A 65,443-nucleotide genomic window follows, 5' to 3' on the forward strand; every position below is an offset into this window, starting at 1 on the left:
AAATACTAAAAAAACATAAACTAAATAACAAAGATACAAAAACAATATTGATGAACCCTACATTCCTAAATACTAGATGTTGCATATGTCTATCATTTTCTTTGCATTTTACTTTGTAATTTATTATGTTTATAAATTTATTTTGTGGGGTTAATTTTTATATATCCAATGTAATTTAATGACTTTGATCAATATTATTACCAAATTAGAATTATATAAAGTAATTTTTTGATAAATTAATTTAATTACATATAAAATATTAAAATACAATAAAGTTTGGAGTCGTTTTGCAGTTAGTTAAACTATTTTAATATTATTAAAATCTCACTCCAATATGGAGTGAAATGAATAGTAGAAATTTATATTTGAAGTTTAAATATTTACGCACTCCATAATGGAGTGAGAAATAGAGTTGGATTGAAGCAAATCCAACTCTATTTTCTCTAACGATGTAATCAGATTGGGTTAGTCGGTTTTTTCATGTGCTATCAACCCGAACCGCTACAACTATTTTTTTTATTTTAAAACTCAAACCAACCCGATTGAGAAGTAAAACCAAACCAAACCAACCCAAAAATAATCAGGTTGGTTTGGGTTGGTTTTTTCGGATTATAATTCTCGACAAATGACTTTATAACTTGAATGGAAATCATGTATTTATATTATATACAATGCATCATGTCAAATAAAATCAAAATTTTACTTATCTTTAGAAAGTTTACATATTAAAATAAAAATTACGCCATATTTCTAATTACTAAATCTTCATGTATTCGCAAATAATAAATGTATAATACTGAATATTTTTTATTTAATTATAATATTCTTAAAAATTGATATTTTTTTAACAATAGTACATATAAAATACTTGCAATCTTAAAACAATTAAATGATTAATACCATCGGGTTGGTTTGGTTCAACCCAATCTCACAACTATTATAAGCCAAACCAAACCGAAACAACTGCGGTTTGGGTTGGTTACAACCCAAACTTCATCAGGTTTTAATGGGACGGTTTATAAAAGAGTGTGGTTTGGTTTGGACAATCGGGTTGTTCGGTTTGGCGGTTTTCATGAACACCCTTAATTTTCTCACTTCCTACTCCATTATGGAGTGAGTTGGAGATGGTCTTAGAGCATCTCCTACCTAAAATTCATAAATGCAGTTTCTTTCCCTCTAAAATGAAATTTTTAACACTGAAAAATCATATTCCATTTTTTCTCTAATATTTTAATAAAAACATCCTAGTTATTACATTATAGTCCATATATATTTAACTTGTATCTTTTATATCTAATCATGCTATATAATTTTCTACATAGTATATAAATTTTAAATGATTATGTGGCCCTCAAATAAAAACAAAGTAATATTTTTTTAATGAAATAAATACACATTATATATGACATTTAAATACTTGGAAACCATTATAAATTGAACTGCATCATACTAAAATACTAACTGAAAGAGTTATATAAAATTTTTGTTACTTCAAACAGTAATTCATTTTCAACCCAATACTCCATTTTTAGCACCGAAAAATCATATTCCATTTTTCTCTAATATTTTAATAAAAACTTCCTAGTTATTACATTATAGTCCATATATATACTTAACTCCTATCTTTTATATTCAATCATGCTATATAATTTTATACATATTATATAAATTTTAAATGATTATGTGGCCCTCAAATAAAAACAAAATAATATTTTTTTTATACAATAAATACATATTATATATAACATTTAAATACTTGGAAACCATTATAAATTGAAATGAATCATACTAAAATACTAAATGAAAGAGTTATATAAAATAGAGCAAACTGAAATATTATAAAAAAAAAGACCGAACAACATCCTATACAACGACAACAGCAACAAGAGACTTATTCTATGCCAAATTAATATATCAATATTTTCAATGATGTTGATGAACCCTACATTCCTAAATACTAGATGTTGCTTATGTCTATCATATTGTTTGCACCAAGGATCGACTTCCCGGAGGTTCCGGTCGGGTTCCCTTGAACCGGAGGGGACCGGGACGGGACATGCAGAAACCGTTCCCGTGAACTGAACCCGGTCGAATTCCGGTCGAATCGGACCGGATCCCGTTTTATCTTTAAATGTTTTGGTCCTCATTTCGCGAAACCATACTCTCCCGAGGAAGAAGTGAGCCCATCCCGTCCCAGCCGGATCCCGTTTCTCTTCTCTTCGTCGTTTGCTCAATTCCCGGCCAGATCCTGCGAATTCCTTCGTCTCTGGTCTGCGTCCTGCCGGATCCCGCCCAGCCGAAGCCAATTTTATCAAGATCCCGAGGAACCCAAGAGGTATCACCCTAGTTTTTCATTTTTTAGGATTTTTTTTCAATTTTTTTCTTATGTATTGATGATTATTGTGATGATATTGTTGAATTTTAATTAATTTCGAGATTAGTTGATTATTGTCATGATGAAGTTGAATTAAAATGTTGATTACAATTAATTTGATGATTATTGTGATGGTTATGTTGATATGAATTAATGATTATTGTCGAATTTTAATTAATTCCGAGATTATTTGATTATTGTCATGATGATGGTCTTGAATGTTGAATTAGACTGATGAAAGTTGAATTGAAATGTTGAATTGAAATGATTATTATTATAAGGTATGGCGTCCGACCCGACATACAAGCATTTTGACCTTGTCGAAGGACGTGCATACAAATGCAAGTTTTGCGGGCACATCATTGGAGGTGGTGGAATCACACGTGTGAAGAACCACTTGGCAAAGGAACCGTTTGGCACACTCAACGCTCGACAAGCTTGTCTTTGCAAGCTACAACATGAAGTTGAGCTTGAGAGACAAAAGAGCGAGGTATGCGGACGAAATAGAACCTCTCGATCATCTTGATATCATTGAAAGGGCTTTCGATAGGTCTGGCGCGGATAATGATGGCGACGATGAGTTTTACCGTTGGATCGATCCGGTCCACATGGATGGTGTTGACAACTTGCCCGATCCTTTGGCGCAATCTCATGCTCGGACAGAAGGAATAAACGTCGAACAAGTTTTGAGTGAAGAGGTCGGAGTTGATACTCGTGGTCATGATTCAAGTGGCGGCTCGTCACACGGGGGTAGCGGGTCACCATCACACGGGGGCGGCGAGTTTCAATACGCGGGCGGGGAGCAATCCAGGGCCGGAAGATCTCAATACCAGGGCGGCAAGTCTAAATACCACGGCGGTGGGTCCCAACACGGGGATAAGCCATTCAATCCGTTCTTTTTTGCTCCGGAAAGTGGCGAAAATCAAGGTGGGAACCAAAGAGGTATGAACGATGCCATCTCAATGTCGGGTAGTAATGAAATAGATATATTAACTTCAGAATTTAGAGGGTTCTCTATTACACCCGATGGCTCCGAGATTGGTTATCCACTGTTAACGGCGTCATACGACCTTTACGAGAATCACGCTTACTCATCCTACACTTACGTCCCCGTCCATGTCCCTGTCCCCGTAATACCCGTAATCGCAGTGGAAGACACACAGAAGTCGTACAATGGGTACGGTCAAACCCCTTTCACACGTTGGGAGGACGGTTATCATCCGTACTCGCGTCCTATTAGTCTTAGTCAGGAGTCCTACGATTATCACTTCCGTACGTGGATCAACACATATTCTAGTTCCATGACGTGCTACCAGTATAATATGATAGTGGATGATCAACCACGCCGCAGATCTAGGCGGCGCAGATATCAACCCCCGAGACACTCCACTTATAATTAGTGTATTTTATCGTACGTGTTGTAATAAATTTATACTCTACTTATGGTATTTTTTGTTTAAGAACTCAATTTATGTTTGGTATGAACCTTTGTTTGAAATTTGAACTATGAAAATTATTTTTATTATTGCAAAATATTTGTCTGAATACCCCTCGGGTTCCTACATTTTTTGTCGGTTTTCTCTACGATACACGGTTTCCTACCGGTACCGGTATCCTTTTTGTTGTCTGAATCCCCCTCGGTTTCCTCTCCGGTACACGGTATCCCCCCAAAATTGGGGTCCCGGTACGGTAACGGTACGACGATCCTTGGTTTGCACTTGACTTTGTAATGTATTGTGTTTATCAATTTTTTTATGGGTTTTAATTTATATATATGCCATGTAATTTAATGATATTATATCAATGTTTATACCAAATTAGAATAATATAAATTATTTTGTGATAAATTAATATAATTACGTATAAAATATTAAAATGTAATAGGCTATGGAGTCATTTTGAAATTAGTTAAACTAATTAATATTATTAAATCACACTTCAAAATGGAGTTGAATGAATAATAAAACTCCATATTTAGAGTTTAATTATTCCCCCACTTGAAAATGGAGTTTGATTGGAGCAAACCCAACTCCATTTTGTCACTTCTAACTTTATTATGGAGTGAGTTAGAGATGGCCTTAATGGTGCAATGATTTTTTCCAAAATCTCACGTACATATAAAATTAAGGTGGGAGCTCTCATTCGAACATACCAAAAATCAACAAATTTTAAAGGTTTCCCTCCTCTGAAATTATTTTCTCTTGTAGTTATGTGGTAGTTTCTGCCCATAGTTCTTGGAGTTAGACAGTGTAGTGCATGGTTCATCTCAATCATCGTTGTATTTTAGGAGGCTATCGATTATCAAATCTAGCACTTGTGGGAGAGGATATAAATCTTCAATAAAATTATCAAACGAATCTCGACGATTTTTTTTTCTTTCCTTGTTTAGTTCACACATGTAAACATTTAGTCCAATTTTTAATTTTTTTGTCACTTTGTATTTTTTAATTATTATTTGTCTAATTCTAAATTATTAGTCTTCTGAAAATTTTATTTAATCAATTCTACAAATTATCTATATTCCTGCAAATATCATCATTACTAATTTTAACAAATATTGCTTTGTAATTTCAAGTATTAGGTCGGGTCTTCTACGAATTCGGCCATTTCAAATGACATCGAACTTAATATAAATTACGAACGTCATGGTTCGTTATATCAACCCATAGGGTCGCCAATAATGAGTGATTTATTTTTATATGCTTTACAAACCACTCGATTGACACTTGTTAAGCCGTTTTTTGGTTCAACACTTATTGACACGTGACGTGAGCGGACTTGGCCACGTGTCTTCGAATCTGTGAGATTAATAAAGGGATATTCCTCTTATCGAATGAAGAACGAGAGAATTGATTTCTCAAGTTCTTGGACACGATCGTAGAGGGAATATAATTTGGCTCGGGAGCTTCGGGTTTTGAGAGAGAGTGAACTTATCTCTCCCACTCTAGAGAGAATGGAAGGAGATCGTTCCTCGTTTTTGTGTGAAAATGTATGAGTGGAGTGACTTTGATTCTCTTTGTTCTTGATTTCGGTCTCAAAGGTGTTTCTAGTGAGAGAAATAGCTGAATAGGGGTTTTGATAGAGTCTAGTTAGAGAGAGAGAAAGCCAACCATTGACTAGTGTTTGTCTCAAGTATTTATAGTAGAGCTGTTAGGCTCGGGGTAGTATCGTCATTTGACAGTTATTGGAGGGACAGTCCTGTTTGGAGGGGAGCGGAGCGGACGAGACCTATTGAAGGGTCAGGAGGCGTCACACGTCCTGCCAGGGGGTCTGGAAGCTCGTCTCGTCCTGCCAAGGGGTAACGAGACGTGACGTGTCCTGCTAGGCGGTAGAGAGGCTTGACTTGTCCTGCTAGGGGGTCAGGAGGCTTGTCCCGTCCCGCCAGGAGAGCTTGTCTCGTCCTGCCAGGGGGGTGACGAGACATGACACGTCCTGCTTGGCGGTCGGGAGGCTTGACTCGTCCTACCAAGGGGTCAGACGGCTCGTCCCGTCCCGCCAGGGGGGTAACGAGACGTGACGCGTTCTGCTTGGTCAGGTGGCTTGACTCATCCTGCGAGGGTGTCAGGAGGCTCGTCCCGTCCCGCCAGAGGGTGACGAGACGTGACGCGTCTTACTTGGTCGGGTGGCTTGACTCATCCTGCCAGGGGGTCAGGAGGCTCGTCCCGTCCCGCCAGGGGGGTAACGAGACGTGACGCGTCCTGCTTGGTCGGGTGGCTTGACTCATCCTGCCAGGGGGTCAGGAGGCTCGTCCCGTCCCGCCAAGGGGTAACGAGACGTGACGCGTCATGCTTGGTCGAGTGGCTTGACTCATCATGCGAGGGTGTCAGGAGGCTCGTCCCGTCCCGCCAGGGGGTGACGAGACCTGACGCGTCCTGCTTGGTCGGGTGGCTTGACTCGTCCTACCAGGGGGTCAGGAGGCTCGTCCCGTCCCGCCAGGGGGGTAACGAGACGTGACGCATCCTGCTTGGTTGAGTGGCTTGACTCATCCTGTCAGGAGGTTCGTCTCGTCCCGCTAGGGGGGTAACGTGACGTACCCATGAGTTATGAGACCTGCCAGGGGGTCATGAGATTCGCCAGGGGGGGAGGGGGGTCATGAGACATACCCATGAGTCATAAGACCTATTAGGAGGTCATGAGAATCGCCAGGGGGGTCATGAGACGTACCCATGAGTCATGAGACTCGCCAGGGGGGTCATGAGATGTACCCAGGAGGTCATGAGACTCGCCAATGAGACGTGCCCATGAGTCATGAGACCTGCCAGGGGGTCATGAGACTCGCCAAGGGGGTCATGAGACGTACCCATGAGTCATGAGACCTGCCAGGAGGTCATGAGACTTGCCAGGGGGGTCATGAGACGTGCCCATGAGTCATGTGACCTGCCAGGGGGTCATGAGACTCGCCAGAGGGTCATGAGACGTACCCATGAGTCATCAGACCTGCCAGGGGGTTATGAGACTCGCCAAGGGGGTCACGAGACGTACCCATGAGTCATGAGACCTGTCAGGGGGTCATGAGACTCGCCAAGGGGGTCACGAGACGTACCCATAAGTCATGTGACCTGCTAGGGGGGTCATGAAACTTACGCATGGGTCAGGAGACGTACCCATGAGTCATGAGACTCGCCAGGGGGTCGTGAGACTTACCCCGGGTCACGAGACGTACCCACGAGTCATAAGACTTGTCAGGGGGTCATGAGACCTGAGGGGTGGTCTTGGGACCTAATGACGTGACATTTTGTCTTGATGGTTTGTCATGGGACCTGATGACGTGGCATTTTATCTTGATGGTTTGTCATGGGACCTGATGGGTGGTCATGGGACCTGATGACATGGCATTTTGTCTTGATGGTTTGTCATGAGACCTGAGGGGTGGTCATGGGACCTGATGACGTGGCCACCTGACTTTTCCTTATTTTCTTTGGGCCGGCTTCGTGTACATCTCTTTTTTGGGTTGGGCCGTAGCTTTTCTCGTGAAGGAAAATGACCCATAACAACACTACTACAAACCTTGAAAATATTATTTTGATTACAAAAGGCTAGGCAGATATCAAATATATTTATTAAATATTTAAATTGGTTCTCATTATATACAGAATATTATTTTTAAACTTTGCAATTTATTTACACGACCTCATTTTATAACAGAAAAATAAAAACTCGTAATTGAGTCTTGTAGCCATACATGAACTTAGTGTTACATTTCTTCTAGTAGAATGCAGTTTGACCAATGATACCTTACCTGACGAAATTAGAACAAGGAAAAATGACACATATATATCTTGTATTTTAGTAAAATATCAAGTTTAACTTTTGGTTTTCAAGAATGTCGAGTTCATACCATCTGTTTAACTAAAATGACCAAATTAGACTCTGAAATAGACAACAATGCCACGAATCTTCTTTTCATTGAATTTTTTTATTGATTTTTCATTGACATCGACTATAATATTTAAAGAGATTTGTAACTAACTATGTCATTTTAAACATGTGATTTTGGATCTAGCCTACGTTTGATAATTTTTAGGGATATAGTCAAATGGCTTATGTGGCAATAATTAAAGTCTGATTACTCTTTTTTATTAACAAATCGTCACTTTCTCTCTCCTATTTTTTTTCAAATAATTTTTTTTGCATCAAAACTTCAAAAATTCGTATCTTACTCATACGGACTCGAAATTGAGTCCTACAAATTCGTGGCGTCGAGATCTTCAAAAATAGATCCATTGTGTTTGATGAAAAATTATGTTTAATGCATCATATTTACGTTTCCATTTTTTTTTTTATAATTTCAAAAAATTTCAGTTATTTTCATATTTAATATAGTAACGTGATTTTTCTACATATATGGTATTAAACATGATTTTTCATCAAACACAATGGATCTATTTTTGAAGATCTCAGTGTCACGAATCCGTAGGATTTGGAATCACTCAATTTCGAGTTCATATGAGATATATATGGTTTTTTGAAGTTTTTATGTAAAAAAAAAAGTGTATGAAAAAAGTAGAAGAGGGAAAATGACGAATTTGTTAATAAATAAGGGTAAATCAGACCTTAATTATTGACACATAAACATGTTGGCTATTTCCCTAAAAGTTGTGAAACATAGGCTAAAAACAAATTTCATAGTTTCATTTTGGTTATTTTGCTACACTGTAAACACCACTGTAAACACCAATTATCTTTATGCATTCTCGCCATATATGTAATTTATTTAAAAATTAAAAGATAAATAACAGTCTCTTAATCGTGAAGAACACATAAAGATTCAAAGAGGTAAAAACTGACAGTTGATAATCATCAAAATCACATATTCGAACAGAGAATTCAGGATTTATAGTTGCAATTCGAACACGGAATGAAGTCATCTCTTGGGAGATATAAATTTTATTATTTAATTTTAATTTAAGACTATTTTTATTTCAATATTGAGAATTTGGAAGTTAGGGTACTGGTTTGAATTTTATTTGATTTTCTTATATAAGAGTTAATATCAATGAAAACGAGATTTGTGACACTGTTATCCATTTTATGGTATAATTTCGTCATTTTAGTTAAACAGAGAATATGAACTCGACATTTTAAAAAATCAAAGATTAAACTCGACATTTCACTAAAACACACAGTATATACGTGTTATTTTCCCTTGAAACAATTTATGTGATTAATTATACATTTACTACATTGAGTTCTCATTTTCGAACGAAAGTAAATTAATTGCTATATAGGTGGTTTTAAAATAGTTTTGAAAAAATAAATGGTTTTGTTGTTACATGTGAATTGGGTTATTTTAAGGTTTGACAACACAGTAGAAGATGTCATGGAACTTCTTGGAATATTTTGGCTCGCTTGAATAGATATCATTTGTGCTGGTTTTTATTTTTTTTCTTTGAATATTATTATTTTTCTGGCTTGATCTGCATAGAACTTTTGCTACCGAAATCTTTTATAAAACCTTACCTTGCCATCCATCTCATTGGCCCTAATAAATCACGTGCTTTTGCTCTTGGAGGTTTTTTTTTAACCCGTCCAGCATTTTTAAATCTTTGATGTCCAGTGAGAATCGAGAAAATGGTTGCTTTGTTTGTTTGTTTGTGAATTTAGGTCTTGTACGTCTCACTTATTGATGTGTGATCGTGATTTTTCAAATACAAGGGAGAATGATTGAGTAGAAGTGAAGAAATCTAAAATTCATGGAGAGCTTGGGTTTAATCATGAGTACTAGTAGGAAATGACATTAATTGCGAGTCATTCAGTTAAGACTGTTGTAATCCTTGGTGAAATTAATATTCGTTGGGCAAACGATTATCAAGATGTAGGTGTAGATTACATCGAATTAAATTACCTATTTTGTGTGTTATTTTACTTTACGCTTGTTTATTATTATAGTATTACTTTCTGCGGCACTTTGTCACGAAACTTTCATCAACAATTCTATGACATCCTTAGGAAATGATACACTTTCTAATTTTTGAAATGAGAGTTTGCATATGTAAATCGTATGGTTGATCAAGAACGTATATACTACAAACGAAATAAAACTTCCCAATTTTAGGTTTTTTTTTTCTTCTTCTAGTTGACGAAAACCATAGAAATGAATATATTATTTAGTGTCTTTGATTAACTTAAAGCTAACATAGACTACCTCATTAGGTTTTGGTTCCCAATTGTAAATGGAACCACTTTTTATATTATTTTAATTGTTTTCCTTTGATGCTTCGAATTGAGCCTTTTGAACAAGAAAACTTAACATACCTAGAAGGATAGTCAACATTAATGATCCCCTAATCCTAATATTGAGGCACCATCACAAATATCCATTACTGAGAGATTTGCAAATCTCTCAAATGTGAAGAACAAAGTAGGCTTTTGAGAGTCCCTTTACATTCATTAAGCAAAGAAAGAGAGAGGAAATAGGGAATAAGTGTTAAGTGGTCCCAATAAAACCCCCATTTGGGTTGCTAATTAATAATGGATAGAAGCAAGTGGTAAAGACTATATAGGCATAACCAAAAAAGCCCACGCTTTTCTTTCCTTCCCATCTCTCTTTGCTTGCTCTAACTCATAGGATACGTGCACATTTTTTTCCCCTCAACCATACCCTTATATTTTCAAATTTCCTCTTATAAAATATTAGAAAGGACCTATGGTTTCTATAAATAATCATTCCTCCAAATCACTTTCATATACATCGAGAGGCTTGAGACAACCCAGTTGTATCCATCTAAGGCCATTAAGAAGAAAATGAAACATTCTTCCATGAAGACCATTTTTTGGGCAATTCTCATCATCATGATGGGGATGAAAGCGATGTAAATCCAGCCATCCATTGCATTTACTTTGACCCGAGTACATGGTCCCAATTTAATTTCCGAAGGTAAAACTAAAATCTGAAATCAATACGCTCGAAATAATTTAAATTTAGTTATAAATTTAAGGGGAAGGAATTATCCGACATGCAAATGTAGTTTTGGAGTAAACAGTATTTACAATTTGTGGGTTGTAGAGGTTTGGGTCTTCCTTTGATCGGGATCAAAGCATCGCGTGAGGTTAGACTCGATACTGATGTGATTTCATGCAGTCGATTAGAGGGGAGATCAAGAGAGACGAGACATTTGGTTTCGTTGCTCTTCAACATTTTGTGAGGTCTTTTGTTTAATATAGTTTACTATGTACTATGAATGATACACAACCAAATACATGAAATGCTCTGAAAAAATTAACAAATATAATAATGAAAGTTGACAACGTGGAAATATTTTACACTTAATCAGATTTGAACTCACTCTCTCACGAGATAAAAACACTAAGCGGCAATCGTTTTTATTTATTTATTATTATCTTGTAATTGTATAGCCGGTTTGAATTTTCAATTGATCTTGAATTTCTTTCTAATTGCTTTGAGCCCTTATTAAACCTAAGGTTGAAATGGAACAAACCGAAAATTTTATTCGTTCTGGCACAGTTACTATTTCGGTACTGTTCATAAATTTTTTTTATTTTATTTTTTAGTTTTTAATAATATGATTTATTTTATATTTAAATTTTTTTATTTTGTGAATAGTGTCGAAACAAACCAAAATTTCGGGTTGGTCATGAGTTGAATGGTATTGGACGTGGAACATTCTGTTTCGATCACTTCGGAATTTCGAATTAGTCGGAATGGAATTTCCATTCCATCCGATAGGCGATAGCCTGCTCTTAACTTTTTATTATCTAGTGTTTTAATCACAATTGTTGTGGTAGCTCACATTTTCTTTTAGTGAAATTATCCATATTTATATATTTGTCTCTTTTGATTTTCCTCGTCAATTCACTTCTCTCTAGTCACCTCAATCATTTAACGCCGTAGTGATGACACTAATTAAGTTGAATTATTATTTTTTTTCAAAAACATAACTGAAAGTTTGAATATTCATTAGTTTTTGGATCTTGTAAAATATTTTTACCATTTATTACCAAGCAAATTCTCAACCACTTGCCGGATTCTCAATCCACAGTTACCATAATAAATAATGCTCTGAATTTCAATAAGGATTCTTTGTTTGGCAAATGTGGGAAGTTAGATTAAAAATATGAGATTCGGTCACCAACGTCACGTTTCCTAAAAGAGCTTATCACAGCTGTCATTTTATTATTATTATTTTTAATACTATTTATGCTCTATATAAATTTAGCAAATTATTTGGATTGATCATACGCTTAAATTAACAATTTTTACGTATTATTTTAAAATGAAAAGATCAAACATAATTTGTAATAGCGACAGACTTGCTGCCACAAACTCACAGCTGTTGTGATAAGTCTCATGTTGACCTCAAACATAATCAGAAGAGCTATTTGAAAATGCTAAAAGAATAATAATAATAACAAATAACATTCGCCGTTAACGACCTTATAATTATAATAGTTATAATATAATAATAATAATAATAGTTATAATATTTCGGCTGGTTGACAATATATTCAGTAAAAGCATTTGGCACAAATAAAATAAATAAGATAGAAAAAACACCATGACACAACAAATTAATTTATGTAAAAAAAATTATTCCATAAATTCATTTAAATTAAAAGTCAAAATACACGTTGTTAAACAACCCTTTGGTTTATAGTAGCTACTTAAACTTAATTGGCGTTTATTGTTATTAATATTATTATTATTATTGGCATTTAGCTTGATATTGATTTCGGGACTCACAACATCCAAATTCATGGAAAAAAAATTACTCAAATGGATTCATTAACAATAACAAATTGGAAGATGAATAAGGGATCATAAAATAAATCAAAGATAATTATTTTAAGTTTGGTAAATATTTAAGTAAAGTAAGTTAAGGGGGCGCGCAAATCAATGTCTTTAAAAATGTGTATTGCTTCCAAGTCTTCGCTTTCCAATGAAAATCTTAAAAGAAAGACCAACATACTCTTAAGATGTCCCATTCTCCAAAAACTCACGAGCACCCAACTTTATACCTAAATTGAAATTAAATTAAATGAAATTCGTTACATAACCCAATATAAATTAGATTTCCTGGTCCCCCACCCCACAACAATAAGAAAATGCACACATAATTATAGGACTATTTATTAGATTAATATGTTAAAAGAAGAAATATACTCGAGCAATTTAAATTTGTGTCACCAATATAATAGATTAATGTGTAAAAAAAACTAGTTAATCATTGAGAACCCATTTAGTGGACAGGAACAATATAAATAAAAATAAAAAAGCTCATCATTCCCACTAAGATATAAGTTTCTCCGCCGTTTGATGGGTCCTGAGGAGAGCCAAAGGGACGGCTTAGATTAAACAGAAGCATTTGTGGCGCAATTCAACGCGGAAGAGATGAAAATATCCATTTTGTCCTAAAAAGAAAAAAGAAAAAAGAAAATGCATAATTAAAGGGAATAATATTGTAAGGTGTCCTAAAAAGACTGATTATGCATGGAAGAAGGTTTCAAAGACAACATATACAAGGAACCTCATCATTCCTGCTCTTCTTCTTCTTTTTTTTTTAGCATTTGAAAAAGTGAAAAATAACACAAGAAACAATAAAAATATCTAGGAAGAATAACAAGCAAACAAAACCCACCAAATTTCAATGGAATAGAGGGGAATTAAAGGAGCAAAGTTCAGTAGCTCGAGGAAGAAAAAAAGGAAAGAAGATGCCAAATTTAGCACTAAAATCAATATATATGTATGTACTCTCTCATGAAACTCTTGAATCGTAAGAATTTATTTTGGTATTTGTCAACTTGTTAGAGTGAAGTAAAACTGTAGCAAGCGAGTAGAAATAGAATCAGAAAATCCCAGTCAGTGAGTCAATCATCTCAGCCGGTCAAACACTTTGCAAAACCAATGATCCCAATTCTCAACAACAAATCAACCTCAAAATTAATTATATAATTAATTACCATTTCCCTTTATTCTTTTTTCCATTTCTCTCTCTAACCCCACACCCCTTAATAAAACTATTCATAATGGGGCGTTATTCCACTTTTAAGGACCTTTATTTTTCTTGTTATTTAAAAAATAAATAAAAACGCATGAAATAGGAACGGAGGTAGCTCATGAGAATTTCATGGACTCTAAAGCTCTAAAACCCAAAACCGCTTCCCAAATCTCTCTCTCTCTCTCTCCATACATATACATATACATATACATACATACACATAGATGTATAGATTCATGTTTTTATGGCCATATATATACACATACATGAAAATGGGAAATTAGAAATATGATGAATCATCTTTTCCCCTGAGTAGGAAACACCCATCATTGCCTCCAACAATCCTTTTTTCCCTTTCAATTCTTCTTCTTCTTCTTCCAATAAACAAACAGAACAGAACAGAGCACATTCTCATTTCTCTGCTTCTTTCTTTCTTTCTTTCTTTCTTCTGAGAGATTGTATAACAATGGAGGCTTCGTCGGCGAACTCGGTGAACGGGTTCTACGCCTTCCTGACCCGAGGAATAGAGGATCTCGAGAGAGTCTACGTGGCGACCAGCTTCATGTCCGTACAGTTCCTCCAGAGGACTCTCTCGCTCCTCCGATCCTCTCACTCGCGCCTCACCGTGCTCGTCCACACTCTCCACCTACCGCTGGGCGACAAGTGGCTCGACGAGTACATGGACGAGAGCGCCAAGCTCTGGGACGCCTGCCACGTCATCAAGTCCGCCATCTCCCCCATGGACTCCCTCTGCTCCTCCGCGCTCTCCGCCGCCGCGGCCTCCTCTCTCATCCGCGATCGCCGCCGCCAGGTAAATCCACCGATCGAGCGATTTCCTCGATTCCTAAACCTAATTGATTTCGACTGTTTCTTTTAGGTTCTGAGGGCGATATCGGGGAGCCGGAGAGAGGCGACGGCGATGGAGGAGGAGAACAGAGCGGCGGCGGAGACCAGAGTCCAGCCGCTGAGCCTGAGATTCGACGAGAAGATGGGCGTGGAATCGAAGCTGAACGGATTCAGCGGATTCAGAGGAGTTCTGTACGCCATGAGGAACGTGAGCTCTCTGCTGATCACGATCCTCCTCCACGGCGTGGTGTGTTCGTGGTGGCCGGAGGCAGCGGGGATCCGATCGCCGTCGGCGATGACGGACGGGAGGTCGGGCTTCATGGCGGCGACGGCGAGGCTTCAGCAGAGAGTTGCGGCGGAGATCGGAGGAGGCGTCGGAGGAGGGAGGCCGGGGATGGTGATGTACGAGTTCCGGCGAGCGAAGGCGGCGATGGAGGAGTTGGAGAGGGTTTGCTCCGCGGCGGCGGAGGAAGAGGAGGTTAGGGTTGCGGCGGAGAGTGTTAGGGTTTGGTTCGTCGCGCTCAGGTCCGGCGCGGAGGGAATCGTTGGGCAGCTCGATGACTTTTTCGATGAGATTGTCGAGGGAAGGAAAAGGCTCTTGGATTTTTGCAGCCATAGATAGGGAAAGAGCCATTGAAGGAGACACACAGGTTCAGAGAATGATCATCACAGAAACAGAGAGATTCAGAAAAGAAAACAGAGATTGTTTGTTTAGTTTTTTTTTATTATTATTATTATTCTTATTATTAAGACAGTAGTAACTAAGCAGCAGTAGTATAAATTAAAAAAAAAAAAAAAAAAAAAAAAAAAAAAAAAAAAAGGTAAAGTAAAGAAAGGAAGGTAGCAGAGAGATGGGTTTGGTTGGTTGGTAGAAATTGTGTCCGATTTTTTTAACCCTTTTTTCTTTTTTACGATTCTCTTTCAGTCGATTTCTTCTTCTTCTTCATTTCGTTTACTATTTTTTTTTCTTTTTTTCTTTTAACAGATATGATAGTTGTATTGTAAGCGGTAACTTTGTAGAGGTTGGTGTGGACTTGTTAAGGAATGGAAGGGGAAAAACAAAAAGGGAAAGTTCTATGAGTAAAAAGAACAAAAGTAGAGTAAAAGAGCAGTTACAAGTTTCTGTAAATGTTCTTTTTTTTTTTCTTTTCTTTCTTTGGCCTGTGTAACTGAGAAGAGCTGCTTTGGACTCTACTATATGTCTATTATCTACATATATGTTTAAATAAATACGGGGATTTTAGTCAGCCTTAAAAAAATATTAGATCAAAGATTGAAAAAGCGATTGACGGTTTTGTAAATCAATGTTATAAGGAAAAGGGCGAGACTTTAAAAAAGAAAAAGAAAATCGAAGCTTCGCGTTTAAATTAATTACATGATGTTTACACTTACAGACATGCAAATCCTGATTAGGATTCGTGTCAAACTTGTAATAAGTTGAATAGATTTCCCTCCTAATTATTCCTTTGTTTTTTGTTTTGTGTCTCTCTTAGTGTTATTGCTTCACGTAAAGGTCAAAAATAAAAGAAGAAAAATGAGATTTTGGGTTGTTGATTTAGTAATATACTAATGATTCGAGTTGGGAAATAATGATGAAAAGTGAAGGGAATGGAAGAGCACTGTGAGATTCCTGGGCATAGCTTTAATTTTAAAAGCAACTTCTTTTGCTCCTCTTAGGAAGCTTTTGTCTGATTCGATTCACTTTGAAAGCAATGGATTTGATGATGAAAGCTTCTAAAACCACAACCTATCTTCCTGACATGTCTCTCTCTCTACCCAAATGAAATGTGATATATGTTTCCTCTCTCTCTCTCTCTCTCTGCTAATATTTTTGTCCATGCCAAATTTCCTTCGATCCTCTTTTTGGGGCGTTGGAGGAATTAAAATATGCATAAGAATACAAAGCAGGAAATTTTGGGGTCACTTTCTCACACTATGCTAACCGTATCTCATGCTTTTTTGTCCTTTGCCGGAAATTCATGCTTTGCCTCCCTTGGAGGTGTCCATTTACAGGCTCAACTTAATCTAAATTATTAAAGTATTCGGTAAAAAAAAAAATTAAAAACTAGGATACAAAATAGAATAGAATATTAATAATAACAATTAGGTCATTGTTTTTTCTTTTGTATCATCAGTGCTCCTCTGACCCCAACTAAGAATAAGAAATATTGCCCTCAACCCGGCAAACCGTGGGCTAGTGATAATCATAACCAGACAAAATGCCCTTTGACCCTTTTAAAAAAAAACAAGATAAGAAAATAAGGAGGAATATTATAATGTCTACGTGTGATGTTCAATGATTTTTGTTATTTTCCCTTGTGTGAGGCCGTGAGGGTAACTTGAATACAGTAGTAAGATGGAAATTTTGATATTGACAGCTTTGACATACAAACCAGAGCGTTTGGTAGTTATAGTTCAAGTAAGCGCGGCTCAAAAATAAAATAAGAAACAAAAACAAAACAGTGAATAAACAGAAATTCAATACACATAGTTGTACGTATTTATTTTTAACATGATACAAGTAAAACAAACTACAAAGTACAAACAAAACTGGACAAATTTCTTTGTATACATATTGACCAAATATGTCAAAGAGTTCTCTCCAAACAGTACCCTTCTTGAAGTGCCAAAGTCTAACAAATCATAGGCGTATCCAGATTAATATATATATATATATATATATATATATATATATAATATATAATATACATCATAGACCATTAAAAACTACAACAAATTTGGCTGCATCTTCTTCACAAGGAAGTGCATACATGAATCCATGTTTCTTTACAAAATGGCAAGCATATAATAAGGAAGATTGCTGAGTATCTGATTTTTATATATTCTTCTAGCATGATGGCTCACTCTGTTATTTACAAAGCTAATGATGGGAAAATACTCTCAAGAAGATTTTTTTTTTTTTTTCTGTGAAATATTGTGGTCAAGATAAAGACATCGAATATACTCGCAAAACGACTTGTTTCACTTCTGTTCAACTATCATATCCTGGCATTGCGAATTGTGTAGCGAATGCCTCGACTCGATTTCCGAGCTCAACAATGTCCTTGTTATTATGAAGACCTTTGAGGAAATCCTTGGCCATAATCCCATGTTCTTTTTGCACGACGCACGTAATCTGAGCTGCTCTTAGAAGAAAGTCGGCCATTGTCTCAAAGTCGGCCTCAACACAACCTCGTGATGTCATAGCCGGAGTACCTTCATAAGAACAAGTAGAAACATATTCAACTATAGAACACCACATGGACAGTAAAAACAATAGATGATTAGCTTCTAGACAAAGAATATATCAGGATCAATTGGTACGAGTGTGACAAACCATGGGGGATAATTGATGTTCTAAATAAAAATAAAGATCAGTATCAACAAACACTCGGTATCATGATCTTCCATATAAGGTTTTTAGGAGACAAGATAGCCACTTACCGATTCTCACACCTCCTGGAGAAATCACGCCAGTGTCACCAAATATAGCGCATTTATTCAGAGTTATGTGACACATCTCACAGACCTTTTCATAATTTTTGCCTGAAACAAATGATGATTACGATCAGATTATGCAAGACTTATTTTTGCATTATTTATGCCCAGCCAAAAACGAGAATGTAAAAAAGTGTTTGAAACACAATATTAGCAGCAGTTTACTCCATGAAAAAAACAGTCGCCAAGAGATTTACACAAGCATTAGCTCCTTGTGAATTTGTAAAGGCTGCTTGGTACTTCGTACTAATTACTATTTGCTATCAAGCTGAAAATAAAAATGCTATATATTCCAACTGGTTGATGTTAAAGCATCAGGTGCATATGTGATGTTGACTGGGTCCATAAGAATACTATTTATTGTTTACGATAATATGGGTCCACATCAATGCACATATAGAATTTCTCATGTTAAAAGCGTTTAGTTACTACTTTCAACATTTTAATTTTCAGATAAGGTGAATAAAAGTAAAATAGTGTATTCTCAAACAATATTTTCAAGAAGCCAACAATAACCATGGAAGTCTACGGCCCTGTGCATGCTACTCTCCAATCTGTACTAATTGAGTTCATATTCTATTTCTGAGTTCAACCTACAAATAGCATCAAACCTTCCTATTTCTATATCCAAGATGGTTTTAAAAGCAAGAAATTCAACACGGTCTAAGAAAGTATACCTATTAATCCAAGAGCAGTCAAATCCCAGAGCAACAAGTGATTGTCTGTACCCCGAGTTACCAATCTGCATTTTCTTCTTAACAAAGCGGATGCTAAGGCGTTGGCGTTCTTCCGCACCTGTCGCATGTATGCTTTGTACTCCGGACTTGCGACCTGTTTTAAAGCTATAGCAAGAGCAGCGATGTGATTGTTGTGGGGACCGCCTTGCAACGCCGGGAAAACGGCAAAGTTTATCTTCTCCTCGTCATAGTGGCTACTTCCCTCTCCGTTGTGCGAGCCTTGCTTTCTTGTTCTCATACCTTTCTTGTAGAAGATTATACCTCCCCTAGGGCCTCGGAGACTTTTGTGCGTTGTTGACGTGACAATATCACAATAATCAAACGGGCTTAGGCATTCCTGCAACGAAAAAGAAAAAGAAAAAAGTTAACTCTATGCCAAAACTAAATCATGTAGAAAAAGAGTTATTGTATCTATCAAATCATTTCATTTTGATTGAAGACTTGTCTTAAACTAAGTTAACCTACAAATTATGGATGAAATAAGACCATATTTAAACAGGAAATGGAAACTGCACACTTCAGAAACTAAGAAAATTTCTTACCTTTGCAGCGATTAGACCACTGATTTGAGCCATGTCACACATCAACAAGGCACCACATTTATCTGCAATGTGTCGAAACCTAGCGTAGTCCCATTCCCTGGGGTACGAACTACCACCACAGATAAGTATCTTTGGGCGAAAATCGAGTGCTTTTTCCTCGAGCTTCTCATAGTCCACATAACCCGATTGCGGATTTACCTTGTACGGAAGACTCTCAAAGAAAATAGACGCGCCAGAGACTTTCTTCCCACTCGGAGTATAGTACCCGTGACTCAAGTGCCCTCCGCACGGAGAGTCCAACCCCATGATCCGATCTCCGGGGGACAAAAGTCCCGTGTATACAGCGAAATTCGCTGATGTACAAGAATAAGGCTGAACGTTCACACCCCACTTCTCAGGGTCGAGTTCAAACGCAGCTAACGCTCGCTCGCAGCAGAGCAATTCGAGCTGATCGATGTTCTGATTACCAGAATAGAGCCTCGCACCAGGCATTCCTTCAGAGTACTTGTTGGTCAAATGACTGCCAAGGGCTTCCATAACCGCCTTGCAGACGAAATTCTCCGAAGCAATCAATTCAATCCCTCTGAACTGTCTCTGCTTCTCCTTCTCCATAATCGCGTGAATCTCGGGATCCGCGACCTTCAGCGGCTCGTTCCCCCAAGACCTCACAGCTCTCCGTCTAGCTTCGAGGTCCGATTCCGCCGCAGCGCACTTTGGTGGCGGAGCCGCGTGGAACAACGGCGAGTCATCTCTCCGCCTCTTCAGACACATAGGCTGTCCCATGAGACTGAATTTCTTGTCTTCCAAGTCACCTTGATCCTCGCCATTATCAACACCAAAGTTCTCGTCCTTTTTCTCCAACAATTGAAATGAAAATTTCGAGGCAGACATAGAAGCCGGAGATAAGTGCGAGTCTAGACCAAGTGACAGACGAGGTTGAACCTCCGAGAAATCCATAATCGATCAAGTTCAACAACGACTCCAGAAAGGTACAGAAATCAAACCTCGAATTGTAACACAAAATCCCTTCGATTCGCGGCTACGGATAAGCGTAAAAACAACAGAAACAGCGACAGCAACGCCTGATACAGCTGCAGTGAAAGAATCGCGGCGATGAGCTTCGATGTGTGGCCGAAGTAGAAGCAATTTCCATGAAACCGTATCGACTCGGAAAAAAGAACTTTAAAACCCTAATCGCGAAATTCTTCAGAGTTTTTTTTTTCTTTCTTTTTGTCTCTGTTTTCCTTTCTGAGGATAAATGTGTAATTAAAATCAGGAGGAAATGGGAAGCAAATATATTTTATTTGCAGTGACTTGAGACCGTTAATTGGGGGGATGAACCTGGCTTCGATTTCGATAAGTCGTGGGTGGATCGTAAATATCACGTGGTCAAATGTCATTGGATGCTTACTTTTCTTTTTTTGTTCTTTTTTTTTTTTGCTCTGGATGTCATTGTAATTGGGTGCTGACGTGTTTTGGAAGTTGATTTGGTTTTTTTTCGTGGCCGGAATAAAGTCTAGGTTCATTCATTGTCGCCAGTTGTGAATTCTGGCTTGACGTTCGGTATTAAATATTCGAATGACGTGGCATTTTTCGCTCTCTTAATGATTTAAGATATTTTACTCCAACGCCGGGGCGTCGTTCGATTTCCGACACGTGTTACATTAATGTTCCCTTTTTTCGTATTCTAGCGTGTTTTTGAACCTTTGCATTAAAATAGTATGCTTGTAATTGCTGGTTGATCTCTTTTAGACTCATAGCCGGATTTTATCATTTAGTTTAATTCGTTACTTTATAATTACGGATGGATAGTTGATACGATGACAAATGATGCTTTACCTGGTGAACTAGTGAAAACGTCACATATAATAATATATTTGACCTGTCACATATGGGTTCGTATTATAATGTGACGAATTTTGAAACATTGTATACATATAGGATTAGGTAGGATGCATTTGGAACCCAAATATAGGAGCAGAATAAAATGGAATTCCTCTTTTTTTTCGTGTTATTTAGATAGAAGAAAAATAAAATGGAAAGAAAAATATACTTATTAGTAGATTTTATTTTTCATACAAACTTGGCCCATGACAAACATCAAGCTTTTATGGTCGACCTCGAGGTTTGCTTAGCACAGCCCAAATCATCTTGGGATGAGCTAAGTCATTTTTAGCTTAACCCATCACAAAAGGTATGACGAACTAAACCGTTTTTTACTCAGCTCGTCACAAGAGACATGACGAGCTAAACCATTTTGGACTTGACCAACCGCAAGCAAGATATCGAAATAAGCCGTATTTGGCTTAGCCTGGGGCACAAAACATGTAGAGCAAAGCCATTTTTGGCTTAGCCCATCACAAAGCGAACCACGAGCTAAGTTTGTTCTTCCAGCCAATAAAGGAAAAGTCTTCTTCAACAAAACCTTGAGTTGATGATCTCGTAGACCCATCAACCACTTCTTTCTCAATCGATGATCAAATATCGGGTCAAGCATCGTACGTGGAGAAAGACGAAGACGATAGTACCAATTCAAATTTGACGTGTTCCCGAGAGAAGCAAAGCTCGGAAGCCACCTTCAAGACCTATATATAGAAGGTGAATAATAGAAATGAGGTTTTTTCTTTCGCGCAAGCCTCTTCTCGAGCTCCCTTTATTTCTTGGCTTCATCTTTTGCGTTCATCAACGATCTAATCTATTTTTTATCATTGTATTTCAATAATTATTTCCAATAAAGAGCTTCAGCACCATTATTTATAACTTATATCGTTATTTAATCATTTAGTATAACAATTCAATTTTTTTTTTTAACTCGCAACTTGACTTTGAGATAAATATTAGGTAAATAGCCATAAATGATGACGTGGCTTAATATGGCAATGACTATTTACTTAATATTTACGTTTGTAAATATATAAAATTGGTTATTTACCTAATATTTACCAAACATTGGCTATTTAGCAATTCTCAACGTTTAAGTTGATTATTTTGCTAAATTACCCTTATTTTAAATACTTGTCGTCGCTCATTCTTATTATCCGAATACTTTACTTTGGGAAATGACCTCAATTAGTAACAATTTTGATAATTTGGATCAAAATAATAGCAACTTTTACTAATAACAGTAAACATGAAAGTATACAATTGTCATAAATTGTAGACTTACGAGTTTACAATTAACAACAATTGTAGATATATAAAATCTACAATTATTAGTAAAAGTGTCCAAAAACATGATTGTTATTATTTTAGTTTAAAATATCAAAATTGCTACTAATTGATGTCATTTCCCATGTATTTTATTTATATTATACATTATTTTACGATTTTTTCCTTGTTATTTATTGTTGTATTTAACTTAATTTTTTTACAATTTCATTTAACTTTCGTCAATTGAAATTTTGAATAACATTTTTTTTTTCATTTCAAAAGGAAGTATTTAGGGAATCTTGAAAGTGAAGTTATTTAGGGAATAAGTTATTTGTGCAATTACCCCCGAAATAATATATTGAGAAAAATAGGCGTAATAGGTGGTTTAGAGTCCCAAGGCCCAATATAATCACTCGAAGGCAAAACAAATACAAACCCGTCACGTTAGGGAAGAAAAGACTAAGCTTGAATCCATCGGAAGGTCGTCGTCAATGGAGGTTTCACCGTCGGAGCTCAATTTTTCGGGCTGGGACAATCTCAACCTCATCGTCTTACGCCCAATCCTCGCCATCACATTCGTTCTCATCATGATTATTCTGGGTACGACCTAAATATCCATAAATCAATCCCATACTTCCTTACGAACCTGTAATTCTACAAATAAAATGAACAAATTAAGCATTTTTTTTAACGATCTTAGTGGGTGAAAAAAAATATGAATCTTGATTCTCAGGTTGGCTCTTGGCATGGAAATTAGTGCTGGTTCATGTCCCTCTTGTACAGGAAATCTTCGGTTTGAGGAAAAAGCCAGCCAAACCCAAACCACCGAGTCGTCGCTTCTCAAAAATTTACAGCTCTATCGATGCCCGTAATTCGGCTTCTTCATGGTACTCACTGACTATGTTTGTATTGCAAATCACTATCAGATCCTTCAAATAGATATACATCACTTATAATTATACAACTTTGTTTGATTTGTCACAGAAGACCAGATTATTTGGGAAAAGGGGAGCTAAACCAACACGACGATGTAAATTCAGTTTCTGAAGACGATGATAATGGTGTTATATACGAGTACATATGTATATTAGCCTGTTTTGTTGATCTTCTTAACACACATGTACAATGTGACCATTGATTTAGGTCAATCTGACCATTTTCATATCTTCTTAATACAATACAGCTCTTGTTTCACGTTATTTTATGTTTTGCCTATCCAAATGGATTTTTTCCCACTGAAGAGTTAGGATTCGCTTGCTCGGAGTAAATTGCAGCTGGGTCATTTACAGTGCTGCTAAATCCATGTGCTCTGCTAAAAAAATGGAACCATTAAGTTATGAAGCGCATGTCAAAACAGAACGTATCAATTTTCTACAAGGTTTTGAGACGGACTTAATCGACGTGTTTTAACCTCTGAGAGTTTATCTTAGAAAAAAATTACCTGGCAGGTTGGATGTTGTGGAGCACCTCTTGCCCCATGGAACCTGCAACGAGATCAAATCAGGTACGAACGGAGAGAGAAAATCAGTACGAAGTAGGTGATGGAAAAAGCGAGTTCATTACCAGGATAATGCGAATGTTGAGGCATCAAGTACGGTGACTGAGAGGAATAAATCCCGAGGCTGCTAGAATTAGGCAGCGCTCCGTGTAGTGACACCATGGAAGGAAACTATGCCGAAGATATAAAATGACTCGGGTCAGTAATGTAAATGATTTCGAAGAGTAAGGCTTGAACTGACTATGATTCTCAGAAGTTTCCTCAAACCTGACTTCGTTCGTCACCGATATCGAACGGGTTTATGGATTTTGCCTGGTTGGGAAATGCCGGAGCGGGCTGTACATTAAAAATGGAAAGGAACAAAAAGAAGATGAAGATCTGCTTGATAGATATATATATATATATATATATATATATATATATATAGAGAGAGAGAGAGAGAGAGAGAGAGAGAGAGAGAGAAGAAAGAGCAAACAAAGCGTACTCAATTCAGTTGTTTCGGGTATCAGAACGAGATTTACCATTGTGTTGGGGTAATAGTTGAAACCCATTCCTTGGGCTGGAGCGGTTTGCCAGCCAGAAACCGGCGGCGCAGCCATGGATGAGTAGTTTGCAGTGAACAAGTCCTGGAAAGAATTCCTCAATACACATCACTACCAATTAGATTATCCAAATCTGAAAAGAGAAATAGTGGCAAGAGTCTTTTCTATTATTACCAAAGGAAGTTCCATTCTGCTTCTAGATTTTTTTTCCTCGGGCAAAACACTTGGAGATCCAGCCTCAGCTTGTACCAACGATGCAGAGCTCGGCTGAAAATTCACACGTGAAAGAAATGAACCGCTGCTTCGAATTCTGATAACTTTGGAGTCAAAAGAGCCGATCAAACCAAGTATGAACAGGTCATATTATGATTCTCACTTACCTCATTGTTTTGAGCTCTGGCCGATGAAGGAGAAACACTATTTTCATCAGCAATGGACAGCAACGACAATTCACCTGTGACACCTGAAGTTTGTTTAAGATAATTGTTCGAGGGTCGGTTTGGTTCCCCTGCGACACCGCCGTCGATCAACAGCAATGTCGGTGCCGGAAGAACATCTCTGGCGGGCACATCAAACACGCCATCCTTGGTCTTTTCCGATGGAACCGACAGTTCGAATAACAGGCTCTCCAAAGATCTCACATTCGGCGCCTGAGTCTCCTCGCACAGATCCTGGCTTTGGGAAACGACGGTATTCGATGGCTCGGCTTCGGCGTCGAAATCGATCAAGCTTTGAGCGATTTCGACTTTATTTTCCGCAGGCTTGGGCGGGTCCTGGAATTCAACATGAACAAGTATGGGGTCAACTTCACAGCATATATAAACTCTCATCTGCCAAATGGTTTTGGATGAAACCTCATATCACTGAACGTAGTATTAAACCTCATAAAGCTCAAACGACATCAATCCAAAATTAATGGGGTCTGGGTCTGGCCCGAGATGAGTAAGCATCTTAAGAGACATGATAATGAAGGGACAAAATCGATTGAATTTGAGGTCAAACCCATAATACTATATTCCTTGCCTGGTTACCAGTGGAACAATCGGCCTTCTCTTCGTAGCTTTCCTTAGAAATTTTACCGATACGTAGGGCCGGAAAATTCCCGCCCAATATCTCCTCGAGGGGCCGAACGGTAGGGATACCCGAAATTTGCGTGTTGGGGTTAGCTTTTGGCAAAAATTTCCGAGCCATCGGATCTCCGTGCGAGAATCTCCGGCTTCCTAAACCCTCGGCTCGAACCCTGTCGTCGACGACCTCGAATTTCACTGGGTTCCTCCTCTGGCTTCCAGTCCACGGAATAACCGCCGAGAGTGGCGGTGGGTTTTTTGGATGAGTGTGGTCGTTCTTCGAATATCTCACAGCAAATGACTTTTCGTATGATTCCTCATCGTATGAGCCTCCTCTGATTCGATGCGAATCGACCTTGTTCTTCTGTTATATACATAGATAAAATTTAAAAAAAAAGAAAAAAAAAGACTGAATGATGGATCTTTTGCGATGACAATCATCATGAAAAATTGTAAAAAGACTTTCGATATTGGTACCCATGGTAGTCTGGACGGGCCAGGATTACTCCTTTCGCCAGAGTATTTTCTGTCAACGTAGGCACTTTTGATGAAATCTCGGAGCCGATTAAGGTTACTGATACAACAGTTTTTTTTTTTTGGGGGGGTCAGAAAAACGCTTAACCTCGAAATGAACAGGCGAAAAAGATATTCCGTATAATATTTAAAAGCCTAATTATAACCTGTTATCAGGGAAAGAATGACGCTGAAGATCCCAAAGCCTGAAGTACGTTTGCCTAGCTTGCTAGAAAATTAGAACAAACAAAATGGGGATTTTCAAAGAATACAATTTGAACTGAGTATTATGACAAAAAAGGGGGGGAAAAAAAAAAAAAAAAAAAGAGCAGGAAAAGTTGCGGGGGATATACCTCGTTCCCTCCAGCCTGAAGCGCACTGACTTCTTCAGCGGTGAATTTAGACACGGAAATCGATTTCACACGGTGAGTGAACTCTCGGCTGGAACATTGGTGATAAAACTTTCTCAGGAACTAAAAAATCATGCTAAGCTTTAGAAATAATGAAGATATTAATCAAACTTACTGTATTCCACTGCAGTTCATACACACAAACGTAGCGAATGTTGTGCAGATATATTGCGGTCCCTAAACAGAAGAAGAAGAAGAAGAAGAAGAAGAAGAAGAAGAAATCTCAGGTATTGACGGAACATGAATTTTTAGGTCAGAGTGTTCTTGTTTGTGACATTTCCCGATCAAAATCGTCTGTTATTCTACGAAATGTGTACCAGATTGTTGCAATTTATACACCGGCGATTCTCAGGGAGTTTCATGAGGCTCCGAATCGCTTTTTCAATTCTCTCGTCTTCCTTGTTCCGATTCCCCATATTTATTTTTCTCGGTGCCTATTCTTGATTTTTTTTTTTAAATTTGACCTAGACTGAATAAACACAATGTTACGATTAAAATGGAACGGCATAATAGAAGACAAGCATGTAGAGAGAGGGAATGAAGACGAACCAGGGAATTGGAAACGGCGATGGGAAGAGAAGAAGAGTCTGAATTGCAGAGAATCGTACATTGTGACGTGAATGTCGGTCAAACAAAAGGCGGGAGATTTGGCGGCAATAACGGCCCCTAAATAAAGCGCTTTTTGTAGTTGTTACATTCTGCTCCTAGTTGTGGGCATGATAATCGAAATAAATATGGTGAAACTAGATTAAATTGTCAATTGAGTAATTACTATTTTTAATAAAATAGTATTTTAATTATTTAATATAATGATATTATATAACAACTTTTGTTTGATATCTTATATTTTTTTATTGTACTAAAAATTCTATTCCGTAAGTGTTTAGAAATTATTTTACTAAACACTTATAGCCAATATAACTAATAGTGCTTTCACCTTTTGTTTTATTTTTCAAATGTCAATTATACTCAATAATTTAGAAGTTATTTAATATGTATATAAATGTATATCGTAGATGGACACTGATCTCTGGCCACCCGCAGTCCAAAATACATTTTTAAACTTCATCTTAAATGTGATTTTTTAGAAGTGAAAATGGAGATAGTAAGAGACAGAAAAGAAATTGAGTTTAAAAATATAATTGACAGTGCAAAAAAAATATGAAATATATATAACTTGAAGATTTTGTAAGTCTATCTTAATATATATATATATATATATATATATATATATATATATATATATATTCAGACTCACTAATTTGTTTACTTTTACACAATGTTGTATGACCGGACCGACTCGTACGAGAAGATTATGTCAACTATATTTTAAAAGATTTTCAAAGAATATGTCAACAATGTTTATATCAAAGACCTTATAAATGAAATTATAAACAATGAACAAAACTAAATAGAGCATAAAACAGAAGACAAATATTTTAAAAGAATTTGCAAACATCAAGAAAATTAAAACATTATTCACAACTTTCCGGGATAAAAACTGTCACGTGTTATTATTGCGATTAGTTTTTTCAAAAAAGCCATCACATGGAGTTTCACATTTTTTTACATGAATTATATAATGTTAACTGAAGTGGAACATTTAAAGGTATCCATGATTTCATAAAAAGAATATTCGATTAGAAAGAACACGAACTATAGGCTTAACGTGTTGGCTTTCTTCCTCGGGATCTTCGGACTTGTCTTGGTCACTAAGAAATAAAGATCCAGTAAACCTTTTTATGACTCTCTCATTGGTTGTCCGCGGATTTGTATTTTGTCAAATGACCTTTTTTAATCTCGCATTTTTTTTACCCGTTTTCTCATGGAAGGTCTTTGCATTATTTGTTTATTTAAAGAACATGATCAAACAGGATACGGAGATCAATTTTCACAAAACTACTTGATTTGGCCTTCAGTTTAGTACATCTCGCTCTCTTTTACAGTATATGTAATACAAGTACACAACACAGTGTATATTACATTTGCTTTGTACCCATCAACGACTATTGACAGGTCTTTCTCTTGTATACAATCACAGAACCAAATCCAATCAGCAGATGAGAGTGCAAAGGTCATCCATCCGAGACTGCGACATGTTGGTGAAAGGCAATACCCTGAATCTCCCATTACTCAAGCAAGTCAAGGTCAACTCTTCATCGCTCACCATGGTCTGCACAAGAAAAAAAACATAAATCTCTCACCCACCGGATATATAACAACTTTCACTTCATGTGATTCGTTTTACTACCTCACAGAAATTCACTTTGTCTTCACATCTCCAACCTCTTACAGGAACACAGTCGACATATCGACACCATTTGCAGTGCTTGTTCATGTCGACCCCGTGCAGCACAGCGACTAGACTCCCCGCGAATCTGCGATTGCAAGACATATATTCGAATCAGGCTAACAAATTCTCGTCTCATGTTCAAAGGGAAACAAAGTTAATGTGACTATTTAGCACTGACATGAGACAGAAGAGTATGAGAGGGACGCTAGTCCTGAGGGTCGGCCAGTCGAGTTGCTGCTTCAATTTCGTTTTAATCGAGCTTTCGTCACTGTGTTTGAATAACTCTCCTTTTTCTTGAGGCACTTGGGCTGTCTGGTGACAAGGGCTTAACAGAAGCGCCGACCCGAGAAGAACTCCAGCTACGAAACCGCCGATGCTTGAGAAATTGTCGACAAATGGTAAGAAACCAAGAGCTAGATTGATTGCGCAGACGACTAGTAGCGATGCCAGAGCCGCGAACTGAGATTTTGCATAGAATAGAAACCAAAGGTGTCAGATTGTTGGTATAAACGACAAATGGATAAGTAAAGATCGAATGACCTTGTCGGTGTACAATCTCCAGTTGTGAGTCAGCTCTGAAAGCGCCGCTCCAATCAGTCCGTACAAAGCACTGGATGATCCAACAACCGGGTCGTTTCGAGCGAATAGTGAAGCCACCACTGTACCGGCGTATGAAGATAGGACATAGATAATACCAACCCTCACTGTCCAATCATCAACACAAACATGTGATTTGCTAGTTCAGTTCAAGACTTGCACACTAGACATCTTTGATTGTGTTGCGAAGCCATGAAAAGGAAAGAGAATAGAGATTTTGTGTTTTTTACATGGGCCAAACTCTCTCTCCAAGTGAATCCCTGCAAGAATAACGCCGCCGAGGTTGATGATGAGGTGGATTACTCCGGCGTGGAGACACGGAAAAGCGAAAAGACGCCAAGTTTGGTGGTCGTGGGTCAAAAATCTCCGCCGAAGAGCCCCCATTTCGTCTAATCTGTTACCGTTCAATAATAGTTTACAGTGAGCCGAGTTTTTTTTGTTTTTTTTTTGTTTTGGGAAGGGGATACAGAGAGCTTAGTATTAAATCTTTTGATTACTTAATTAGATGCCTAATCAGTCAAAAAGAAGTAGAATCACAAGTTCCAAAAGTCCAAATGAAACTCCTATTTTTAGTTCCTCCTATGTAGTTACTGAGCTAGAAAGAAACGAACTTTATGCCTAAATTCATATCTTATTTCAAGAACTCGAAATCAATCGTCATCAAGAAAACGAATTAGTCAAAGATCCGATCAAGAAACAAATATTTAATTAAAGAAACGAGCGAGGATGGACTCACGCAGAAGCGGAAGGGCCGAGAAGAGGATTCTCGGAGAGAGACTGGAACGAGAATCTTCCTAGGGCACCGAGCGTACAGTCTCCGCCGGAGTTTCGCCAGCAATCATTGACGAACATCGTGACGGCGAACGCCGCCACGTGCAGGATCATAAACACCGAAACAATCCACGTGTCGCCGCGGTGGCGGCGGCGACGCCTCTTCGTTGGGGATCGGGGCTTGAAGAAGGAGAGTTCTTGAACGGCTGATTCATCGGCGATAGTGAAAGGCGGTGGAGGCGGCGGGGGAGGATCTTTGATGTCGATCTCCGTCTGGATCTTCGGATAGTGAGCTTTCTCCTCCGTCATTGATGATTCCGGTGATTTTCCGGCTTTCTCCTCCGTCATTGATGATCCCGGTGATTTTCCGGCGAGAATATGATGGAGAAGCGTCGGCGATTTCTAAGGTTAGGGATGGTTTTGATTGGTCCAGTGGACCAAGAATAGAGAGAGAGAAACAGAGCTAGAGAGAGTGAGGCGGTTTTGACACGTAGTGTGGCCGGATTTATAGCCAGAGAGGGAGAGAGAGAGTTATTTTTGGCGGGAAATGTTTAGACTAAGACAATTTTTGGCAGAAGAAAAAGAAGCACGATGTGTCAAATGAGTTACTAATAGACAGAGCTGAGATTGACTAATTTACAATTACAACGCTAATCAAGTCAAATTAAATGCTCATAAAGTTAACCAAATTTCTCATTTGATGAAATATAATCATGATTTGTTTATATACACAAACCACTTATTATTTCAGCTTTTTCTTGTCAGTCCTTTTTTATATATATATAATTTTAGCTGAAGAATTGATATATTTATAATACTAAACACTAATTTATTGAATCCATTTTCAACATTAAAATAAGTACTTAGGATTTTTTTTTTAATATCCGACACTTGATACTCATGTGAAAATTATACAAAATAACAATTTAAAAATAATTGATTAGCAAAGTAGTTAAAATTTTAAATTTTTAGCAAACTAACTAAAACAACATTGCCAATTTTTTTTAACAACATTTTTTTTTTACGATTATTATAAGCAATTTGTTTCTTTCAAAAAAACTTAACCCTAAGGTCAATTTAAAAAAAAAAACTGATTGTTGCTATTTCACTAATTATAAACAAACCCCAGTTATTTTACAAATTCATTACTTGAAATTAGTTATTAAGCTAAATCAGTGAACATACGATTCTTCTGAAACATAAATTTAATTAAAAAAAATTGTAAGCAACTAAGTCACATGAAACTTGTTATTAGCTAAATAGCCAACGTTTAATTAATTAGCCACTTATTCTATTGATAGAAATTAATTGTTATTTTTTTCAAGTAAATCTCTCCCATTAATTGTGAATAGACGGAAATTATTTGGACAAACTTTTTTATTAATTATTGTTAATATAATCAATGGTTAATTAAGTATAATTAACCTAATTTTAGGGAATTACATGGGCTAGCCAACCTCAAACGTTGAGATTGTGTAATAGCCAACGTTTAAAAATGTTTTGAGAAATAGCCAGATTCCCTGACGTTACGTTTCAGCCAATAATTGAGGGTCGAAAATAACCCTGCTGAGATTGTTGCGTTTTATTTTTAGAAATACACAAAAAGAAGAAGTCAACAACCAATATTCTTTATGTTTGATTTGCTTTTTACTTTGAATTCCTTATTTATCTCTACAATAACAGCTCTCTCTCTCTCTCTCTCTCTCTCTCTCTCTCTCTCTTGCGAGAATTTCAATCATAATTTCTATTCTGGTACATTCAAATAAAATACTCCATGAAAACAAGGATTAAGACGATGAAACCTTGTTGCAAAACGAATCGCCACAAATCAAAACAAGGCTCGTCGAGTTTGGGATCCCTAGCGCCGCTGTAGTGGATCTCGGAGGAGTCCGTCTCCGACGCTAGAAACCTAACAACAACAACAACCTTCCTCGAAGAATTTTCGGCGCAGGACCAGCGCGGCAAGGCTGATTCGGAGACATTGAGGTCTGCGAGGAGGTTGATGCTCTGCTCACTGCCAGCAAAAGCCTTTTGGCGCGAGACTAGGCGCGATGCTCTCTCACTTATGTCGAAGAATCATTGCCGCAAGACTAGACGCGAATATGGCGATTTGGACACGATAAGGTTCGCGAGGAAGACTTGGATGCTCTGCTCGTAGATGTTGAAGAATACTCGGCACAACAAGGAAGATATGTTTTGTATATGGAATCAGGTTTGTTTGATTCTATTAACTACTTGGCTGATTCTTCTTCTTTTTTTTTAAATTAATTTTAGGTATTTATGAGTATTTTATAGTTGTGTTTATTTATGTTTTTTTTTTTTATGATTTCTACATGATTTAAAGGTTTATTTGTGTTAATCAGGTTTTTTTAATATTAATTTTAATTTATTTCAATTTATTTGTGTTTTATTTGTTAATTTGTACCCTGTTATTTCTTGTTAATTTGTTTAGTGTTAATTCAGAGGCGGCGAAAGCGAGGAAGGCTCTGCGTTTTCAGTCGAAAAGCGGTAGCTCAAGACGACGAGCCTGCGTGTTTTATGGAGTCACTGCTTCGGACAAAGCGGGCCGAGGTGGAGGCGATGAAATGAGGGAGGCTTTGTGTTTCAGGTCGGAGAATCGGCGGCTCGAGATGGATGGTAAATTGACTCGGCGGTGAAGATCGATGACGAAGATCTCATAATATTTTTTGAGAATTTTTTAATCGATTAATGGAAGAGTTATTATTGTATTGTTTTATATTTATTTATTTTATTTTTGTTAATTACTTTATATTAAAATGAAGAGTATTTTTGTCGATCAACTTGATTAATGTGATTTATTGGTTATTTCGCAAAATAAATTAAAAATAAATTATTTTGACAAATTTATATTTTTGATTGATTACTCTACTCGAGTTCCATTTAGCAAATTTAATGTATAACTATACACGGTTAATTAAATTTAGAACCAAAAATTATAATACCCGGATCCGTGGCGCAATGGTAGCGCGTCTGACTCCAGATCAGAAGGTTGCGTGTTCGATTCACGTCGGGTTCAATCCCCGTTGCAAATAAATACCCGGAACTTCATTTTTCAATACTAAAACTCACCTATAATTATCTTATTCTTCGTTTTCTTTGCAAAGTCTTTGCTGTATCAAGATTCGGGTAAGTATGATTTCTGTCTGAATTACTGTTCTTCTCGTCTTCCCCTTTTGATTCTTGCTGTTGTTCTGGCTTTTCTTTCTCTGAATTTCTTTATCCCTTTCATGTTTTGGAGATGATCCGCTTTTTGTCTACCAAGTGTTCGAGAATATGCGAATGAGAAAATAAAAATTGAACATCGTCAATGTGCTAGTGGTATGAAAAATAATTCAATTTTTTTAATCATTGACGATCTTGTTCTGTTGGTACTCGATCGGTTTATTCTAAAAGTAAAAAAAAAAAAAAAAAAAAAAAAAAAAAAAAAAAAAAAAAAAAAAAAAAAAAAAAAAAAAAAAAAAAAAAAAAAGAATTACAAAACATACTAAAAGTGTCACTCTGTTTCCTAAACGTTGGAGAGACGTTGGAGAGATCTCAGTGATGCTCTTGGGTTTTGTTTTAGTTTACTCTCTTCTTTTTTTTTAATCTCAACTATTCTAGTTTTATTTGTAAACTTTTTTGTATCATCCGAGAAGCATTATTACATTGCTACATTTAGCTTATATTTTTTCCTACTCTGTGATCTGACATCAATGCGTTCTTAATATGTGATTGCGCTTATATATGTAAGCAAGAATAAAATAAGAGAGTTCATGGTCATTAAAAAAAATAAAAGAACATGTATTCTCTGGAATACAATATATTCAGGAATCTGATTACATGAATTATCAGCTCAAATGGAACTCGAGAATGGATCGGAAGAAGGCAATCAAGCCACACTCGACAAGGAAATCGAGACCTTCTTTAGTTCGGCTCCTCCTCTGAAGAGCAGTAATGATATCAGCCAGAAAGTTGAGAACTTTATCAAAAGGAACTCAGGCAAGTTCGCGGTTTCAGGCAACAATGGAAACAATCTTTTCAATCAGGTAAATTGTATGTCCCATAATTTAGTACCTTTGTGAACATAGGAAAGGAAGGAACTAGGAGGGTTGTTTGTGTGACATCTGGCGGAACCACGGTCCCGCTCGAGCAACGGTGTGTTCGGTACATCGACAATTTCAGCTCCGGCCACAGAGGAGCCGCGTCCACCGAGTAAAGTCTCGGAAAACTAAACAGAATTCTAATTTTGAACCTTTATTTCTTTCTTTTTTCTTGTAATAATATTTGTGAGACTGCAGGTACTTTGTGAACGCGGGATACGCAGTTATCTTTCTGTATCGGAGGTAGAGTCGTTATTTTGAAAATTCGCTTCAGAAACAGTACTTATTTATGTGAATTTTCGTATTGACAAAAAGAAAAGCGATGTGATTGTGTAGGGGAACTTGCCAGCCGTATTGCAGGTCGCTTCCTGATGATCCGCTGCTCGAATGTTTCGAGGTGTGCGGTGAAGAATCGGATATCCAAGGTACGTATACATAGTTTGCGATATACGATTGGTCGTTTATCTCTAGTGAATGGTTTATCTCTGCGACTAAGGTTGGTTATTGTGTCTTCAGTTCGGGAATCACATCGTGAAGCCGTTAAAAGAGCCATTTCCGAGCATCGTGCTGTATGGAAAACTATTTTTCAACTCTCTTTATATTTATTTTATTTTATTTATCTGTTAGTTTATTGGTATATTATGCAGGCAGTAGAAGAAGGGCTGTTGTTGAAGCTTCCATTCACAACCATATTCGAGTATCTTCAGGTATATCTAAAAACCTGCTTATGATTTGCTTTAATTTGCATTTTCTTTTCTTCTTTTTTTCTTATTGCTATTCAATGTTGAAATTTGCACCAGATGCTGAGGATGACTACTAAACTGATGAACAATATTGGACCGAACGCAGTATTTTACCTAGCTGCTGCAGTTTCCGACTTCTATGTCCCTTGGGAAACCATGGTACGCAAAAAGCTTCGAGTCAAATCGCCCAAATAGCTATCAGGAACTTAGATATGGAGGATATTATAATAAGTAGATAGTGGTTAAATATAGAATACTTTGAATTTAATTTAGCATATAAATAAAGGGATTGGTAGAGAATAAATATCGTTGTGAAAGGGAAATAATTTGGAGGAAAAGATTCCAAATGTTTGACGATCACTCTTGCAATTCGAAGCTTTTGGGTCTTTCGATATGAAATCAGTCAAGTGCTGACTTCTTTTTTTTTTTTTTTTTTTTTTTTTTTTTTGCAGGCAGAGCATAAGATTCAATCGGCATCAGGTCCTCTAAACATGCAATTGACTCAAGTTCCCAAAATGCTCGCAGTGCTAAAGACGCAATGGGCTCCTCAAGCCTTCTGCGTCTCTTTCAAGGTCGGATTAAACTCTAAGCCATCTTCTTTTCTTTTTTTGTTTTCGGCTCAACCATTTCACATGACCGTGTTTCGATTCATCAGCTCGAGACGGACACAAAGATTTTGTTGGAGAAAGCCGGCGCGGCTCTGAGGAAGTACAAGATGAACATGGTCGTGGCTAATGAGCTACTGAGCCGCAAAGAGGAGGTCGTGGTTGTCACACACGACGGGAATATTTCGGTTCGGCGAGAGGGTGCTCTCGAAGATGTCGAGAATCCCCTTATTCGGCTTCTAGTCCAGAGGCACTCGGCGTATATCGAGTCTCTCTGATGACCCGATGATCTATGAATTTTACTTGAAATGATTCACATTCTACTCAGTATGTGGCAAATGATTCACATTTCCTTTCTTTGGATTTCATGGGTGTACTGATATGTACAACTTACATGGATTTCAGTATATGGGAATAAAATAATATAAAATGACCCTTTTGACAGATTTGAGCAGAGTAGGCTGTTCTGTTTATAGATCTTCTTCATCTGTGTCAAGCTCAAGACCCTCTAAAGCTAAAAGCTGGACAAGGAGTTTCTTCTTCTCTTCCTTTGCTTTCGCTTTGTTTCGCACTAAGTCTCTCTTCTTCAGGACTAGTGTGTGCCGTTTTAGGGTACTGTGAAAATACTCGGCTGAAGCCTTTTTCTCTTTCGCTAGGATTCTCTTCTCTTCTTCCGGGTCAACCTAAAACCGCCTCCCAAAAAAAAAAAAAAGCATTAATCTTCTCACAGAGGATAATAAGAGAGCCAAAAAGTATACCTTTGATCGCGAAAGCCGACGAGCACGGAGATTCATCTCTCTCTGCTGTTGCTCGGCCCAAGCCGCGATTGCCATGTCACCGCGCTGATCGAAAGCCTTTCGCTTCTTTTTCAGCCACTCCATCCAAGCTTGAGACGCCTTAAAAAAAAAAAAAAAAAAAAAAAACCCCAAATCAGCCAAATGTTCCTTTCTGTTGATTTAACCGAAATTACATCCGTATGTCATAATTACCTTCATGGGGTTGACTTTGTTGTCTAAATCATATTGTCTCCGTCGTTCTCTGTCGAGAAGAAGCTCATAAGCCGCCTGAATCTTTATGAATCTCGCCTCTGCGGTCTCTCCTTCCTCGAGAGTTCCTTTACCGTTGTACACTTGCCACACAGAAAAACAAAACCCGGGTCTAATCTATTGAGCAACGGATTAATCCGATCGCAATTCACCATATTCAGCAACGGATTAACATCTCAAATTACCATCTGGATGATAGAACTTGACCAAGCGTCTATAAGAAACCTTGATCTGTTCATCGTCGGCGTCGCCCTCCAGCTCTGCAGACCCGATTTATAGATAAATAAATAAATTAAAAAGTTTTGATCTTTGAAATGAGAAAATGGGAAACAGAAAAGAGAGTAGTACCGAGAGTTTCGTAGGGAGATTTGACACCGGTCCAATTGGAGGCCTTGACCGAACTCCTTCTCTGATTGTTCATGCGAAACCACCGGTCCGATCCGGCGCAAAATCCCGGCGAATCGAACAGAGGCAAAGACGAGAAACGAGCCTTGCCGTGAAGGTTAGGGTTAGGATTAGGGCTCCGAAATGAAACCCTAGAGCGAAGCTGGTGTCTGCAACACGCGAACGACGAGAAGAACACGCCGTGGGGTCTACATATACTTCTGAGATTATTGCTCATGTTCGGAAGAGAATTGCGTTCACAGGTCGATCTGAGTTCGAAAGAAAGCTGTGATCAATTTGGGTTTTCTAAGGTTGAAGACGTGAAGGAACAGAAGAGGTTGGGAAGAATCTAAATTCAGTTGAATCTCCTGGGTTTTTTTTTTCCATTATTTTATTAATTGTTTTATTTAGCGGGGAAATTTTCGTGGAAGATAGCTTTGACGGTTGGGATTTATTTCCCCGCCAAATTAATAAAAGTTATAAAAAAAAAAAAAAAAAGAATTATAATAAAATTCAACTTGGGGGCAAACATGGCCGGCTTAATGGATTCCGAGGCCTAAAGCGAAATTCAAAACTACGGTTTTTTTTTTTTTTTTTTTTTTTTTTTTTTTTTTTTTTTACAATCAACAAGAACTCTTTGTGAGAAGGAATTAAATTTTATTCTCTTCATTTCATATTTTTTTACTTACATAATTAGCCCTTGCTTATATTCAAATCAAATAAAAAAAATTGGCATCGCACAACAATTTATCACACACACAATACTAATTTAAATACAACATATAAGGGGTAAACTAATAAAGTGAAAAAAAAAAGGCAAAACCAAGAGAAATTATAAGTGAAAATCATAAAAGCAATTATAAAGATAGGAGAAGTAGTGTTTTTTTTAAAAAAAAAAAAAAAAAATTGGAGAAGTAGTGTTTCATTTTGTAAAAAAATAAATAGTATAGAGAATTGTGGAAAATTTAAAGGATTAAAGGTAGATACAAAAAAGATTAAAAATTTTAAAAAATTAATGGGCTTTGTGTTGTCTTTTGCTAGCAAATGAGCTTTTAGCCTTTTAATTTGGTCTACACTTAGACATTTGCATTGTCAAAATTTTTATTTTATTTTGTTCAAATTAGTATGGGTTTCAATTTTTTTTAGGTCTCTTTTTATGAGTGGACCTAAAGCAAAAGTTTTACCACCCTTATAGTTGAGCCGGGTCTGGGGGCAAATTGTATTCACTTTTATATTTTAATTACTGATGACCATAATAATAGAGTACACCTTAGGGGAAAATTGTATTCATTTCTCTGTTGCAAATTTGTTACGACCATAAACTTATGAAAAAATCTTTTGCTTGTTTAGTGTTCACGTTGTATTTCTCAATTAGTTTCAACCTCGAATAAATCTTTCCCTAACGTACACTAATCATCTTTTGTCATCTTCCAAAATTGCATGAAAAAAAAAGATGAAAACTAGCAGCAGCTATGAATAGTCTTATACATTTAATCTGCTGGGTGGTTTTACTTTTACCAGCTAAGTTTACACTTTACACGGTGAAAAAGGAGTGGTAAGCGCGACATTTACTTTATACATTCCATCTTCATCTTCCAACTTGCTTCTCTTTTGGACTTTTTTGGGCTTACACAACTTTTTATCTTTACGCTATTAGTACTACCACTAAATCCATTCAAGCAGAACAAAGCACCTTATAGTTTGGAGATAAGCCTACCCAACAAAAAATAGCACCTTTTCGTCTAGCATATACACACACATATATATATATATACACACATACATATATATATATATATATATATAATATCCATGCTAGATTAAAACACCTCCTCTCTAGCTAACCAATAATGATATGGTAAACTATAAAATTGTAAAGCAAGCTAGGTCGGTTCACGGGGCCGGGCAGCCCATAGCGAGCTTAGCGCTCGGAGGCGGTGGAAGAACTCTCCCAATGCTACCAAGGCTCGGGCGGCTTGATGCGGAGTTAGGATCCGAGACAAATGCCTCATCGTTTGCTTCCTAAGATGATCCGCCTGTTTTCACCATCCAAATGAACGCATATTAACACTAGAGACGACACGACTTATTTTCCAAGAAAATGAAAAGCTTATGTCATAAATTGCCACCTGTATGACAAAACTTTCGAGGGCTTCCAACTTCTCAACCGCAGCTGCCATCTGGCACTCGTACCCTCCTTCGATGGCTGGGTCGGAAGCCATGCTGAGTGCAATAGTTTGGTGGAGCTTGTTGATCCCCTGTGTCAAAGCTTCCTCTGTCTGCAGAGACGACTGCATGAGCGTGTTCACTCCTGCGTTTTGTTGTTCACTCAATGGCTCTATGTGCGGCCTCACAACCTATGTTCCAAAAGTAATTCACATCAATAGAGATTCGCATTTGACACATAACGCATATGAATTCGATTTAAATTAGAGCGGTTTGTTACATTGAGGAGCTCTGAGGGACGAAAACCGCCGATCCAGAGGAAGAAGCGCTCGGCTGAGGTCCTCCAAGAGCCGGACATGAGGTGGAAGATGTCTGACTTGGCAGCTTCCTCCTTCATACGGAATAGGGTGTAGTAGTGGTTGAGTCCGCTCTCCACAAGCATCCCCAGCTCAACCTCGCTCACTTGAGCCTGCATGGCCACCCTGAGCGCGGTGTTCTGTCGATGTTGCTCTTCCACCCAATACCCGTACTCCATATCGAATGTACTTGTTGCCCCCGAGCTCCACTGCCCTACTCCCCCACCATTGCCAACATATGCCCCACTATTAGTACCCACGTACGCCCCCTGAAAGCGTGATATAGCAGAGTTTCATCTCAAAACCAATTGACAATCAGAGAGATAAAGACCTAGCTAATCGTCTATATTAAATACCTGAGTCTTGACTCTCTCGAGTTCTTGCTCTAGATGCGCAAGCTTCATTCTACTTGATTCGAGTTGTTGGACATAAGCCTGATTCGGACACAATCATTTGGTGAGATTGAAGTTGAACCTTTCACTTGGAGACTTGGAATAGCGATTACGAAAGGTCCTATCTTTAGTCTTACCTTCTTCCTCAACCTGCTTTTACGAGCGGCTTCGCGGTTTTGGGCAAGCCGTCTCTGCACCTTTACACCAAGATATCTTAATTACGAGCTCACGAAAACCATATCACTAAATAAATAAAAAGTAATTTGTGTCACCTTATCGTCGGAGAGGGTGTTCCCTTCTTGTTCGGGCGATTCGCAAGGAATGAATTCGACCTGCCAAAGAACTTAAATAGTGTTAAAAAGGATATATATATATATATAAGATGAGGAAAGTAAAGTGTTACCTTGTTTTGTAGATGATGAGCATTATTGGGTTGATGAAGAATTGTGGAAGTGGCGTTGTTGGAGGCGAACAAGATGTTGTTGTTTTCGTAGGCGTTTTTCCACATCGGAACGACTTGCCTGAACGGCTCGTAAATCCCCATCGGTCTCGACGGTGCAAACTGAGTCGACGAAGAAGAGCTCATTCATATACCAACCATCCACTATTCTTACTTATCTTGTCACTGTCTAACGCTTTTACTGCAGATCAAACATAGACATAGAGATCAATGAGCATCTGTTTTGATTCTTCTGTGTTGTAAGAGTACTAAAACGAAAGTAGAGAAGATGAAAATAAGCATTATTACCTCTTAGAAAATATTCTAGAAAGAGAAAGAGAGAGAGCTCAATCAACCACTATAAAAAGTAATGGCTGCAAAAGAAGAAGAAGAAAAAGGCACAATTAATCAATTATAGGCTCACTCTTGAACAATCCACTCCTTTTTTTTAATCTGGTTTAATGGCTGTAAATATGAAAGTGTTCAATAATAATAGTAATAATAATGTGAAAAAAAAAGAAGAGAAAAGAGATGAAATACTAATGACAGACTATTCCAAACTATGTATCTGAGAAATTCATAAAGCCAACGAAACCTTAGACTTGTGTTTGTTTAATGAAAACACCAATTCAATAAGCAGAGGAATATGAAGACACTGACCTTGCGATACGTAATATGCAAACACAAAAATCATAGAAGTAATATTTGGGACCAGTACTCTCTCTCTCTCTCTCTCTTTGTATATATATATAAATAGATAGATGTATATTATAAACTATATATAAATAGGCATAGAAAGGCGGAGAGTAAATGTGATAATACTGAACAGTCCTGAAGTGTTGGAAAAATTTAATGGAATGGAGACGAGTGATAGTGAAGTGAAGAATTATATAAGTAAATAAAGCCGGTCCCCAATAAAATATTAATAAATAAAAAATAAAAAAGCAAAGTTATGTGTAAATAATTCACTTCTTTCTTTGCGCCTATTCATGTCCCCACTGAGACAGAACGACATATCATATAAACCACTTCTTTGAAACCGATATTTGGAGGAGAGAGAAGAGATGAAATTATTGGCATCAACGTTTACGTCACCCGGGTGGCGTAACGGGTGGTCAAGATTGCGGGCGTGACACGTGGATGGTCCTGATTGGTGGGTGACCCAGCGGCCGGGGAACGTAGCAGTTCGGGGTTCGGAGCTGCTTTTGCGAGGGGAGAGAGAAAAAGAGGTGCGTTGTGGGACCAGCCCAAGGATATAGGCAGACGTGTCAGCTGTGGTGTGATCTAACGCCGACCCTACACGTGTCCAATCTGTCTACTATCTTCCAAGCTCCTCTTTATTTTTGCTCATGAAATTTGTCATCTCCAACAACGTCTTCTTCGAAGATAGAAAAAGGAAATTTGTCATGTCAATCATTATGACCCCTTAATAAATCTTTACGAAGAAGAAAAATAATGCTATAATAATAATAAATAGATAGATAGATAGATAGATAGATAATTAAGCGTAGTACATCTTCAGATTTAATATATAGAATCTACTAATTAGCAGTTCATGTTGTATGATTTGAAGCGTTAATCAATATCGTAAGGATTAGACACAACACTTTATGATCAAAGTAATTTGTGCACTCATTAAATAATAATGAAAATCATTATATCGACCTATAGCAACTTGTTGCTTTCAAAGAATAAGCAACTAAATTTGTGTGTGTGTGTGTGTGTATATATATATATATATATATATATATATATATATATATATATATATATATATATATATATATATATATATATATAATAGTTTATAGTACGTATTTCGCTACTAGGGTGATTATAATAAACAATGAAAGGGAAACAAAAAAAAATCAAGAATATGTGTCCTAATCAAGTTTTGTAGAAATATATTCCAAGAATAGGGGCTATGTGATTTTGGTTTATATTTACCGGCACTAAATGTCCTTCAGTTTTACCGACCAAACCTTAATTAGGCACAGAATAGCTTTCGGAGAAAGATAGGTAACTTTTTTTCAGTTTATAATAATAGTGTTTTAGATCCATATATTCCTTTGGATAGTAGAATTTTCACAAAGAAAGACACGTACGTCTCTATATGTGTGTGTACTACAAAGCAATTCACGAAAATAATGTCCTATATATACATAATACATGTATATCTATTGCATGCTTTTCCTTCCAACCCCTAATGCCTAGTGGCAGGAGATCAAAGACCAATAATTACAAAATTCTTTCTTTTGGTATCTAAGAACATGTCCCTCACTTTGGTAAAATAATAAATATATCCATCATCCGAAATTGCTTTCCTTCTTCCTCCAACCTTAAGTAACGTTCAAAAGTAGCCACTACATTTCTCTACTGTGTTTGTAAATATATATATATATATATATATATGTATATATATATATGTATATATGAATGAAAAGAAAATTAATTATGCATATAAAGTGGGAGCTACTTTTTCTTATATCAATTATATAAGGGTTGAAACCGGGCCCAAAAACGTAAAAGGCATGCATGTGTGTAAATTGGATTTTGAAGCAAGTTGTTCATGTCTTTGACGCTTCTTTTTTATTTATTATTATTGTTGGTAGTAAGAAGAAACAAATATTTTAACGTATAAAAATTGAAATGATTTACAATCAGAAGACTGTAGAAGATATATAGTTGCATAGCATGTACTTCTTTTGGTTAAGATAAAGAAATTCATGGTTTATGACTCATATGAAGGATTTGTTTTTGTGTTGTTACTTTGCTTATACATTTTTTTTTGGAGTGAGGGCATTATTAGCCTAAATCAATGATACAAGAGCATATATATACAAATATGATGAGCTTGACAAATATAATATTCTATTATGCTACTAGAATTTAATAAATATGAGTAATGATGCCTCTGAAATTCGATCACATGTCCTACCCGTAGGAGGAAAAATGATAGTGCCACTTGCCACAAACTTACAAATATATTTTGGCATATCGCACAAAATATTCTTTTTTTTCAATTTTTTTTACTTACATGAGTCCTCACTGTGGATACACACGTCAGGCGAAAATATGCTTCGTCAACTTAGCATTTAAGATATAGAGAAAAACAGGAAAAAAAATATATATATATAGAGAGAGTTCGAGATTTTATATATTTGTGTTATAAAAAGAAAAAGAAAAACTACATTAGTCTAGTGGGCAAAACGTGCCCAAAGTTTGAAATACTTTTTTACTGTTATCGTGTCGCGACTCGAATTTTATGGGTGTAATCCTTACCGCAAAGGTTTAAAGTGGATTTCCGATAAAAAAATCGGTATATTTTCCATAATAAATAAATATAAAATAATTTTTCATAATATTTATTTTTTATTTATTTTATTTATATTTTTATTTAGAATTGCAATAAACCCCAATTTTTGTGAAGTTTTTAATTGGGTCGAGACTAATTTTTCGCATCACGGGATTCTATGATGCGGTAATCCCTGATTTTACGTGTATTTAACGATTTTGTACATTTCGCTATCGGAATTTAACGATAACTCAAACCTGGAACGTACCAGCGATGCTATGACACTTGAAAATGTAGGCGTTTTAGGTTACATGACCTCCATTTAGTGATCACCAATTATTGGCGCATGATTTGACGTATAATTTCGCTTTATATACATAATTATTTTTTTATCTTTTATTTTATTTTTACATATAGTAATGTTGCTTAATGGGTTCAATTAAACTGTAATAACTACAAAAATATGATACGATATCGCCCTCGTACATTAAAATAAAGCAAGAAAGTGTGTGGAGATGTTGTGTCATTAATTTACATTTGATTTTTCTTAATAAGGTTAGTTTTGCATCACTAGGTTTGTTTATTAATTATTATAAAGCTAAGAAAAAGTTCAGGGACATAAAAATTAGGTCCATTAAAAGGGCTCTCTAAAGAAAGAGAGAGGATTGAAGGGTCTAACTTTTGCTTTATTAGTGTTTCAAGTTGGTTTTGTTTTTTATTTAAACTTTTTACGAGAAAAATAAAATAAAATTGCCTTACTTAATGTTGATGGCATCTTTCTTTCCTATCCCTCCCATCACGTATGGGATCTTTAGTGATATTTATATTTCCTAGTGCTTATCGCAAAACAAATCTGAATTTAAGTTCTTAGGATAATTATATTAATAAGATAAAATGCTTTAGTCTATCTACCAATATAGAATACAAACTTACGGCTAATTAATTATAAAATGAATCTTCATTTCCACGCAATTACTAAAAAGGGTATTTTATTTTAGACTAATTAACTTGATCGGTTTCTCTTTAACTCTTTTTTTTTTTTGCCTAATCGCTTTAATCTCATTTCATTATGAAAAGCTAACTCAAAAGTACCCGGACTGTGAACTATATAATCGATGTGTACAAATGGCAAAAGAAAATTGACTAGAAAAAATAGACCCAACATGTCTTAAAAGTAATGAAGCAATGTACTATGTATTCTAGTCTAGACCAAGCTTCTAATATTTTAACGAACCTAGCTAATTCAAGGGTTTATAGAATAGTGACAAACATTTGAGTGTGAATTCCTGAAGTACTTTTATTATTTATAGTACTAATTATAATCACCGTGGAATTGCGTCCAGATTCTCCACCATTAAGGTTAGAATCCTAATCGCCGAATAAGATTATATTTTTGAACATCATCTAAAAATCTTATGACCTTTATAATAATAATAAAATGGGGAAAATAGGCAATAATAAGAGGAAAGAGAAATTGTCACCTCTTTTGCTTGCATGTCATGAATACATTCCCACTCATTATGCTTTTTCATAGATCCACCACTTTTAATTATTATTTTTTGTTCTCTTTTTGCCTTTCTTTTCACAGATATAGTGTTTCAACTTCAAATAAAACAATGAACTTTATTTACTAGAGCTTCGTTTTATACGAGCATTATATATCTTCTAGGGTTTCTTATAGGAAAATAATTATGGGGGAAAAGGGGTTCTAAATTTCTACTATCATATATATGGTTCATCCTCGTATATATGGAAAGACAGACGTGACTCGTAGTTAAATAATTAATTTAAAGTTATGAATTTGCAAAAACAATCAAAATTTATCTTATTTTTATATGCGTGTGATTGTTTTAATAAGATTAGAAACCGAGATAATAATAATTCTGCATATGTTTGCTAGAGCACTCAAGAGAGGATAGTGAATATTTCAGAAATAGTGAAATTGGTAACATAAGAACGAGGCAACAAAAGACCAAATAGGGAGAGTCAAGTCGTGGCCATAAGAAAACTAATTTGATTGATTTTTTACTTGTTTTTTTTTAATTTAATCGTAATAATCACTCTGTCATAATTTTTTGAATCAATTCGCGTCAAATTAATTTAAATATTAGAATTATTAGTCTCCATAGAATCGATACTCACTTTACATACATTATATTATTTGGGCGACACATGTGTTTGCGTGTGTGATTTTATTGCAATAATAATACAAATTAAATGAGACGGTTTGGATGATTTCTACAATCCACTGATTTAACAACTTCTTTTATATATATATATATATATATATATATATATATATATATATATATATATATGTCTCTCACTAAAAACAAAACAATTTTTCGATGTATTGACTTGGTAAGGTAATAAATAATATTTTTTTTTCTTATTGATAAATGCAAGTTTAGAGAGAGCTAAAGATTCAACAATAACGCCGTTAATGATAAATACACAAATCTAAAAGTTTACTTTATACAAAGAGAAAATGATCAACGATTGATCTACCGTTGCACAGTAATAATGATAATAACATATTTAGTTTGCTCGATATACTGCTGATTAAAAAACTATAATATGCTCTCACGTTATTATTTTCTTTGCATGTTCATCCAACTAATTATATAATATATATAACCTAGATGCTTATCTTTGTTTTGTTGGTCCGAGAATTACTCAAATTACATATATTAACGTACGATTCCTTCTTAAGGAATCTTTACTTTAAGATGTCAAGAGTTATTCCGAGTAAAAAAAAAAACAAAAAAAGAGTTAATTAGCATGTGATCGCGTGGTTGATCACTGCGGTTTAATTTTTAAAGCCTATATAGTATATAGCGACACCGCAGGGAATATTCCCTACTAAAAACTTTCACCAATTTTACACACATAACAGACACGTGAACAACATAAACGATATATTATAAAATATCTTATAATCCGCCGAGATATTTTCATCGTTCACTTGGATAAGATTAAAACATTGCTCTAATCATAAAATCCAGTATTTATAGACGTGCTTATTAAGATCAGACTAATCGTTTGTCATCTTCGTTTTGGGCTTCAGCAATGAAAATCCGGGTAGTCCGTTTTCGGCCCAAGCATAATTGTCACATTCTTCGCAACTTTTTCTTTTATTTGATTATGTTGTTAAGATTTATGTGGTTGCGGATTAATTGTTCTAGCGCACGGCCAGTTAATTAATGATTTTTAACTCGCGAAGCCATCAAAGACAAATTAGTCTAAATTTTAACAGAAATCGAAAGTTTTACAAATTTATACCTATCCTTAAACTTTGGTATTTTTGTCCTTTTCAATATGCATACATTACATCCCATTAAAAAACCGAATGCGCGTCCAAGCAATAAATTAATAATTACATCAGCTGAGTCTACACATTTATCAATTCTCCACAAATTTAGCATCTTAATCAGCTGTGGCAGTTAGAACTTAGAACGCAAGAGTGTATACGTGTCACATAAAATAGGATCATTAGCAACAAATAGTGTCACATTTTCAGTCACCAAAAACTTATATATAAACCTTATCCCCTATATCTTAAAACCTTTCTCTCTTCCTCTCTTTGCATATTTCACGCTGATTTAATCAATCGCTAAATTGCAATAATAATCCGATATGCAAGTACGGTACAAGAAATCAAACCAGTTGGGATATACAGCAATGTTGTCATCGAACAACGCTCAGGGCTTGGATCCCATGAAACCGTTCGTAGCCCAACACCAACAACACTCAATCGACACCGTCCACTACAGCGACGAAATCCTCAAAAGCGTTCTCTCAGTCACCGAATCAGACCACCGAAATCAATTTCACCCCCAAATCATAAACCCTAACCAGCACCACCACCCAATCATATCCAACTCCGCCGCGGCGATCGATCCCTTCCTCGTCCGATCCGGCGGCGGCGCCGTGGACGGATCTCAGCCGTTGGATCTTCGCTGGCCGCCTCAGTTCCACCCGACGCAGATCGCATCGTTCGGAGAGATTGTGAGCCCGTGCCACGTAGGCGGTGACGTGGCGGCGTCGCCGTGTGTGGAATCGGCACGTGCGGAGAAGAAGCGACGGTGTTTGGATGATTCGAGGGAAAAGAGTATTGAGAGGAAGCATAAGAGGATGATTAAGAACCGAGAATCTGCAGCAAGGTCTAGGGCAAGAAAACAGGTTTCATTTCTTAACCCTAAACATTCTAAATATATAAATATATATATATATATATATGTATATATATATATATATGTATATATATATATATGTATATATATATATATATGTATATATATATATATTGTTTTTAAACGTAGGTTCTCAGTAGTTTTAGCTAGCTTTTTAATTGGCGGGAATACATGACAATGGCTAGTGATTGAATTTGAAAGATAAGGTTTTTTTTTTTCTTGTATATATTGTTAAATTGCTGAACCTTCAAAATTGTTAATAACTAGTTTATGGGTCAATCAAGTGTAATTTTTTTTAATCAGAAAATGAGTTGCTAATTTTTTTTTATTTTTTTATTTTTATTTTTTATGTAATGCACTATATTTTACTATATATCTGTATACTTTAATATTTGAGAACTTTAGTAACGTCGCTACCTATGCGAATAGTATTTAAGTAGGTTGAAAAAATTAATTGCGAAAGTTGCACATATATGATATATGTTTTTATGAAATGCTATATTTGTATACAATATTTTTAAAACCTGATGATCATCCCTCGTGTTAATCTTCATACGAAATTGAACATTTTGTTTATCATTTATGTTGATTTTAGCCTTTATTCATATGGTTTTTAGACTTTAAACCTTGAAAATTCTAAAATATACCCTTGTATATTATGTTTAAATATGTTGTTAAAACAAATCAATTTCATCATTATCATTGTATAGTCAAATAATAATATTTTACTCACGAGTTTTTTTACGCTAAACAACAAAAAAAAGGTATGTATAACAAACAATATTATTCACTTAATTTTAAATTAATTGTCTATTCAAAACACCAAGGGTAAGGGTAACAATTTATAATGGAGGGTAAATTTTTTTGAGGGGGGGCCTTGAGCCTCTGCTGGGCCCGAGCTACTTTCGTCCCTGGGTACCATTATCACTATATGATTGTCAGTTAATTTTTGTTAAAAAAAAATTACAGAGTGAACTTAAAACTATAGCTTTTGATTCTAAATTAAAGTCGATTTCTGAATTATAAGATCACCATTTATAATCTGAAGTCTGATTATTTTGAAAATTATAAACACCATTATATTCATACAACATATTTCGGTTCTGGAAGGTGGCAATACCTTTAGGTGTTTATTTTTTAGGCTCGCTATATGATTCATTTTATATGTAAAAATAAATAAATTAGTGTGCGGTTTATTTATTTATTTTTATTTTTTAAATTCATTGATTTAGAATGTTGGCATGCAATTCTCATTTTCTGATTCAATTTATTAACATTTAAAATATTTTATAGGCTCATACGAAACAGCTAGAGGAGCAAGTGATTCGATTGCAGGAAACCAACAACTGGCTCAAATTGAAAATCGTAAGTCATACAAATGTATAAATATTTGTTTCTGTTTATTTATTTTTGTGGTATTACTTATTAACTTGACTACTATACAGAAATGCAAAGCTTAAATTTTACTTAAAATCCGAGGAACAATAGACTATGGTAATAGGACTTCACAAAAGTTTTAAATGGTCATAGTGTTGTTATAGTACAATATTCAGTTTTGTTTAACTGTATAAAGTCTCATGATCAAAAGTTCTTTTGTTGGTTGTGTCAAATTAGTTCAATTTTGTTATATATATGTATATATATATATATGTGTGTGTGTGTATATATATATATATATATATATATATATATATATATATATATGTATACTAGTGATTTTGACTTATTAGTCAGAGTAGTACTTAACTTTAATAACTCTAATAGAATAATACTTTATATTATTTTTTATGTTCTTATTGATCTCTATATTCTTTTCATCAACCAACTGAAACTTACGTATTTTTATAAAAATAAATGACCTAACAATTAAGGCTATGCAGATTGCATAAAATCTTCTGTATATATTAACTGTTCAGTAGTTTTGTATTGATTATCAAACTTGTAGAATTTACATATTCAGAATTGATAACGTCAATTAATTGCTTTAGAAGACAAGATTCAATTATTCTAAATTTTAATTACGATAAAAAATAAATATATATACTAGTATTACCCATATTATTGTTTTGTGTTCTTATATATATACTAGTATTACCCATAACAAAATGTATCTTTATTTACATGATAAAAAAAAATTACACATTAAATTGACATATTATTATAATAATAATATTTTTTTTTTGGCATGTTGCAGGTGGAAACACGAGCATTGTCGAGAGAAAATGTGCCTCCAAACATCCAACTGCGACGGAGTAACTCAGCCACCTTTTAGCTTCTCATTTTTCATCAACTTATTTAGGTCAATTTATTTATTTATCCATTCATTTTTCTTCTAAAGGGAAGTTTTGTATTTTCCCTATTTCCGAGTATACCTTTATTTACTTTAATTCGTGTAGCTGTTGAGAAATAAAGCTATATGAGACAGAGCGTCTAATAATACACACATTTATACAGTAGATGAAGTAGAATTCTATTTGGTGGGGTAAACTACATGCATATATTGAATTTTTTTTAGGTCTAGTTAAGTTGTAGAGATAGATTATACAATAAAAAGGGAATGATATTTATCATCTCGATCTTAAAATGCACATAGGACAAAAAATTGCGTCTGTTTCATAAACAAATTGCGTCTTAAGATTCGGGACCCACAAAATTAGAGATGCGACTTGTCGCATCTCTAATCCTCGGAATTGGGGACACGAAAATAAACCCCAGCCGGGAAAAGATACATACGCGACTTATTCCCGGGATCTTATAGCTACAAATGAAAATCCGATCAATTTATCTGTTCTTAAGGTTCTAAGCGATTTTCATATTGTTTTGATTTCGTTTGAACTTGTCGAACAATAGTTGGAAAAAATAACTTTCTTTCTATCTTATGAGGTTCTGGGCAATTTAATGCGAGGAGAGAAATGAGAAAATAATATTATACTACCAATGATTTTATACACGTCTTTATAGTTTTTGGAGCTTTGTGAAACAAAATTAAAGATTTGAAGACAATTCAAATGCTTTTTGGAGAAGTTTGAACAAGACAAACAAAGAGGCGTCATCTTCTACATGATTTGGGATTGTAAGTGGAAGATTTCTTTTGTTATTTATTTGCATTATCACATACAATTTTCAATGAACTTCCCAACGGCCATCTATTTACGAAAATTGGATATTGAACCAAGAAATTATGATCTTTTCAAGAACCACAACGCGTTAAGTACACTACGACACAACGTAGACTCACATGTGTAACGTATCCTTTTAATTATTCTAACAAAAAATTAGGAAAATAATCAACTTAAACGTTTGATATTGTTAAATAGTCAAAGTTTGATAAATATTAGGTAAATAATCGCAAATGATGACGTGACTTAACATATGACAGTGATTATTTACTTAAGATTTGCGTTTGTTAATATATAAAAGTGACTATTTACCTAAAATTTACTAAACGTTAACCATTTAGCAAGATCAAACGTTTAAATTAACTATTTTCCCAATGAACTCTTATTCTAATAGGTCTTGAGACCGGAATATAATAGTTTGATAATTTATTAGAATATTAACAACTCATTAGAATATTAACAAATTCGTCATTTTCTCTCTTTTTTTTTACATAAAAACTTCAAAAAACCATATTTATCTCATATGAACTCGAAATTGAGTGATTCCAAATCCTACGGATTCATGACGTCAAGATCTTAAAAAATAGATTCATTGTGTTTGATGAAAAATCATGTTTAATACCATAGATGTAGAAACATCTCGTTACTATCTTAAATATGAAAATAACTGAAATTTTTTGAAATTATCAAAAAAATAAAATGGAAATGTAAATATGATGCATTAAACGTAATTTTTCATCAAACACAATGAGTCTATTTTTGAAGATCTCGACGTCACGAATTTGAAGAATCTGAAATCACTCAATTTTCGAGTTCGTATGAGAAAGATACGAAGTTTTGATGCAAAAAAATTATTTGAAAAAAATAGGAGAGAGAAAGTGACGAATTTGTTAATAAATAAGGGCAAATCAGACCTTAATTATTGCCACATAAGCCATTTGATTATATCCCTAAAAATTGCGAAACGTAGGCTAGATCCAAAATCACATGTTTAAAGTGGCCTAGTTAGCTACAAATCTCTTTTTAAAAAGGCATCGAAAATATATGGACAAAAGAGGAAATGCGTAATATTCTTATAATTAAATTAATTAAGATGGTGTTATTTGGATTCAATTAATTAAAACGGTATTATTACTTAGTAATAAGGATGTGCTTTGACAAAAACGTCATGTCACACACCTACATCTCCTTCATCAGATCCGGCGAAGGGTCAGTAAGAACGACTGGCGTTCTTTGGCCAACGCCATTATAAACAGCCATCGCCATATCCGAGATCCGACCGAAAGCAATGAAGATGGCCACCACCTTAAGGATCTGGCTAATGGTTTTGATGGTGAGCATCACCTTCCTGACCCCGCAACTGGTGTTGAAGGCGACAACTACTGTCTCTGAGAAATAGGCGTTGCCAGTGTGGAAGACCATCTCCTCCAACACCTCCCGAAACCGAAACTAAAGAAAAATCGGAACACATAAGTGGTAAATCTGGAGTCGACAACCCATTACCTGAAAATAAGAAGAAGAAAAAAGATACCGCCATTGTGCGTGGAGAGTGGCCGCCGGAAAAGAGACCATTTCACCGGAGAAACGGGGGAAGACTAATAAGTGCATAATTTGTATTCATTTTCTGATCATTCTTTACCACATTATTCATTGTAATCACTTAAAATCACGTTTGTAATTGAACATCTTATGATTTGAGTGTTTACATGTGTACACTACTACAAATTTGATTTTCTGATGCGCATGACTATCAGATGCGACTAGTCGCACCTAAATATCGCATCTAAATGACTTTCGGGTGCCACAAGTCGCACCCGATTGTCACCCAGAAGTCCAAAAAATTTCGCTAAAATTGTTTTTTCTTTTGAGTATCAGGTGCGACTTGTCGCAGCAGATAGTTAAAAAAACTTTTAGGTGCGACAAAGTCGCACATGATTGTTTAAAATTTTAAGCGGGACAATTCTCCCCCTTCTTTTTTCATTCAGTTATGACGTGGCTTTCTTAATTAATTTTTTTTAATATCATCCGATGCGATTAGTCTCACCTGATAAGTTATCGGGTGCGACTAGTCGCACATGAAAGATCCATCGGATGCGAAAAAGTCGCACCTGTGATTTAGGTTTTTGTATAAAATCAAATCTTCTGCACTTCGTCTTCTCCAGTTGTTCGGCCGTTTTTTTTAAAAAAAAACTCTCTCTCTCTCTCTCTCTCTCTTTCTCTGCCTCACTGAGACCACGACCTCCGCGCGCTTCTCCACCGGATTTTCTCCGCCGTAGGCCCTACAACGACCTCCATCGGTATTTCTCTAGTTTTTTGGCCGGTTTTTTTAAAAAAAGCTCTCTCTCTCTCTCTCTTTCTCTGTCTCACTAAGACCACGACCTCCGCGCGCTTCTGCACCGGATTTTCTCTGCCGTCTGCCCTACTGCGACCTCCACCGGTATTTCTCTCTCTCCCTCTCACTCACTGAAATTTTTGTTGGTTATTAAATTCTGAATGTCTCTCTCTCTTTCTTTGCCTCACAGCCACGTCCCGAGCCCTCCGAACCTCGCCGTGCGCTCAGCCCCTTGGCCTTGAGCCCCTCCGACCACAGCTCCGGCGCTGCCCTGTTCGGCCGAGCCCCACTCGGGTACTTCATCTCCGACGCAGGGCCGCTATCCCGAGTCCCTGTCTCCGCCGTGACCTGCTCCCTCTCCGAGTCCCAGGTTAGTAGTTTTTTTTCTTCTGTTTAAGTATTTATATATTGTATGTATATATATATTGTATAGATTTTATTGTATATTGTATAATGTATATATGTGTAATTAGTATATTGTGTATTGTATGTTTAGTTTATATTTGTTAGGAATTAATTTGTATACGGTGTTAAGTAATTTTAATTAGATTAAGTTTATATGTGTTAGGAATTAATTTGTATATGTGTAACTTAATTAGTATTAATTTGATAATTTTACATGTTTAGTAATTTTGTTAAGTTTAATAATTCCATTAGTTTAGGTTAAAAGTTTAAATTGATTGTGACTTAATTAGTATTAATACGATATCTTCAATTGTTTAATAATGTGATTAGTTTAGGTTCAAATTAAGTTTTCATTGTTTTTTTACATGTTTTGATATAGTTTGTGATATAGTATAGGTTAGTGTTCAGTTTAAATTTGTTTTGTTTTAATTAGTTTTGATTTATTGTAATTTATCAATTAGGAATTGTAATTAGTCTAATAATTACATGTATATGTTGTTTAGTTTAAAATGAGTTAATGAAATTAAAATTGTAATATTTGTAATATGCTACTTTGAAATTGATTAGTAATTGTAATTGATAATGTCACATGTTTAATAATTTGATTAGTTTAGGTTAAAACTAAGTTTTATTTGTATTTTGTGACACGTTTTGATAATTTTTGACATGTTTAGTATAAAATTAAGTTTAGGTTAAAATTAAGTTAATGAATTTGTGATTAGTTTTGTTTAGTTGATTTAACATGAAATGAAATTGTAACTTTAAATAAGAAAAATAGTTTGTGAATGTTTTGATAGTTTGTGATATTTTGCTTATTTCGGTTTTTCATTTATAAAATGTTGTGACCGAACCACGGAGGTTCGGTTTAGGGCTGAGCTAATTTGTAGGATAGTCCTGGATGGTTTGTATATGTTTTTAAATAATTTTGCAGGTTTTTGGTTTGTCAGTATAATAGGGGAAATTCTGCCGAAATTTTGGTAGAGTTTCGAATCAATTAGTCTAAAAACTCCCAACTTATTCAATCCGACTTCAAAATAACATACAATTCATAATCTCTCTTTCATTTTGTTCTCCGTCCTTTATCAATAACTCTTCACAACTTTCATTTTTCGCTCTCATTCAGCGAAATGTCCAATCCAAGTAGAGATTGGATCACGGAGAATAATCGGGTGACATTACAGTACAAAACCGGGGTTAACGAGTTTATTCGCGCTGCAAGAAGATTCCCTAACAAAAATGACAAATATCGGTGTCCTTGCAAGCCTTGCAACAACGTGAGATGGCACGACATTGGGGTTGTCAGGAATCATCTGCTGAACAAGGGGTTTACCCCAGGCTACACAAAATGGTATCATCACGGCTAGCTCGAGCGTGTCGTCCTTCTTCATGAAGAAGATTCCATCGGAGGATCAGATCAGAGAGGAATAGGAGGATTGCACGGTGCTGTAGAGGATATCAGGGATCACGAGGATTTTGACGATGCTATGGAGCCGACTCAGAGCGAGGTGCGTGCAGATGAGCAAGTGGAAGACCTCTTCGCCGAGTTGGAAGCGGAATTGTACCCTGGATGCAAAGAGTTTTCTTCTTTGTCATTCTTAGTTTCGTTGATGCACCTTAAAGTCACGAACCATTAGACAAACAAGTCGTTCACAGAACTCTTGCAGCTCTTGAGGAAGTCTCATCCAGCTGGTAATCGAATTCCGGAGAAGCATTACGAGGCAAAGGCGAAGCTGAAGCGTTTTGGCATGGGATACGAGATGATCGATGCGTGCATTAACGACTGTGTCCTATTTCGAAAAGATCTTGCGGAAGCCGACGTGTGCCTAGTATGCAACGAGAGCAGATGGAAGCTAACTGGGAAAATGATACCGCAAAAGATTTTGCGATATTTTCCCCTGAAAGATCGATTGAAGCGGTTGTACGCGTCTCGACACACGTCGCTTCTGATGCAGTGGCACGAAAGAGATCGGGTCAGGGAAGTTGGTGTTCTCCGACATCCTATGGATGGTACGACGTGGAAAAACCTGGACGAGAGATACCCAAGCTTTGCTGCAGAGCCTAGAAACGTGCGGCTTGGACTAGCTGCTGATGAATTTAATCCGTTCGGAGAAATGAGTCTATCGTACAGCATGTGGCATGTGGTACTAACTGCGTACAACTTGCCGCCTTGGTTGTGCATGAAGAAAGAGTACCTGATGCTGACACTTTTGATCCCGGGGCCTCACTCACAGGAAATGACATGGACGTGTTCTTGCAGCCAGTTGTTGAAGAGCTAAAAGAACTGTGGGAGACCGGATTCCGCGTTCGAGATGGCGCCAACGATGAAGTGTTTCGATTGTGTGCCGCGCTACTCTAGACGATAAATGATTTTCCGGCTCGATCGTATGTATCGGGATGGAGTGGCCAAGGGTATCTCGCTTGCCCTACGTGCAACCTTGACACGCCGTCTTTGAAAGTCAGAAACAGGATCGTGTACTACGACCATCGTCGATTCTTGCGTACGCGTAACCGATTGAGGAAAAACACCGATCACTACAAGGATCGCCACGAGAAATGCAGTAACACCGATTCTTGCGTACGCGTCACCAATTCTTGTGTGCGAGAATCTTCTTGGAACCATGCTCAGCTTAGAAAAGAAGAAATACGACACCGATAAGGCGAGGTTTGATTTGATGGACTTGGACATCAAGATCGCTCCCCACTTGAAAAAACAAGGGGATTCATGGTACAAACCGCGAGCATCGTACACCCTAACCCTTGATCAGAGGCAGCGATTTACCGAGTTCCTACAATCTGTCAAATTCCCAGATGGGCTCGCTGGGAATTTGAAGAAAAATATGACTGCTGACGGAAAACTCACAGGTTTGAAGTCGCACGATTGCCACGTGATCTTGCAGAGGTTGTTGGCTGTTGGTATTCGTCCTTTTGTGCCAAAAGAAATACAGCAGACGATCTCCGAGCTTTGCAACTTTTTCAAGTTGATAAGTTCGAGAACCTTGAGAGTAGAAGATCTTGAAAATGCGCAAGAGTCCATCATCGAGATCTTGTGTAAGCTTGAGATGATATTTCCACCAGCTTTTTTCACGATCATGGTTCACGTGGCGATTCATCTACCAGAGGAAGCGTTGTATGGCGGCCCGGTGCATATGCGGTGGATGTACCCATTTGAGAGATATCTTGGGACGTTAAAACATTTTGTCAAAAATAGAGCTAGACCAGAAGGCTCTATTGCGGAAGCTTATGTTGTAGAAGAAGCTCTAACGTTCGTTGCAATGTATCTTGAAGATAAAAAAAAGTGTCGATGAAGTTCAAGTGCGAGAGCTCTCTGTTTTTCGATCCGAGATGTGTATGCCTTATGGGATGATGAAGTCGATAGTATTAGACGATGAACAGAAAGAGAATGCGGAGTGGTACATCTATACCAACTGTCCTGAAGTGGATCCATATTTGACGTAAGTTATCGTTGAGAATGTGTTTCAATTCATTCTTGTATATTTTGTTATTTGAGTAATGTTTTTAACAACGGTGAGCATTTGGATCTCGTGAGCGAATTTGGAGTTCGCGATATTGAAGCGGAGCATAGAAAGAGGTTCAAAATTTGGTTTGAGAAGAAGGTAATAACACAATATCAATGCAATTTTTGATAAACGCACAAGTGCTAATCAATGCTTTCTTTCCAAACCAGATTTCTGATATGAAAGCTAGTGTCTCTGACGTGTCTGACGAGCTTTATTCGCTTTCTATCGGTTCCCTTTAAGTCGCATATCAATATCCGAGCTGCTTTGTAAATGGCGTGAAGTTCATCATTCATCGTCGTGATAATCAACGAGTCACTCAAAATAGCGGTGTATGTTTGCTTGTGGATGATTTTACTTACTATGGTCGAATGAAAGACGTCATCGTGGTGAACTATAGACATAACTGTAATGTTGTATTGTTCAAATGCATTTGGTACGGTGACAAGTATCATGCAAACCGACTAGTGCACACCGATAAGACTACTGGAGAAACGAGTGCTTATACTGCGAAACAGTGGTTTAAAGAGGAGCCGTACGTACTCGCGACTCAGTGAAACAAGTTTTTTACATCGAAGATCTTGTTAAAGACGGCGATTGAGAAATCGTCCAAGAATGCAATCATCGAGGGATTTGGGACATTCCTGAAGTTGACCCCTCCAACTCAGTCTCGATCCCATTGAATATAGAGTTGTCAAACATCGAGCGTTTGAATCATCGACACGAAACCAATGAAGCTGAGTTAGTGACTACCGTTGACGATGAGGAAAATGAGAGACATGTCGTTTTTTAGGGAGAATGTTGATGTCGATATAGAAGATGATATTAACATTATAGGCATAGATGACGATGAATTAATAATATCTTTTTAGTATGTTTATTTACTAGTATGTAACCACGATTTTCCTCCGCCATATGTGAGGTTTGTTAATAATAAAATCCGTGTTACCGTCCACGTTTTTTTTAAAACAGAAAACTAATATTTATTTACTAATATTGTTCACATCTTACAGGATGTCAGATGCAGGTGGAGCAGGTGGAGATGAGTCTCCGCCAGAGACACCGGGTTCACAAAGTCCTAAGAAAACAAGGGGACCAACGACCGGCTCTACTTCGGCAAAAGCAGCGCATGGGGTACTCGATGCGAAAGTTGTTAGATGGGACCCAATCAACCAAACCTTCTACCAGGATGTAAGGAAAACAAAAAAAAAATGTAGGAGTATTCAACAACAGTGTCGGCGCTTTGGTGAAAGTCCATATCCCAGTCACAGTTCGTGATTGGAATGAAGTGACGCCCCAGATGTTGGGCAATATTCTGAGCGCACTTCATTTCGAGTACACTTTCGTGTACAAGGCTAATGAGACCGAAGAGCTACTTCCGGCAGATTGCTTTCGTCATCAGATTGACCAGACTATCATTCGCGATGCAAAGCGAATGGGGCACAACCAAAAGTCTAGATTATCAGGGACTTTCTTAGGCAAATGTTGCGGGCAAATAAATGTCGCCAAGAAAGAAATCCCAAAAGGATATCAAAAAGATGATTAGGAAAAGGTGATAGAGGAGTTCGCAACTGACGATTGGAAGGTAATGTATAATTCAAAAAAATTATGTTATCTTCTATCAAATCGAATTATAACGCAATTTAATATTTGCAGAAAAAGTCTGATCGCAACAGTGACAATTCAAAGAGCAAGAAAATGAAGTCCATACAAGGGTCGATTTCTTTCTTGGTTCATCGACATTTGAACGTAAGTTTATTCTAATTTTGTAATATTTATTTTGCAATAAATCCATTACTCATATTTTGATAAAAAAAAACTGCAGAGTAGGGAAGATGAGACTTTGGCCTCGGCGTTAGACATGTGGGAGAAAAAACATCAAGATGATCAAGGCAACTGGACGACAGATTGGGTGAAACAAGCATTTGTAAGTTACTTGTGTTAATTACTTAATAATCAATATTCGATAATCTTAATAATTTTTTTAACATATGTTTGAAGGCACGAATTAGGACTCAAGTCGAGGATATTTAGCGACAAGCAGCGGAGTCAAGCCAAATGTTTGACATAGACCAGGCGGAGCAGTACGCGATGGATACTGTTCTCGGGCAACGTCAAGATTGGTATGTCGGGATAGGTCCCTCGATCCCGAGATCCTCGTATCTCTTGGCTCAGGCTCAGGACGAGAGCTCGTCATCAGGTTCGTCATCGAGGCGTGTTCCAGATCCAGTGGTTAGCGAGCTACAAGCAGCGTTGGCCGCACAACATGTCGCAATGGAAGAGATGAGGCGTGAGCAACGAGCTCAGATGGAGACCTTTCAGCGACAGTTCTTTGCCTACACATAGCAGCATCCGTCTCCCATGCAGACATCGCCCGCGATGCTGCACCCTAGGACGACGCCGCCATCAGCTTCAATGCCGAATGTTCAGACGCCGCCATCCGCTCAATGCCGAATTCTCAAACGCCGCCACCAGCTTCAATGCCGAATGCTCAGACGCCAGATTCGGTAGAGTTTCAGCGGCATCGTCCGAGCGGCAGCGCACCAGGACGCCAAGGCGCACGAGGAAGATCTGGTGGAAGAGGAGGTCGTGCATTGAAGAATTGAAACTCTCCGAGTGAAAAAGGGAAACAAAAGGAATATGTTGTAATTTTTTTACACTACTACATAAGTTACATTAGAAGACATGAGATTTAAGACATTCTTTAAATCGTATGACTTCAATAGTTCAAAATTTTTAATTGGCTTTGCAAGTCGTTTAGAAAACGTCTCCAACATTCTTTTAAAGTCAATTAAGATAATGATTTTAAAATGTCTACGTAAAATATTTCAAGACATTTAGAAAATGACTTTATATGTATACATAATTTTAAGACCTTTAAATTTTGACTATAAATAATAGCTGAAGTCTTATATAAAGCGACTTCATATATCACATCTTTAATGTTAAGTCATTTTATGAATGTCCTCAAATATGTTTTGGCGTTATTTTATGAATGTCTTCAAAATATTAGTTTTAAGTAATTTTATAAACGTCTTAACAAACATACTATATGAAGTCTTAATTTTTACGATGACTTTATCTCATCCACATGTACAAATTACTTTGTTTTTCAAAAACTGTCATTTTCTTTTAAGAAAACTGTTTTTAACACATAATTTTAAATATTATCATTATAGTTGTTTATTATTTATATTTATGAATAAACTGAATTTTTTTTAAACTGTATTTTTCTTAATGGGTTTAAAAACTGTAATTTAGCCTCTTGAATTGAAACCGTCAAATTTGTTTCCATTTATTAGTTTTTACTTATATTCTTTCCTAGTACGAGTACGAGAGTCGTCGGCCACGCCATTAATAGCTCCGGAAGATACGGCGGCTTCTAAGAGAGAAGAAGAGAAGAGTTGGAACCTAGCCTAGCAAATACTCAATCTGAGCCTTCAAGCATATACCGCCCAAGGAGAAGTGAAAGACATAAAGAGAGATAGGAACGATGCGGGAGATTTGCCTCCCTCCAAGCACACCGCCGTCATGATTAACAAGACTCCGGCGGCCACCTTCACTACATCCTTGATCACTATGGATATCCTAAATCATGTTTTCATTTTCCTCAGTTAAGTCTCACTTTATATTAGTTATTTTTCATTTGTCTGTATATTGAGGGCCAAATTTTGAGTTGTTCGTGAAGAGTTTTAACGAAGCCTCCCAAGTGCTCGATGAAATTCCTCAAAGAACATATAGTTTTTTTTATTATAAAAAATTGACAAATACTATCTCAAGGACGTGTGGCGGAGCGATGACACGACGATGTCGCTTTGTTTTGAAAGGAGTTTTTATGGTGGTTCTAGGTAATGCTGAGAACGAGCAAAATTGAATGCTTTGTTGTAATTGTTGGCTGGATCGTGAAAGTTGTTTTATTTGTTGACTTGATTATTTTCAATTTCATTTCTTGAAAATTTTTTTACAGGTACAAGGTACAGAGATGGAAAGATATTCGGAAACTTTTGTCCTTCATGATACAAGGAGCCACTAATCTGCCGTTCGTTGCCGCTAACAAGAACCCAACAAGGGATTTCTAAATATTGAAAAAAAAATACAGAATCCTAATTTGTTCAAAGTTAGAACATGTAGAACTACTAATATATTTTATTATTATTAGCAACATGTAATTTCTTTTACAATTTTTGTATTTTTTTAATTGTATTGATAATAAAAAAAAAATTGGCTCTTATGTGTGTTGTTATTTTGCTTATACATCTGCACGAGATCATTTATTTATACACAAAATAAATTACTATATAGGTACACTTAATTAAACGTCTTTGAAAATGCCTACATGTCAGTATTTATGCCTACGTGGATCCCTAATTGATGACATTCTCATTAAATTTCTAGACGACTTTCTTAGGGATTTGGAGACGTTTTTTTAAACGTTTTAATAATTGGCTCCACATAAGCATTTTTCTGCCTACGTGGACAATTTTTTAAGTCATTTTTTACAATTTTAAAGTCATTTTTCTTAGAAATTTGAAGAAGTTTTTAAAACGTCTTAAAATATATGGACTTTTTAAGTCACTCACTTAGAGGTCGTTTTTTGGTACGACTTCGAATCTTTTTTAAGTCATGTTTTTAATGTCTTAAAACATAATATTTGTAGTAGTGTTAATTTATTGAACGGAAATTATCAAATTTTATGTTGTTAATATTAGAATTTCTATTAAATGATTTATATAATTATTATATGAATCAACATATATATAATTATTATTCTAATTAATATTATATAATTATTATTATTAAAATTATTTAATTAAATTTACAAAAAAAATTGATTCTAATAGAATCTTTTTATATGCTGATTCTATTAGAATCAGCATTAAAACAAAAACTAAAGATCATCAGATGCGACTACTCGCATCTGATAATATATATCCCGCCTTAATATATTATTTTGTAGTAAATTTAGGTATGACTTTTGGTGCGAGAAGTCTCACCTAAAATGTCGCACTTGATAGTGATGACTTTCAGGTGCGGAAAGGCGCACCTAAAATCATCAGGTGCGGACTTTAAGATGCGACTTTGTCGCATCTAAAGTCGCACCGGAAAGGGTCATCAGGTGCGACTTTTGTACTTTCAGGTGTGAAAAAAGTTGCACCTGATGGTATATTTTGTACTAGTGTGTTAATGTGATTCCGGGCGAGTTTGGAGCTTAAATATCAATTTTTTTGGAAGAAAACGGATCAGCCACATTGAAGAAGAACAAAACATTGCTTGTATCGTGGTACAGGAGAAAAATTCACTGGCTATATCGTGGTACAACTCCGATAAATGCTCATTCCAACTCAAATAAAGCCATCGATCGAATTATAATTAAAAAGGAACTTCAGAATTTCGACCTAACACACTTAGACTGCGATTTTCAGAGCCAAAAAAGAGCCGTATTGACCACGAAGAGAGAATGGGACTTTCGGCGATGATCGGAGTGCAAAAGGTTTCCCCGTGGAGACCGTCCCGAATCCTAAACTCATTCTATCTTCTTTCTCTTTTCTATTACCTGTATTGGTTTTATCTAATTATGTCTAGTTAGGTTTTGAACGGTTAAGGGAAATTCCAATCCCAAAACATGAATTGAATATCTTGGTGTAGACTTTGCTTCTTATTTCTCTTATTGAAGTTGTTATCTCTTTTTCTATTCGTTCTTTGTTCTTCAATTGTTGTGTTTTCGTTTGAATTGATCACATAGATAGAAATATTATCATTCATTGCCATACTCGCAATTTTAATCCGTAATTGTTAAGATTGGTAGTAATTAGTGGTGCGAGTACGGTTATGGGTTTCGCGAGGATCTTGTAAACGTAGTGAAAAGAATAACCTAAATTAATTGAATCACGTGTGCTGAATTTACATTGTTCCGTTCGTCTCGCTTTCTGAATTCATTGTTGTTGTTAGGTTAAATATAGGTGCGTGTTCATTAGATTGTTTAACAATTAGGACTTTTTATCGGCGCAACGTCATGATTAGCTAATATCAAAGGATTGTGGAGATAATTGTCCGCGTGTGTCAATTTTCTGTGGACATTGATTTTATACGAGTTGCGCCAATATTGTCGAACCAAGATAGAATAGGATTGTTTCGGGAGCGAGTCAAACCTTAACTGTGTCTTTTACCCATTGGATATTCTTTGTTAATTTTATAATTTCTCAACACCCCGATTCTTTGTATTATAGTTATTTTCCTGAAAGTAGTTAGTCATTTAATTAATCAAAAAAATTAGCCAAATAAGCCACCGAAAATCTAAGAATTGCTAGATAGCCAACCTTTTGTAAATTTCTTGTAAATAGCCACCTCAGCTTATTTACGGCACTCAAAAATACAAAAATACCAAAAAACATTCCCGCCTATTTTGGGTTTTTTTTTTGTCTTTTTAAGTGCCGTAAATAAGTAGAGGTGACTATTTACATAAAATTTACAAAATGTTGGCTACTACACAAAACGCTATAAGTCAGATGACTATATAGCTAAAAGACTCTTAATTCATCTTGGTCCTTGTGGGTTCGACCCTTATTTGCTGCTATACTTGGTATTCATTTAAGGAATTCATTTTTTATTGCGGAATGACACGCACCAAAGAGTCATGAGAGAAAGACACGAGTGAGGAAGGATTTCGTTGTTTCCCGCCTGGGTCGGAACTGCACAACTGGTCAGACCAGGTCAAGCATCCGAATCCCTAGAGGGGAGCGGCGGCAGAGAAATATGGATTTTTTTGTTTTGAGAGAGAACCTATAGGGTTTTTCCAGAGGAGGCGAGACACACTTGGAGAGTTTCATTTATTTATCTTTTTTTTTTTGCACTTTGTTTTGCATAATTTTATTTTTTTAATTTTGCATTGTTTGGTTTGATTTTTATTGGAGATGGAATAGCCGCCATCCACCTCTCCGGTGTGGGCGTACTGTTAGATTCTTATCAATAAAGTTTGAAGAATTATCTTCTTCATGGTCATCGGACCGCGGTTGTTTGGAGTCCTCCATCAACCAATGTGAGTATTTTTGAAAGAGCCGAATAAATGTTCGAATTATAAAACGCTTTTTGTTCTTCTTGCTATTGAAAGTGTGCACAAGATGCGCGATCACGTGTATTTAATGTTCGATTCGAATCAACTTAAGTTTGTATGTTGCTTCGGTCTGAGATGTTCTTGAGATGTTCTTCTTATGTATTTGATGGGGTTTTTCTCCATTATAATGGAATGCGTCTAAAATGTTTCAAAAAATAAGGATGGGCAAAATTCCAGTAGCTTTAATGAACGAACTGGGTTAGTCCTTGGTCTACTTATGATCTTATATTGGGCCACTTTGTTCGTTTCCTACCAAAGTGTTACAAAGAATAAAGGGAAAGGAAAAACATGTTTTTTTTTTAGATTTGTAAACAATTAGCCTTTTATAGAGGTGACTTTTAAATTATAGCCCAGCTATCTATTTATTTAGGCAAATAGCCCATATTTTTCATTCTTCCAAAATTACCCTTCATTTAAACTGTTTTAACTGACTCTCTTCCTCATTTCGTTCCTCCGATCAATTTCACGGCGATTTTTTCTTCCAGAGCACGACACGAGAAGAGAATAAGCGATTTGCATCTCACGGCAGCGATTTCTAGATTCTTCCTTGGATTTGCGTTTCCTATTTCTTCTACAGGTTTGAATTAGCTTTTTTTAATTGATTCCATGATTATACAACCAGGATCATCGATTTGGCTTCGTTGGAATATATTTTTAGGATCATCGATTAAATTTGGGTTTTGAATAAGACGACCTTTTCCTTTTTTTCTTTTTACTATTGAAAAGGTCAGGTCGTCTTTCAATGGATTAAAGTAAATTCTATTCGGGTAATTCTATAATGATGATATAATCAAATTAATTCAATCTTTGGGTTCATGTTATAGTCCGCATTATTGGTAATAATGACAGATTTTCATATATTTTTCTTATATTGTTCAGAATCGACTTCGTTGGAATATATATTCTGTGTGTATATATTTGAATCATGGAATTGGCCAAATCTGAGAC

General features: G+C 36.3%; 9 protein-coding genes and 1 non-coding gene across 15 annotated transcripts; 5 read left to right on the forward strand and 5 right to left on the reverse strand.

The window, feature by feature from the left end:
- Positions 1–13,943: 13,943 nt before the first annotated feature.
- LOC149391390 (uncharacterized) lies at positions 13,944–15,870 on the forward strand. Its single transcript, XM_089620971.1, has 2 exons — positions 13,944–14,641; positions 14,708–15,870. Exons 1-2 carry the CDS (start codon positions 14,297–14,299, stop codon positions 15,296–15,298), a joined length of 936 nt encoding a protein of 311 aa, XP_089477097.1. The 5' UTR covers positions 13,944–14,296; the 3' UTR covers positions 15,299–15,870.
- A 1,531-nt stretch (positions 15,871–17,401) lies between these two features.
- LOC149391391 (serine hydroxymethyltransferase 7-like) lies at positions 17,402–20,721 on the reverse strand. Its single transcript, XM_089619022.1, has 4 exons — positions 19,454–20,721; positions 18,852–19,248; positions 18,121–18,222; positions 17,402–17,892 (listed from the first exon to the last, which is right to left on the reverse strand). Exons 1-4 carry the CDS (start codon positions 20,408–20,410, stop codon positions 17,669–17,671), a joined length of 1,680 nt encoding a protein of 559 aa, XP_089475148.1. The 5' UTR covers positions 20,411–20,721; the 3' UTR covers positions 17,402–17,668.
- Positions 20,722–23,008: 2,287 nt separating this feature from the next.
- On the forward strand, positions 23,009–23,798 carry LOC149391392 (uncharacterized). Of its 2 annotated transcripts, none has more exons than XM_089620891.1 (3): positions 23,009–23,203; positions 23,337–23,490; positions 23,591–23,798. In XM_089620891.1, coding segments are annotated over exons 1-3 (264 nt in total). In that variant the 5' UTR covers positions 23,009–23,094; the 3' UTR covers positions 23,592–23,798. The 2 variants fall into 2 exon arrangements, with proteins under 2 accessions (XP_089477017.1, XP_089477016.1); XM_089620890.1 differs by having other exon boundaries at positions 23,012–23,203; positions 23,588–23,798.
- A 564-nt stretch (positions 23,799–24,362) lies between these two features.
- LOC149391393 (uncharacterized) lies at positions 24,363–27,082 on the reverse strand. Its single transcript, XM_089619985.1, has 10 exons — positions 26,951–27,082; positions 26,749–26,810; positions 26,577–26,664; positions 26,391–26,452; positions 26,188–26,284; positions 25,667–26,074; positions 25,024–25,416; positions 24,818–24,910; positions 24,623–24,727; positions 24,363–24,437 (listed from the first exon to the last, which is right to left on the reverse strand). Exons 1-10 carry the CDS (start codon positions 27,047–27,049, stop codon positions 24,363–24,365), a joined length of 1,482 nt encoding a protein of 493 aa, XP_089476111.1. The 5' UTR covers positions 27,050–27,082.
- A 1,466-nt stretch (positions 27,083–28,548) lies between these two features.
- On the reverse strand, positions 28,549–30,767 carry KOM (Rhomboid-related intramembrane serine protease family protein). Its single transcript, XM_089620991.1, has 6 exons — positions 30,260–30,767; positions 29,754–29,917; positions 29,467–29,630; positions 29,105–29,385; positions 28,885–29,011; positions 28,549–28,806 (listed from the first exon to the last, which is right to left on the reverse strand). The coding sequence occupies exons 1-6, from the start codon at positions 30,640–30,642 to the stop codon at positions 28,687–28,689; spliced, it is 1,239 nt and encodes a 412-aa protein (XP_089477117.1). The 5' UTR covers positions 30,643–30,767; the 3' UTR covers positions 28,549–28,686.
- Positions 30,768–33,259: 2,492 nt separating this feature from the next.
- TRNAW-CCA (transfer RNA tryptophan (anticodon CCA)) lies at positions 33,260–33,331 on the forward strand. The gene has a single exon. It is a non-coding gene; the product is annotated as a tRNA-Trp (tRNA).
- On the forward strand, positions 33,286–36,173 carry LOC149391396 (phosphopantothenate--cysteine ligase 2-like). 3 transcript variants are annotated; one of them, XM_089620997.1, is made up of 11 exons: positions 33,286–33,441; positions 33,554–33,633; positions 34,147–34,293; positions 34,383–34,506; positions 34,593–34,637; positions 34,731–34,819; positions 34,911–34,963; positions 35,042–35,101; positions 35,195–35,296; positions 35,590–35,709; positions 35,793–36,173. In XM_089620997.1, the coding sequence occupies exons 3-11, from the start codon at positions 34,152–34,154 to the stop codon at positions 36,018–36,020; spliced, it is 963 nt and encodes a 320-aa protein (XP_089477123.1). In that variant the 5' UTR covers positions 33,286–33,441; positions 33,554–33,633; positions 34,147–34,151; the 3' UTR covers positions 36,021–36,173. The 3 variants fall into 3 exon arrangements, with proteins under 3 accessions (XP_089477123.1, XP_089477124.1, XP_089477122.1); XM_089620998.1 differs by lacking the exon at positions 33,554–33,633 and having other exon boundaries at positions 34,123–34,293; XM_089620996.1 differs by lacking the exon at positions 33,554–33,633.
- LOC149391397 (Chaperone DnaJ-domain superfamily protein) lies at positions 36,075–37,574 on the reverse strand. The gene is made up of 5 exons (XM_089620999.1): positions 37,137–37,574; positions 36,974–37,048; positions 36,732–36,871; positions 36,501–36,638; positions 36,075–36,425 (listed from the first exon to the last, which is right to left on the reverse strand). The coding sequence occupies exons 1-5, from the start codon at positions 37,408–37,410 to the stop codon at positions 36,213–36,215; spliced, it is 840 nt and encodes a 279-aa protein (XP_089477125.1). The 5' UTR covers positions 37,411–37,574; the 3' UTR covers positions 36,075–36,212.
- A 1,066-nt stretch (positions 37,575–38,640) lies between these two features.
- Positions 38,641–41,351, reverse strand: LOC149391398 (transcription factor TGA7-like). Of its 3 annotated transcripts, none has more exons than XM_089620994.1 (9): positions 41,186–41,351; positions 40,835–40,899; positions 40,490–40,727; positions 40,359–40,418; positions 40,224–40,277; positions 40,051–40,128; positions 39,619–39,963; positions 39,302–39,529; positions 38,641–39,208 (listed from the first exon to the last, which is right to left on the reverse strand). In XM_089620994.1, the coding sequence occupies exons 3-9, from the start codon at positions 40,670–40,672 to the stop codon at positions 39,056–39,058; spliced, it is 1,101 nt and encodes a 366-aa protein (XP_089477120.1). In that variant the 5' UTR covers positions 40,673–40,727; positions 40,835–40,899; positions 41,186–41,351; the 3' UTR covers positions 38,641–39,055. The 3 variants fall into 3 exon arrangements, with proteins under 3 accessions (XP_089477120.1, XP_089477118.1, XP_089477119.1); XM_089620992.1 differs by having other exon boundaries at positions 40,224–40,283; positions 41,186–41,350; XM_089620993.1 differs by lacking the exon at positions 41,186–41,351 and adding an exon at positions 41,121–41,139 and having other exon boundaries at positions 40,224–40,283.
- A 6,005-nt stretch (positions 41,352–47,356) lies between these two features.
- On the forward strand, positions 47,357–50,459 carry LOC149391399 (ABSCISIC ACID-INSENSITIVE 5-like protein 3). The gene is made up of 3 exons (XM_089621107.1): positions 47,357–48,002; positions 49,307–49,378; positions 50,208–50,459. The coding sequence occupies exons 1-3, from the start codon at positions 47,457–47,459 to the stop codon at positions 50,283–50,285; spliced, it is 696 nt and encodes a 231-aa protein (XP_089477233.1). The 5' UTR covers positions 47,357–47,456; the 3' UTR covers positions 50,286–50,459.
- Positions 50,460–65,443: the final 14,984 nt, after the last annotated feature.

This window comes from Urtica dioica, chromosome 7 (genome assembly GCF_054948205.1).
Source record: "Urtica dioica subsp. dioica isolate 48M chromosome 7, U.dioica_male_clone48M_v1_H2, whole genome shotgun sequence".
NCBI lineage: Eukaryota > Viridiplantae > Streptophyta > Magnoliopsida > Rosales > Urticaceae > Urtica > Urtica dioica.

What these genes read in the sequence shown, in the direction of transcription:
- LOC149391390 (XM_089620971.1), top strand. Translation starts at nt 14,297, where the DNA reads ATGGAGGCTTCGTCGGCGAACTCGGTGAACGGGTTCTACGCCTTCCTG. An exon ending in TCCGCGATCGCCGCCGCCAG is followed by an intron (nt 14,642 to 14,707) that starts GTAAATCCACCG and finishes TGTTTCTTTTAG; the next exon opens with GTTCTGAGGGCGATATCGGG.
- LOC149391391 (XM_089619022.1), bottom strand. Translation starts at nt 20,410, where the DNA reads ATGGATTTCTCGGAGGTTCAACCTCGTCTGTCACTTGGTCTAGACTCG. An exon ending in GTGGTCTAATCGCTGCAAAG is followed by an intron (nt 19,249 to 19,453) that starts GTAAGAAATTTT and finishes TTTTCGTTGCAG; the next exon opens with GAATGCCTAAGCCCGTTTGA. An exon ending in TCCAGGAGGTGTGAGAATCG is followed by an intron (nt 17,893 to 18,120) that starts GTAAGTGGCTAT and finishes GTTCTTATGAAG; the next exon opens with GTACTCCGGCTATGACATCA.
- LOC149391392 (XM_089620891.1), top strand. Translation starts at nt 23,095, where the DNA reads ATGGAGGTTTCACCGTCGGAGCTCAATTTTTCGGGCTGGGACAATCTC. An exon ending in TCTCATCATGATTATTCTGG is followed by an intron (nt 23,204 to 23,336) that starts GTACGACCTAAA and finishes CTTGATTCTCAG; the next exon opens with GTTGGCTCTTGGCATGGAAA.
- LOC149391393 (XM_089619985.1), bottom strand. Translation starts at nt 27,049, where the DNA reads ATGGGGAATCGGAACAAGGAAGACGAGAGAATTGAAAAAGCGATTCGG. An exon ending in ATGAACTGCAGTGGAATACA is followed by an intron (nt 26,665 to 26,748) that starts GTAAGTTTGATT and finishes CCAATGTTCCAG; the next exon opens with CCGAGAGTTCACTCACCGTG. An exon ending in ACTATTACCCCAACACAATG is followed by an intron (nt 24,438 to 24,622) that starts GTAAATCTCGTT and finishes TTTAATGTACAG; the next exon opens with CCCGCTCCGGCATTTCCCAA.
- KOM (XM_089620991.1), bottom strand. Translation starts at nt 30,642, where the DNA reads ATGACGGAGGAGAAAGCCGGAAAATCACCGGAATCATCAATGACGGAG. An exon ending in CTCGGCCCTTCCGCTTCTGC is followed by an intron (nt 29,918 to 30,259) that starts GTGAGTCCATCC and finishes GAACGGTAACAG; the next exon opens with ATTAGACGAAATGGGGGCTC. An exon ending in GGAGATTGTACACCGACAAG is followed by an intron (nt 29,386 to 29,466) that starts GTCATTCGATCT and finishes GCAAAATCTCAG; the next exon opens with TTCGCGGCTCTGGCATCGCT.
- LOC149391396 (XM_089620997.1), top strand. Translation starts at nt 34,152, where the DNA reads ATGGAACTCGAGAATGGATCGGAAGAAGGCAATCAAGCCACACTCGAC. An exon ending in CCATTTCCGAGCATCGTGCT is followed by an intron (nt 34,964 to 35,041) that starts GTATGGAAAACT and finishes TATATTATGCAG; the next exon opens with GCAGTAGAAGAAGGGCTGTT. An exon ending in CCTTCTGCGTCTCTTTCAAG is followed by an intron (nt 35,710 to 35,792) that starts GTCGGATTAAAC and finishes TCGATTCATCAG; the next exon opens with CTCGAGACGGACACAAAGAT.
- LOC149391397 (XM_089620999.1), bottom strand. Translation starts at nt 37,410, where the DNA reads ATGAGCAATAATCTCAGAAGTATATGTAGACCCCACGGCGTGTTCTTC. An exon ending in CAAGTTCTATCATCCAGATG is followed by an intron (nt 36,872 to 36,973) that starts GTAATTTGAGAT and finishes CTGTGTGGCAAG; the next exon opens with TGTACAACGGTAAAGGAACT. An exon ending in GTCGGCTTTCGCGATCAAAG is followed by an intron (nt 36,426 to 36,500) that starts GTATACTTTTTG and finishes AGGCGGTTTTAG; the next exon opens with GTTGACCCGGAAGAAGAGAA.
- LOC149391398 (XM_089620992.1), bottom strand. Translation starts at nt 40,672, where the DNA reads ATGAGCTCTTCTTCGTCGACTCAGTTTGCACCGTCGAGACCGATGGGG. An exon ending in CTCATCATCTACAAAACAAG is followed by an intron (nt 40,419 to 40,489) that starts GTAACACTTTAC and finishes GTTCTTTGGCAG; the next exon opens with GTCGAATTCATTCCTTGCGA. An exon ending in TCGAGAGAGTCAAGACTCAG is followed by an intron (nt 39,964 to 40,050) that starts GTATTTAATATA and finishes TCACGCTTTCAG; the next exon opens with GGGGCGTACGTGGGTACTAA.
- LOC149391399 (XM_089621107.1), top strand. Translation starts at nt 47,457, where the DNA reads ATGCAAGTACGGTACAAGAAATCAAACCAGTTGGGATATACAGCAATG. An exon ending in GGTCTAGGGCAAGAAAACAG is followed by an intron (nt 48,003 to 49,306) that starts GTTTCATTTCTT and finishes AATATTTTATAG; the next exon opens with GCTCATACGAAACAGCTAGA. An exon ending in ACTGGCTCAAATTGAAAATC is followed by an intron (nt 49,379 to 50,207) that starts GTAAGTCATACA and finishes GGCATGTTGCAG; the next exon opens with GTGGAAACACGAGCATTGTC.